Genomic DNA, 72089 nt, shown 5'->3' on the forward strand with positions numbered 1-72089 from the left:
TGCCATTAATGTTTTGCTGTATGTGTCTGTGTTAATGTTTTCCCTATAATTAATGCTGCCTAGTTTTCAAATACATTATAAAGATTGTTTTCCTTTTATAATAAATAAATAATATATTAAATGAATTTCAGATTTTGCAAAAAAGGCATAGACTTCAAACAATATTGATTCCCATGCAGTTTATCATGTCTAATTCAAATTTCTTTTGTTTCCTTGCACTTATAAATCCACCTTAATATTAATGATGATATGTCTTAGTGACCAATCATATAAAACCATAAATATCACACCTGAGTGCTAAGTAAATGATGATAGTATTTATGTCATCTTAATAATTTTATTTATTTTTATCCAATACTGGGATTTGAACTCAGGGTCTTGCCCTTGCTAGGCAAGCACTCTATGATTTGAGTCGCACCCCAATCCCTTTTTGCTCTAGTTAATTTTCAGATAGGGTCTAGGGCTTTTTGGACTAGCATGCCCTGAGTTAATCCTCATTATCACAATATAGTCTGTGCTTGTGGTTCTTAGTAAGAACCATGTGAAGATTGAGCAATAATGTGTGTGCTTGGGTAGTGTTTATTGTATAGAACTGAGAATGAGCCTCAGGAGATTGTATTTCCAGGAAAGACTAAGTGCATTTTCATGAGCATCATAAAATCTGTGCCCCATTAGCAATAACAATTTAAATTATTGTTCAATAAAACTGAATTTTCTAATTAAACTACAAATTCTTAAGAGAATAACTACAAAAAAACCCTGTATTTACATGTTTACAAATGATGCAAATAAGTGGAGGCCTGTAACATTTTCCTTAAAAGGAGAATTCAGTTATGAGATGATTTGTATTCTCCTTCCCCATACAATTCAGTAAATGACAGTCTCTACCTTTCTATTTAAAATAGTGCATGAATTAAAAAAAAAAAAACTCCAAGTATACTGCTTGCCTCTACTTGGAACAAAACCCATGTACCTTTCACAGTGCCACCTATTGACTATGGTTGTCTCTGGAACTCTTTCTTCAGAATTCTAACCTTGGTTTTGTAACCTCCAGTTTACTGTAAATCTCCTAAGCACAATTTCGTTTGTCAAATGATAATTCAAAATTCTGACCCTGAGGGATCATGTGGGTTAAATAAGACATTAATTGAGAAGTGCCGTGTGTGGGCCTGGAATATGTAGTGCTGTCTCTATCTGCTACCTTGCACCATTGGTGCAGAACCTGTCCATATTACTTTTACCTAATATAAGCAGCTAGTTTTATTTATGGAAAACTGAGTAAAACTTTTTCTTTTACTATTATCTTAATGTTGGATGTATTTTAGAACCCAGGTATACATATATATAATACAAATATTATATGGTGGTGATTCATGTTTTCACACATGCATTTTAATATCTTTCTTTTTTAAGGAATGGAGATTTTTGCTTCACTTTTTAAAACTATAATAAATCCTATGTAACATAGAAATTACTACTTCAATAGAAGTTTTAATGAATTAAAGCAACACAATGGGTAACCATTGTCCAATGTTATGAATATGCAAAAATCATTAAGATATGATTCTTATCTTGTTTCTGTGTAGTCAAAACAAACAAGAAAATCATCAACACATAGCAAAAGAAAATTTTGCATCATCTAACAACATTTTTGTTTATATGAGGAAAATGAGGTATTTCACCATAAACACTTCAGTGGTAGAACAGTCATTTGAAGGAAGTGACACTATTTTGATTTCCTCACAGCTCTTCATCACATGTGCTTATCTGCATCCCATTCCATTATATACATTACTAAGGAGATGATATAATCTAATTTAAATTTTAGAGCAGCTTTAATTTCATAGCACAATTGAGTCAAAAATCACAGCATTCTCATTTTTCCTCTGTAACCACACACAGCATACCTCATTTACCTTTACCCAGGACAGAGCTGTCAAGTAAAGAACACAGACATGCAAGTATCACCACAAATCTCTAACTTACATTACGGTTTACTCATGGTGTTGTGTCATCTACGAGTCTTTACAAATGTATAATGATGATTAAACTCCACTGTGGTAGCAAAGTAGATCAACAACCCTAAAAGTCCTGTGTGTTCTGCTTATTCATTCCTTCCTCTCCTTTAATTTCCTTAAATCACTGATATTTTTAAGTATCCAGAGTTTTTCCCTTCTTGGAATGCCATAGAGCTGCAATTCTACCATCTGTGTGTAACCTGTTTCCATTGGTTTCTTTCACTTTCTAACGTGCACTTAAATTCCCTCCATTTCTTTCCATGACCTGTTAACTCATTACTTCTAGTGTTGAATAATATTCCATTTTATATATGTACCACAGTTTATTCAACTTCTAAATTTCTAAATTTTGTTAATTAAGTTTCTATAACAATTGTGTGCATCATTTTGTGTGGATAGAAACTTTCAACTCAATTGGGTAACTATTAAGGAGCATAAATGCTGGGACTTAGGGCAAGTGTGTTCTTTGTTTTGTAAAAAAACAGCCAAAATCTCTTCCAAAATGATTGTAATATTTCATATTGTCACTGGCAATGAAAGAAAGTTTCTGTTATTTGAGTTATTTCTCAGTATCTCATGATGTCAGTGTCTCCAATTTTTGCCATTCTAGTAAGTATGTAGTTTCATCTTATTGTAATTTTAATTTGTAAAACTCTGAGTTTATAATTCTCCAACACATGAAATGGAGTATATTTTCATATGCTTTCCATCTGTATATATTTGGAGAGGTATTTATTCAGATCTTTTGCAAATGTTTAATATGTTGCTTAATTTGGGGAATTAAGATTTCAGATTTTATATACTTAGATCCATTATTGCATAAGTGATGTGTAAATATTTGCTCCCAGCTTGTGGCTTGTCTTACTATTTCTTTGACAGTGTCTTTTACAGAACAGAGGTTTCTGGCTTTACTGAGACCTAACTTCTTAAATATTTCTTGAAAGGGTTATGTCTTTTTCTATGTTTTCACCTATATCATCACATCTTGGTTACTGTATCTTTGTAATAATTTTGATTGTATGAGTCCTTCAAATTTGTTTTTCTTCTTCAGTATTGTGCTATTTCGAATGTCTTGCATCTGCAGCTACAGTTTGCAAACATTCAAGCTTTTGATTTTGTTTGCAATTATATTGACTCTACAGATCATGTTGGGACAAGTTAACATCTTGGCAGTATTGACTCTACTTATGACCATGTGATATCTGTTCATTTATTTAACTCTTATGTGATTTTTTTAAATCAGAATTCAGTAGATGTTTGTCGTCTAGAACTTACACATACTTTATTAAATATGCACCTAAATAGTTAATTTTGTGTGCTAATGTAAATGATACTGTCTAAATGGTATTTTACATTCAAATTCCACTTGTTCATTGCTGGTATGTAGGAAAGTAATTGATTTCTGTGTGCTGACGTTGTATCCTGTAGCTTTACAAGTTGCAACTTTATTCAGTTGATGTCTTTTTTTTTTTCAACTAATTTCTTCAGGATTTTAACAAAGACAAATGCACCAACTTCAAACTCGGTTTTCAGTCTTTCTCCCCATACTGTGTATCTTTAGTTCCTGTTCTTGACTTTTTAGTCTTTCCAATGAAGTTGGGAAGGAATGGAATTTGTTTGTTTCCTGTGTTACTGGGGTGTGATCACAATTGCTTGTGCTTGCTACACAGCCACTCTACCACTTGAGCCATACTTCCAGCCCTATTTTGCTTCAGTTATTTTTGAGATATGTCTTGCTTTTTGTAATGACATCTTGTGAACTTTTTGCCTGGGATAGTCTTGAACTGTGATCTTTCCAATTTCCACCTCGAGTCATTACACTTGCCTAAAAGGATATTCTTTTTTTTTTAAATCAACCATCTTTCTTTTTTTAATTCATTTATTCACATGTGCATACATTGTTTGGACCATTTCTCCCACTTCCCCCTCACCCCCTGGCTTCCAGGCAGAACCTGCTCTACCCTTATATCTAATTTTGTTGAAGAGAAGACATAAGCAATAATAAGAAAGACAAAGCATTTTTGCTGGTTGAGATAAGGATAGCTATACAGAGAGATTCCTAGCATTGCTTCCAAGTACTAATGTGTTACATCCCAAGTTGATTGATCTCTAACTGACCTGTTTACTAGTTTCTGTTCTCCTTCTCATATTGACCTCTGTCACTTTAAGGTTTCTGTATTAGTTCCTCTGCAGTGGGGACATCAAATATTTTCATGTTTTGGGTTTCCTACCTATCCCCATACCTCTCATATGTGTTCTCCCCTTGTCATGTGACCGAAGTCCAACAACATTGCTGTATTTGCCCTAGTTCTTATTCTGGAATTCCCATTATACATATAGTACATTTTGCATAATCATTCCTCAATTCTTGCTCTTCTCTCAATTCTTGCTCTTCTCTAGTTTTTATTGGTTTAATGCTTTTCACTTTGATTTTCAGTTTTAGAAGTTTCTTTTCCTTTCTCATTCCTATATTTCCTTTTCCTCTCTATCCTCCTCTTCTGTTTTTCATTTTTTCCTTCTTCTGTTCCTCTTTTCCATTTTCTTCTCTCCCCTCCTCCTCCTTCTTTCCTCCTTTACTTGTAACAGGATTTTTTTTTATTCTGATGGCAGAATGGTCGAGAATAAAGTGTAGGCAGCATTCGTGATAGCTGCTTTCCTGTTTTCTCTTCATATTGTCATATTTCTGTGTACATGTGTATGTCTGTCATCACTTCCTCTTTTTTAGGATACCAGTTATATTGTAATAGCCTCATTATAAGTTCAAACCTCCTTTAAGGTCTTATTTTCAAAGATGATTACTTTCTGTGGTATTAAATACCAGAACTTCAATGTAGGGACTTGGAGGGGGACACAATTCAGCTCATAACAGTACAGATAATGTTCTATATCTAGGAGAGGCACTTTATAGTCAGGCATTGTATTCAGTCACAGTTCTAACAAGTCAAAGTAGATCCTGTGAACAATTTTCCGCCTCAAATACCTGTCAGTGTCTTGTTAAGAGCTCCTATTCCAGAATACAATAAGTGAAGGGAACCTGCAGTACCTATTGCTAATGAGTACAAAGACAGTAGTAGTTACAGTTCTGCCTTCAGAAAGTAAAAAGTTGACAAGTATATTCCTCTGAGACCAAAGTTAACAAAATCTATTTGTTAAAGAGGACATAAGACATGAAAAGAATAAACATTTTTCTTCAGCTTTGAAAATTTCTAAAGCATATCATCAGAAGACAAGAAGAAGCTGAGTATAGCAGCTCATATCTGTAATCCCAACTCCTTGGGAAAAGAAGAACAGAAACACCATAGTATGAGGACAGCCCAGGCAAAAAGTTAGCTAGACCAGATCTCAACCAATAAAGCCAGACATGGTGGCATGCACCTATCTTTCCGCTACATGAGAGGCTATAAGTAGGAGGATAGATGTTTGGGCTGGCCAGAGGAAAAATGTGAAAAATAAGAAAAGCAAAAAGTACTGGGAGTGTGAGTGAAGTGGTAGAGTCCCTGCCTAGCAAGTGTTCAAATACCAGTACCACACAAAAAAGGAGATTTCTTGAGAACTAGATGTAACAATGTGAAGATGCAACTTACTCAATGACAAGATGATCTGGCTGTAAGAAGCAACCAAGTGACAATGGACGGGTGAGAGCTGTCTGCAGTCATGCTGAATCCTTGGTCTGAGCCCAGGAGTCTTGCCATAGGAACAGTGAACAATGGCAATTCACACCCCATTGCTCCTTTCATCCGGTGGTGACAGTTAATGCCAGTCACCATCAGATTCGCTCTGCTTTGAATCAATGCTCAAGACCATGGCAGTTTTGACCCTCATACTCTCAGATCAGATATTGTTCTCAGCACTGTCCAATCTACTACAGAAACCACCAAAGGTGTTCTTTATTCTGCTACAGTATCTTTTGATGCCTACCCGTCCTCCTTTTACTCTTTCTCAGAATTTCCATTTCTTAGAATTGCCCATATGTTCTTGTGCATCATCTACTTCATTTTTGGAGCCCTTTGCCTACTAATCATGATTATTTAAAGTTCTCAGTCTGGGTGTGGTTCTGATGCCTAATCTTCAAATCTTCAAGCTGTGTCTTACTGTATTTTGTATTATGCCTTCTATTTTGTTGCTGTTAAAGCTTTAGCGAGATGCACTGAGTAAAAGGGTCTCTGGTTAAAAAAAGAGAAAGAGAGAGAGAGCCTTTAGTGATGTGGCAGTAAGGTGTGTGAGTAGGGGAGCATTCTACAGTCCTATGATTAGTTGTCAGTTTTTTAGTGGGCCTGTGACTCTGAATTGAAGTACTTCAAAAGTGCTTCTCAGTCTTTCCCTCCACCTTCCTACCATAAACTTAGGCAGAACAAGATGGCTGGAAGAACTAGAATTGAGCATCCTAGTTTCCCACAAGGAAAACTGGGGCAATCATGAAATGGTACTTCCTTTCAATTTAAATCAGTCAGCTTCTGATAAAGCCCTAGTGGTTGGAGGTGCTTAAATAATTTCTCTTTTAGGGAAAGTCCTGTTAAGTATAAAAGCCTTCCAGGCTGGCAGAGTGCCCAAGGCAGAAGCGTGCCTACCCAGCAAGTGCAAGCTCCTTCTTGTGTTCAATCCCCAGTACTGCCCAAAAGTTATAAGAATTTTAAAATATTAAATACTCTGGACATATTTCAAAATGACTGTTTCCTACCCCCACTCACTGAAGAAAGCATGAGGGAATTTTCTTTAGGTCATCACTGTGAGAATGTGGTAGGGTTCTTATAAGTAAAATACCACAGGTGTAGCCTCCCCCTGAATTTTTCTGGACTTTTTCTGACCAGGGGAAGCCTACAGTCATTGCACCTACATCTCTTACATAGCTGGGATTACAAGTATTATCCACCACACCCAGCTTGTTTGTTAAGGTAGGTGTCAGGCTAACTTCTGCCCCAAACTGACCTGGAACCACCATCTTTCCAATCTCTGCCCTCTGAGTAGCATCACCTCACCGAGCCCCTTGAAATGTATCCACTCTGAACCTGTAGTTCAGGTTTCCTGCCCACTACTGGTTCCTGTGGCCGTTTCTGCATGTGGGGTTTGCTTTGTTAATTTCAGTTCTCTGTACCTGTCCATCTGTCTCTCCAATTTGGAAAGCACTTGTTTCCCCTATAATCTCAATTGTCTAAGAATATGATAGAAGTTGTAGATCTTTTCTTTCTTCAGATTTATATTGTTAAGATACAGGAAGAACTTTTAGTCCCATTACATGATGAATTGGAAACCAGACATCTATTTTTTTCCAAATAAATCTCCAGAGCATGTGTACATTTCCATGTGTATATTGCAATATAGTCATTGATTATACAATGCAAATATATTTTTTCAATTATAAATTGAGAAATCATGGAGGGAAAATAGATTCTCAGGCAGACATGTTGAGAACAATAATATTCTTTAAAATATTGAATTACACCTTTAAGACTATCTTTACTATTTTTTTTTTACTCTTCTACGCTACAATATTTTGGAAATATTGATAATTAAATCTATTAACTTGGTCCAATTTTAACTCAAATGTTCTGAATTCTCATACATCACACCCTTTGTGCTTTTGATTACAATAACCATGAAATTGAAAACTGGCCCCTCCACAGACAAATGCACCTCCCCCCACACACAAGAGTTCATCATTTTTGTTAAGTTTTAAACTTGGATTATTTTGGTGAAACTTTGAAGTTAATTTAGAAATATTAAGACATTCTAAAGTGATGAGTCAAAAGTAATGATCATGCACAATATTTAAATTTAAATGTAGCTATATAATTATACCCTAGTAATTAGAAATAACTGGCATATTAATGCTAACTTTAATGTCTCTAATTAAATGATGTGGGAAGAGTGTAACATCTGAGAAGAGACATGGTGGCAAATACTGATCTGCTTAACCTACTGCTTGAACACTGTAGCAGAGTTATATTGAAAAAAACAAGTGAAGAAATAGTTATTAGTTTTTGCTTATGAGTAACATAATAACTGATCAAATAATTTTTAAATAAGTGATTTTAAAATTTATTCTTGTTAGCATAGATTAATTGCATAAAGCAGTTTCACTGTGATATGTATAACTTGCATATAATGTACTTGGATCAAATTCACCCTATATATGTGACTTTTTGTTAACCCCCCCTCCTCTTCCCCTCTCCTTATGAAGCTTTCTTGGGTTTCATTGTGCTACTTATATTCATATATAAATATATATTTATTCATATATATTCACATATATGTATTTTATATATATATAGTGTTTCTGTATTGGTCACTTTGCATCACCCTCTTTTTACCCTCCTCCCAAGTACTGAGCCCTCACCAGAGTTCCCATTTTACAATTTTGTCATGTTGCTGTTTTTATGTCTAGATTCCGCATAGGGGTGAAAACATGCTACATTTCACCCTTAATACGATCATTTCCAGTTCCATCCATTTTTCTTAAAAATAGCATAATTTGACTTTATCACCGAATGATACTCTGTTGTATATATGTACCACACTAATTTATTTAAGCTATATTGTATGGAACACTTCCTCTTCTAAACTGTATTTCTTTGTCACAAGTTTCCTATTCCCTTACTTTTTTTCTATTTCTCTTCTGTCATTGATTATCTTCTCCATTATGTTCTGTATATTTGTCTCACTGCCTTGTACCAGTGTAGTCACAATATCTGTTTCTTGAAAAATGTACTTTACATTCCTTCTTTCTCATATTGACTCTAACACTGAGGTTGTGGAAGATTTGTTTCTGTTTATTTTTTATGTTCAGTTCTCTACCATTTCATCTATATTTTCTAGTTTAAATTCATGAGTTCAGTAATATAATTCTCCCAGATTACCTGTTGTTTTCAATGATGCCATGTGTTTTGTAGAAAGAATATGTGTTGCCATGGAATGCTACCAATAGGGATGCTTTAAGTAGGGATATGTATAAAGGATATGTCAAGGATGACTATTAATTTTTTATTTTGATTTCTAACTGCTCAGTAAACAGAAATAAATTTAATGGAAATGCAGGCAAAAGAGGGAATTTGGTTTCGGAGGCTTAAGTAAAAAGTTGTCTGAGACTTGTTAACTTGGTGATACTATAAGCACTCAAAACTAATCTGTCAAGCAGATATTTGAGAAAGGATTGCAGGTGTATACTGGAGTTAAATATATACAGTAAAATTTAAAATCATAAGAAGGGGGAAAAGGGGAACATTACAATAAACAAAAAAATGCCATATGGGACTCCTAAATTTCTAGAGAAAGAGCATCCAAAATTGGGGACTGACTCCAAACATTCATTGAATTCTCATATATTAAAGAAAACAAAAAAAGGATACTTAGTTATCCATGATAAAGACACTTCTGGAATTTATAGTGCAATGAGAATACAACATTATTTTTGCATTTGTGGTAACAAAAGGGGATTTATTACATGACACAAGACATGTTGTGGGAAGATGCAGAGTAAGCACTCAGCCCATCTTCAGACATGGGCTGCAGACATGAGAAATAGGTTTAAATAGACAAAGAACTGGGGGTAGAAGGTAAAAGGTATGCAGTTAAACAGCTCCAGTCACAGGTGTCTTGGTAGGTCATCGCAGTCTTTGTTCTAGGAGAGGTTCCAGCAGGTGATACATCCTGAAGAAGTTCTACTATTGGGGGTAGTTTCATGTCCCTTGTCATGAAGATACTATCATCTTCTTGGAATCCAAGGTGATTGCAAAGTGATTGCAAAGAAAATGACTTAGAGCAAGGATAGAAATAAAATGGAAGACAGGTACCATGCTTTTCTCCTGCTTTTAGTTAGTTTGTAGGCCCAAGTAAGTTGTCCATGCTTTCCAGCAACAGCAGTTTAAGAATCTCTTCCAATGTTCCCCTTATATCTGAACATTCCTCAATCTTGAGGAAATTAGGGTTTCTTGGCCAGTGATAAATTAGTACAGAAGGGTACAACAGCTCCAGCATATAAGCCAAAAACTAAGAACACCATTATAAAGCAGAATGTAGAGGGAGTAAAAGTCAGAAGATATCTGCTCAAATAAACTCTGTAAGGAAACCCATTTTAAAATAATTCCATGAGTATAGAAAACTAAAAAGATCCATTTGGGGCCTTCAGGAATAATCATTTTGTCTCTATTTATATAGAAAGACTTGGACAAAACTATTAGTTTGCCCTCTGTCAGGGGTGTCTGCAAGGGCTTGGATGTTTAGTAGTCATGTGTAAGATCACTTCTGTAAAACATCTTTGCTTTAGTAAACGTTGGGAGGTCTGGTACAGGTGACTACATTTGAATTGAGACACCTTTCCCTCCTTGTCGGAATGGTTTGTCTCTGAACAGTTTCCTCTGAAGATTTGGCCTGTTAACCATTCTGCTTAATGAAAGTCCCTCATTGTCAGGATCATCTTTTTCCGAGATGTTCTGATCTGATCCCAAGTCTGGGAGGAAGCAACAGGCAGTTTAGGTAGGAGTCAATGCCAGCAAGACCCATGTGGCCAAATTATAAGCAACTGAAAAGTTTAGAAGTGTCCCTTAGCCTGGAATCCATCTTTAAATCTTTAAAATGCTGCAGAATATTAACAGACAATAGTTAAAAGTTTCACAGGGAAAATACAAAAAGCCAACAAAAGCAAATATTTAAAAGACTGACAAATCTTGTTAGAGTCATTTCCAGAGAAAGACCCAGACTGTTAATGACAAGACTTAGAATAAGCATGGCTAATATACTGAAAAGCAGCTTAGACATCATCAGAACATCTTGTTATTTCCATTGAAGACAACATTTTAGGAAAATAATTGTGATGGGCAGCTTTAAAACAGAAACACTAAGTGCTCCTTGTTACAATTAGGAGCACATGGACACAAACCTGCAAAATCTAGCACCACAAAAAAATTTAATTTGGAGAATACCTGTATGGTAAAGTTTCTTCCTAAACCTTGCATTTCTGAAAGCTTATATATTTGGGGAATACAAATACAGTGCAAAGGAGCAGACAACAATTAGTGTCACAGCTACACAAATGTCATAAATGCATATTAATTCAGCTTTTTTCCTTTGTAGTAAAATTTAGAATTTTTGATTAAGTAAGGTAAATATACAGCACTGACATAAAGTCAAATTTTTAGGTCTTTTGCAAGTTAGAGGGACAGTACCAGTGATCTCAAATAGCCTCTTTTCTTAACACGCATCTCTATAACATTCATTTGGTTAAGACACATAATTGTAGACCAGATTTTAAACGGCAGGATTGCCCAAATGGCAAAATTTTTTTTCTTAAGTCTTTTTTTTTTTTTACTCTGCAAATGTTTGCACATTTCGAGTCTAGTCACACAGCTCTTCATACTTTCAGTCATAGATATATAAAGAGCACTAATTGTGTTTGAATTACTTCAGAATAAATAGTTTTCACCACACATTTGTTTAAGAGATGTTTACATGACTAGATACTTGAACTCCAATTTGTTAAGGCTTAGTTTCCTATTTAGTCAAAAGTTTGACAAGATCAATAGAAAATACAAGTAAGTGTTTTGATAAAATCTTTCCTTTCATTCAGTTTTTTGCATATGTTACTAAGAGCAGAACAATATTAAAATTACCTTTTCTATAGATATAGAGAATTAGGCTCCAGGTTTACTCAGTTTACTAAATTCTGACCTTAGTTTTTTGACCTTAGAAAATTCTTTTTTTTTTTTTTTTTTTTTTGGTGGGGCTGGTGTTGAACTTAGGGCTTTATGCTTGATAAGCAGTCACTCTAACTTACCACTTGAAACATTCTGCCAACCCCAGATCTTAGAAGATTCTTTAGGTAATTTTTAAATTATAGCCAACTTAGTCACAAGTTAAGCTTTAAGATCTTTCTAATTTTTCACTTTGAAATAATTTTGACAAAATTTTAAGTTTAGAAAAAATTGCTTTCTCCCGATAAAATGTAGGCTTACATTTTAATATAGGCCCAAGAAGAAAAGTAATCTCTATATATATGACAGCAATGTACAAAAATATGTTGTTAATAGATCCAACTGAAAGAAAGTTGAATATAAGGCTGGTGGAATGGCTCAAATGGTAGAGCACCTGCCTCTCAAGCGTGAGGCCCTGAGTTCAAACTCCAGTAACACACACACACACACAAAAGAAAGAAAAACAGAGTTGGATATAAATTACACTTATGACAAAATGAAACAGATTAAAGTTACTGTACATAATGTCATTTTCTTCCATCCTAAGGCAGAGAATAATTCTTGAATACCTGTATTTTACTTAGACCTGGTTGATGTAAGAACTTTAAATAAACACTTTTTAAAAAATAGCAACAGAAGAGGTGGGGAGAGAGAAGAGAAGCAACAATTTTTTTACATTAACTTTATAATAAGACTCATCCTAATGATGTTCACATACACACATATGCAAAAAAGTTTTAAATTAAGCATGCTATAAATGTCAATTTAAGTGCGTATAGTGTCAAGAACTCAAGAACATGTAAAACTTAATTTAGTGACCACAAGTATACTGGTCAGTTATTTCTCAAAATTACAAGAGCAGAACGAGATGTTTCCCATGCTGTTCTTTTGGGACTCATTTTGGGAGGTTTGGTGGCTGAAGCAAGAGTCAAAATGCTAGGGAAGCATTTTGAATCAGTCTCAGTTTCTAGTAAGACTGTTGCTACAGATATCAGAATTTTATTCTCTAATAAGCCATTCATCCTAGACATCCAATAATAGTCACACCCACAAAATACACACTGACACACGAAAACAGTTATGTTAATTCAGAGTGCACTCTTTGATACTGTCTTTTTCTTTTTGAGTAGACTAATCAGCTAGATTCTCCCTGTGGGTGGGGGGGCAAGATAGAGAAAGCACTTTTCATTCTTAAGCTGTTTATGTAGACATTTCCCATGGTTACACAAATTACAGAGGAGATCTCCCATACACCCCTGTACTCATACCTCTGCAAGTTTCTCCATTTATAAATACAAATAGCCTCAACAACAGAGGAACAAAACAAAGACCACAAATCTTGTCTAAATAAGTGAACTATACAAATGACAAGAAAAGGAATGTCATATAAGGAGGCCATGGGGAGTAGCATTAAAAAGGACAAAAAATATCTCCCAAATAAACAACTTGGGTTCTCTATTACCTTACATTCCTTCCCTGACAATTGCTAGCACAAAATTCTCAAATGACCTCAAATAGAGAAGCCTCTGAACAAGGGATCCAAAATTCATTGTCAGACAAATGGCAAAAAGCCCAAATGGTGAAGACAAATCACAAATGGGCCAGCAGATTCTCTGGACAAAAAAAAAGAAGGCAAAGGCCTGAGGCTCACTGGTCAGGGAGAACTCACCAAGGTCAGACTTCAGGGACCCAACAGTCTGGATAGTCATTTCTCTGTCTGATCAGTTGATGGTAAAAAGGAGTAGATGCCAGCCAAAGTGGAAAAACAGGAGATGTCCCTAGAATTAAAGCAACTCCAGAAGCTGTTGGAACCTATTCAATCTATCCTCTCTGTCCAGGGTCAACTAGCTGCCTGTGGCTAGTGCTTGAAAGTTGCATTTTTTCCTGGCGTAGCTCACCAAAGCTGAAACCGGAGTTTTGGATTAAAGAACCAAACTCCCGAGAGTCCTTATGCCAGGTCGGGCCATGTGCCCATAAATGCCAAATAAAGAGGCATGGTGAACGCAGAAAAAGGAGATGTATTAACGTTGCTCAGGAAGAGAGAGCATAAGCACTCAGTCCAACTTAAGCCATCTTCCGGGAATACAATATTCTTTATTGTAATTAGTAACATTACAGCACTGATGACCAAGTGACATATTGACTTTTGGAAAAGGAAGATGCCAACAAGATTGCAGTGTTTTGAAAAGTTAACCAAAAGTGAGAATTGAAGACAACACATCAGCAAGGCATTTTGAAAAACTGTCTATGAAAGGGAGAAAACATTACTTTATGTAAGTTATGATACATTTGGCTGCTAGAAAAAGAAAAGACGAGCAACAAAAGCTCAAGCGTTTGCATTCTACTGATAGTTAAAAATGTTGAACACTTCTCATGTGCTCTTGGCCTTTGTATTTCTTCATTTGAAAAGTATCTTTTCAAACCTCAAGGTGGAGGCTCAAGCCTGTAATCCTAGATACATGGAAGGCTGAAATCAGCCAGCATAAGCAAAAATGTTCATGAGAATAGAAAAAAGCCGGGTGTGATGACAGGTTCCTGTTATCCCAACTACAGCAAAGGAAGCCTAAAGTAGGAGGATTGTGGTCCAGGCCAGTGTGGCAGGAAAATAAAAAACCAGATCCTATGCCCAAAGTAACCAGATTAAAAAGGATTGGAGATATGGGTCAAGTGGTTGAACACTTGCCCAACAAGCATGAAGCCCTGAATTCAAACTCTAGTATCACAAAACAAAAAGTATCTTTTCAGTTCATTTGTCCAATTATTGTTTGGATTATTTGTTCGTTTGGTATTAAATTTTGAATTTTTAATTTATTCTAGTTATTAATCACCTGTCATTTTAATAGCTGACAAAGACTTTCTCTCATTCTGTGAACTGCCTTTTCACTTGATTTTTTATTCTCACCCCAGTCATAATAACTATAATAAAGAAGACAAAAAAACAAAAAGTATTGGTAAGGATGAGGAGTTCTGGGGAGAATTCTTAATACATTCGTGGTAGGAATGTAAATTAATCCAGCCACTACGGAAATCAGCATAAAAGTTCCTCAAATAGCCCCCAGATAGAATTATCACATGATTCAGCTCTTGTGTATATATACTTGTATATATACCAAAGGAAATCAAACTTACAACAAAGATCCCTCATACTTGGGTATGTAACAGCACTATTCACAATACCCAAGTTATGGGATTGGGATCTATCCCTAGACTACCAATGCAGAGTATGGTACAAGGTAATGGTAGCAAGCTACACCTATGGTTTATCCTCGTGATCATCCATGTGATCACGAGGGTAAACCATCACTACTTTACAGTGTACTGCATTATTGAGCTAAGATGACCTACAGTAGGTTAGATATAGTAAATGCATTCAATATTTTCATCTTGCAATGGATTTATTGGTATATAATTCAATCATAAGATGAGGAACATCTATACTATCATCCCAGAAGACCAAAACAACCACCAACTAGACCATTCAACTAAAAATTGCTGGGTGTGATAGTTACTGGAAATTAGCTTCAGTTCAATTTACAGACCCATATAGAACATTCTGTTCTTCCAGTTCATATTTTTAGAAGGGCAGATATTTTTGGTACCGCAGTGTCACTATTTATTTAGAATGGAGAAAGAGAGAAAAGGGATTGTACACATTTTGAAGGGGAAAATTCAAAGATGGACCCAGGGAACTAAGCTAAAAATGAGGGAAGTGAGTTTGGAAGTAGGATGTGGAAAGTGAGGATAACTGCAGTAGACTGACTGGAAAGTTCACTGAGGTTCAGCAATTGTACCAGTTAATGTACAAGGACTAGGGGATGGAAAAATAAAAGTTAGAGTTCGGTGACATGCAGAATTACTATCTGATTCAATTTCCATGTTTATATCCAAAAAGAAATTAAATTGCTATGTAAAAGTTTGTCTACACCCCACATACACATACATTGCAAGATTATTCATAACAAATGAGATAAAGAATCAATCTGAATGTTCTTGAATTGATAAATGGATAAATAAAATGTCAAGTAGGCATATATGTGTAAACATGGATGCATCATTGTTTTATAGATAGAGCACCTGTTATATATTATACACACATAACAATGGAATATTATACCTGCAATTTATGACAATGGGGTGAATCTGGAAAATATAATGCTGAGTAAAATAAGCCAAACACATAAAAGCACTGCATGATCTTACTTATATGTGAAATCTAATCTATGTTGAACTCAAAGCAAGAGAAAGAAAACAGTGGTTGGTATGACTGGGGTGGGAGAAATGGTACAATGTTGAACAAAGGGTCAAATATTCATTTAGGTATCAACTTCTGAGGTTCTAATTTTGGCATGAATAACGATGGTTATTTTAATCAATTTGTTGAGATAATCATTACACAGTACATGTGAATGGGAATAAAGGGACTGCTGCAGGTGACAATTTTGAAATGGGAGAGGATTGCTGAATAATGGCTTTAAAGGCAGGAGATTTTACCTCCACCTTCAAACTCACATTTTTAAGGTAAGTTGGCTATGAGAATCCTTGAACTGGCAATGGTCAGTATATCTGAGATTGTTTCAGAAATATTGAGGTGGAAGGGAGACTTTTAAAAAGATTTAAAGTACAATTTCAGCAACCATAGAGGAATTCGATGTTAAAAATAGGAAAGATAAACAGTGGCTCAGGGCTGTAATTCCAGCCAAACTGTAGACTGGTAGGAGGATTGTGATCCATGACCAGCCCCGGCAAAAAGCTAGAAACCCTGTCTGAAAAGAAACTAAAGCAAAAAAGTGTTTGAAAGCATGGCTCTTGCCTACCAAGGGTGAGGTCCTGAGCTCAGATCACAGTAACTTACATTAGGAGCTGGAATAAGACTCAAGCAGTGGAGTGCCTACCTCACAAAAGTGAAGCCCCAAGTTCAAACCCCAGTACCACCAAAGACAAACGAAGTACATTATATATCACAATGATACCCTTGTAAAGTTAATTTAGGTTAACACAAAAAAGAAAGAAAAAAGCAGATACGAAAGTACAGGAAAATGGGATGGGAAAAGGTAAGGGATTTGACAAAACACTATGAGTAAGAAAACTTAAATAATAAAGAATAAGGCTTTTTAGGAAGGATATTCTCGACAAGGATATTCAGAAAGTCTGTAGATGTTCTATAATTAGTCTTAATCATTGCTTGGACCTGAAAAAAACTGTTTCTAAATACAAATGTCACATGTAGTAGTAACATAGTTTGTGGTATCATTGACTGCTTTCTAGCCTACAAAAATGGAGACAAGGAAAAAGAGGAGCTTAATTAGTCATAAGAAGAAAGAAATGAAGCCCAACATAAAAGCTGGAGTATCCCTCAAATGATAAAATCTTTCTATTGCATAAAAAAATCTACAGGGAGCAAAAGTTGGCTACATATTTTATAATAAATATACAACTACCAACTTTTGTTAGACAAACACCTATCAAATAAATCCAAATAAATCTGTGACATTGACAGAACAAATACACAATAAAGTGTAATGACAGGACAGAAGCTTTTATAGAAAATCCCAGGAGAGATTTTACTAACCAAATTTTCCCACCCAGAGAAAGATAGGTCAGCCATAAATCTTAATGAACCAAACATAATAGTGGTGAAATACATAAAATAAAACTCTTAAACTATAATGATAAGGTTATAAAAACACAACATAATGGGTAATTTTGATATACAACTTTCAGAGGTGATTGATGAAGTAAAACTAATTGAAAAATGATTTATGAGCTTTAAAGAGCATAACTAGTTCCATTGGGTAACATTGTCTAGGACATGGTTCTTTACCCAGAAGCTCAGTACTCCTCTTGGAAAAGTTCACAAAAGGAGAATTTTATTACTCTCCTGGGGGATATAAATTACCAAACCATGTTGGAAAATAATCTGGTAATAAACAGATCATCCTTTAGGCTCCTAGTTATATTTATAAGACTCAATCTTAAAGAAATAAAAATGAAGCCAATGAATGTATTAATTAAAATACTAAGGAATGAATGTAAATCATAGACAAATAAGTTTAAAATGTTATTGAATATAATGAAACAAAAAGTAAAATAATCTGATAGAATGTCAGTGGGAGAAGATTGGAAAAGTTTTAAGATATTTTCAAGAATAATAAAACACATTTTATATCAATATGCTGCTATATTTTGATTATTTACTATTCTACTTTTAAGAGTTAAGTTTTATAGGTACATAATAATTGCTCATACTTCTGGCATAAGATGGAATGTTTTGATACATGTTTAAGTTGTGTCATGGTCAAATCAGGTAATTAGTATGTCCCTCACCTTGAACATTTATCATTGCTTTGTTGTCAGAACATTCAAAATCCATTCTTATAGTTATTTGAAATATACAATGCATTATTGTCAAAAAAGACCTTCTTGTGATCATGGAAACACATGCTTCCTGTCTCACTACAATCTTGTGTGTGTTGACCAACCTCACCATTTCCTATTTTCTGCTCTTTTTCACAGCCTCTTGAAACATTTTCAAAGACATGTCTATGTGTTTTCTAGTGGCATGTGCATTTAACATAACCTTAAAAAATGCATAGCAAACTCTTACGTGTTTACCTCATGGATTTACAATTGAAAATGTTGAGTAAAAGAACATAACACAGGAGAATTTAGATGGAAGAGCCACAAGTGATGTTTGAAACAAGTCAGCACATGATGAGTACTCATAAACTCTTATTAAAATAGGGATCTCTGCCTGCAAAGCAGGACATTGAGCTACCCTCCAAGATACCTTCAAGTACAAGACCCCAAAGCATGGCCCAAAAGACAGACTTGTATTTTAAGAATAAACTGGTAACCATGCTGGAAAACAAGAAGTGAAGTTCTCAGTGTATAAAAATGCATGTGGTAATTCATTTTCAACACTTCATAACATGAAAACCTTTAATTTTGTATAAAATATTTGTATTATGCTCACAATGCCTATTTAGGCTTAAAATATAGTTTCAAATTACTCATTGGCAGCCAAAAAATTTCACATAAAATAAAACTGAAAGTACAACTTTCCTCACTTTTCAAAATGACATAATAAATGGGGATTATGGTTTAATAAATTTCCTGGTTCCAAATATCATAAAGTAATGCACACATATTAATAATCACAAAAACAAAAGTTTAAATAAAACACCCTGGGATTTTAAAAAGTAAATGACTAGGAAGTTTATTACAGGCAAACAATAAATCTTTATACTAATATAAAGAGTAAATATAATAATTTGGCTGATCTAAAATATGACAAAGTGGGATATATCTTAAAGATAAAGTTGACAGATCATCATATTTACCTGGCAAGGGAGATACCATGATCACGAAGGTAGTTTTCCCAGGGCGAGGCTTATCCATTGCACCCCGAATGTGCTCACCCCTGCGATTTCCCCAAATGTGGGAAACTCAAATGCATAATTTGTGGTAGTGGGGGACTACGTTAGCGCTCTCCCCTAAAAAAAAAAAGTTGACAGTTCATGGAAAGATGTAAAACTGAATTTTTGTGTATTAAAAATAAAAATGCATGGAACTCAATACCAAATTAGAGTGAGTATAAAATTCCTTAGCAAATATAGTACTATGGAATATCTCCCAGGAATCCACAGATTTTAAAAATATTTAAAAAGGACTTGAAAATCTGGTTTAAGGAGTTGGCCTTACAGTTAACCTTTAATAGTAACTACACATCTTACAAAAACAAATTTTGGGCACATCAAATACACTGATCAAACCACAGTATTATCAAACATGAGAAAAATAGTGCACACACATATACATAAATGTTTCCAATTGAAATATTAACATATGTTTCTAAATTACTCATAAGTTGATGAGGAATTAAAATTACTTAAGAAAAATGACAAAGTTCAACTTAACAAAATCTTTGCCAATCATGAAAATCTATAATATTAAGTACATTCTAGGAATCTCTCTGTATAGCTATCCTTATCTCAAACTAGCAAAAATGCTATGTCTTTCTTATTATTGCTTATGTCTTCTCTTCAACAAGATTGGAGAAGAGGGCAGAGCAGATTCTGCCTGAAAGGGAGAGGGGTGAGGTGGGAGAGGGAGGGGGCAGGGAGCAGGGGGCAGAAATGATCCAAATAATATATGCACATGTGAATAAATAAATAAGCCAAAAACAAAAAAAGAAAGTCTGTACATACAAACATAAAAAAATTATAAAATTACTAATCTAAACTCACAAAAAGAATAAAAATATCAAGAAATTGAAACAACATAATGTTAATTTTAAACAAAAGTACAAAATTAATACAAATATCTTCACAAATTTATGTAACTCTAAGAAACATTTAAAAGCTCTATAAAATAGATTTTAAAATTTTTTAAATAAGCCATTTTTTAATTTTCTCCTCGCATATTTATTCTGAATATGAAAAGTTTTTAAACATAATTTTTTAAAACAAACTGTAATTATTAAAACTAGAGCATATATCCTTGGTAGGGTCCTTCTCACTCTTTTTATGGCATTTTTAACATTCTGAAAAGCACATATATTTTCACAACCTTAGTAATTTCAACTACACAAACTTTTTGTTTCAGTTTTGGAGACTTCTGCTGAGAGCACCACTGGGCTAAAATCCCAGGGTCCACAGAGCTACTTTCCTGATATGTCCACTATGGAACAATTCATGCCTGGCCTTCTCCATTTTCTGGAAGCTGCACACCTCCATTGGCTCCTGACCTTCTTCAATCCTTAAAGCCAGGAACAGCATCATTCTGATTTCTGCTTCTATTGTCATAGCTTCTTCTTTGATTCCAATCTTTGTCTTTCTTGTGTAAGAATGTTGTGGTTATACTGGATTACACAGTAACCCAGGATAGCCTTCCCACATCAAGATGCTCATATCTCCAAAGTGCTTTCTTGTCATTACGTAACATATTAAAAGTTACCAAGAGGTTGTTCTCATTCTTGATCTCCCTTTCTGAGAGAACCTGCTTTTTAGTTTATTGAAAACATATTACTTTCTTATTAAATTTTGCTATAATTTTCACTTTAAAAAAAGAAAAAAAGTTGCAAGGAATTATGATGACAATATTTCAGAAAGGCCTATTATTTGCCTACAATAATTGATAAAGAGGTCAACTTTATACTCCAATGTGCCCCCACCTAGCATAACAATAATTAAAAAATTAAACACCAAAATAACAAGTAATCCAATTGAAAATGGGCAAATGATCTGAACAGGCAATTTTGAATGAAGAAACAAAAATGTCCAATAAAAATATGAAAAAATGTTCAACATCTTTAGTCATTATGGAAATGCAGATCAAAATTACATGGAAAGTTCATCTAACACCAGTCAGAATGGCCTAAATCATCAATAAAACAAAAACAACAAGTGATGGTGAGGATGTAGGGGAAAAGAAATCCTTATAGAATGCTATTAAGAATGTAAATTAGGGCAATCACTATGGAAACAGTATGGAAGTTCCTCAAAACTCTAAAAGTAGAACTACCATGTGATCCAGATAATCACTCCTGGGTATATAATCAAATCAGTCAGTCAGCATACAATAGAGATAACTGCACCCAATAGCTGTGCTCATCAATAGAGGAAAGGATAAAGAAAATGTGGTATATATAAATAGTGATGTACTGTTTAGCCCTCAAGAAGAATCAAGTCATGGAGATTCCAAGATGGCGGCTAGAGGTAGGAAGCAGAAAGCGACCCTCCTATAGTGAAATCTTGGAGAGACACTGGGGACACACTTTGCAGGCATAATCACTGAGAAAAGGCATAACTTTGACCCCTCCACATCTCCAGCTGGTGCAGAGAATCTCCACTTCACGTTAAATGGAGAAACGCGGAGGGCCCCTGGGGCCACCAGTGGCTGGCGCACATATGGCTTGGGAAGACACGGACCAAGTGAGCTTTGCGGTACCGCAGTACTCCCACAGACAAACCTGGGCCAGAGCAGCATAGCCCCCTGGACAGAGTGAACTCCACCCGGGAAAAAAAGAGAAACTGAGTAATAAGCAATAAGAACAGCTAAGACACGCTGGAAAGAGGGTGGGGCACCCTGAGCGCTGAAGATTGGGGGAAGGGAATCCTTCCTGGGACTGTAAATAAACAAGCTAGGTGGGCCAGAGAGCCTCTGGCGGGAGCGGGGCGCATGCCCAGCAACCAGGAGTGGGAAAACTTGTGAGAGTGGCGGAGGGAAGAAAACTCCACAGGAGAGGAGGGAAGACCCACTTCCCACGTGAACTGTAAATAAACATGGCGGCTGGCAGGAGCAGCTGCACCGCCCAGTAACCAGAAGCAGGAAAGCTTCTGAAAGTGGCAGTGGGAGGAAAACTTCAGAGGAGAGGGGGGAAGACCCACCTCCCACATGAACTGTAAACAAACACGCAGGCCTGACAACGCGGGGGCAGTGTCACCTTTCCCAGTGCTTGGAAAGGGGAAAGCCTGTAGCAGAGGCTCCCACACAGGAGAACTCTGAGCAAACAAAGCCTGTGGGACCAGGTGAGTGCTAGCTCACCCCAGAGATCTGCATAAATAATGCCGCCAGCTACAGGCTGAGAGCAGCAGGCAGGCAAGCCACAGTTGCAGATACCACTCTCAGAACTGTCTCCAGATGCTTTTTTTTCTTTTTCTCCCTACCTTTGATGAGAGAACGTCTGAATTACACCTGCAAGCCAAAAAACTTACTGAAACTGTATTGCATTTGAACTTGGGACACTTGGTGGGGCTTTTGTGTGTGTGTGTGTGTGTGTGTGTGTGTGTATGTGTGTGTGTGAGTGTGTAGTTTTGTTCTACTTTATGCATCCCCTTTGATGAGACAACTACAGAACAACATCTGAGGCACCAACTCCAGGACTGGAGATTGAGACGGACACCCAAATTATTAAGACTGAAACTGGATTGCATATAAACTTGGAAGTTTTTTGGTTTTGTTTTTTTTTTAATTTTCTATTTTCTATTTTATTTTAATTCATTTTTATATATAGATATTTCTTTCATTTACTTATTTTTCATTTTTTGTCTTTGATTTTCGATCCTCTCTCTGTCTCTCTAATGTCTGTTCAGCTTACTGTCGATTAGTACACTAACACTCCCTGTTTATACCTTTGAAACTCTCTTGTCTGATACCTTGTTCTGCTTTCTCCTTCTTATCTGTATATTTGTATTCCCCTTTTCTTTAACTTCTTGCTGTTCATCTCAGCTCACCCTTCCATTCTAAATATTACCATTGCTATTATTACAAGCTAGAAAATACTTAATTGCACACAGTACAGGGACAGTAACAACACCAAGGACAATGACGGGAAGACAGAAAAAACAGGGAAACCAGTTTCCCTACAGCAAAAAAATTAGTACAGGAACCAGAGGGGAATGAAGAGAACAGAAACTCAGATCCAGACTCCAACAAAATGAAGATAAACTATGCCAAAGGACCCAATGAAGCCCACAAGAATAATTTAAAAGAAGACATACTACAAGTACTCAATGAGAATTTTATAGAGATGATACTGGATAGGGTCAACCAAAATGTACAGGAGACACTCAAGAAATTCCAAGACAATAAAAATAGAGAATTTGAAAAAGCAAAAGAAGAAATAAAGGAAACCATAGAAGCACTGTATAAACACCAAAGTGAAAGAGAGAACACAATAAATAAACGGATAAATGAACTCAGGACAAAAATAGACAACATTAAAGAAGAAAACTGCCAGGATATGGAAAGCCTCAGAAAAAAGAATGAAACAGAACTGCAAAACAAAACGGAAGGCCAATCCAGCAGAATAGAACAAACAGAAGACAGAATCTCAGAACTTGAAGATGAAATGGTAATTAAAGGAAAAACCGAAGAACTATTAATTAAACAACTCAAGACCTGTGAAAAGAAAATGCAAGAACTCACTGACTCCATCAAAAGACCAAACTTGAGAATCATGGGCATCGAAGAAGAAGAGGTGCAAGCGAAGGTAATGTGTAATATATTCAACAAAATAATAATGGAAAATTTCCCAAATCTAGAGAAAGATATTCCCATACAGATTCAAGAGGCCTACAGGACACCAAACAGACCAGATCAAAATAGAACTACTCCATGACATATCATCATTAAAACAAGTTCAGAAACTAAGGAAAGAATATTGAAGGCTGTAAGAGAGAAAAAACAAGTAACATACAAAGGTAAACCCATCAAAATCACAGCAGACTTCTCAACAGAAACATTAAAAGCAAAAAGAGCGTGGGGTGAGATCTTCCGGGCACTGAATGAAAATAATTTCAACCCCAGGATACTCTACCCAGCAAAGCTATCATTCAAAGTAGATGGAGCAATAAAAGTCTTCCACGATAAGCAGAAACTAAAACAATATGTGACCACAAAGCCACCATTACAAAAGATTCTGCAAGGGATCCTGCACACAGAAAGTGACACCCAACTTAACCATGAAAAGGCAGGCAGCACCAAACCACAGGAAAAGAAAAAGCAAGACAGTAGAGAGTAACTTCAACTTAGGTACACACAATCAAACCTTCAAACAACTAAGACAACTAAATGGCAGGAATCACCACATACCTATCAGTACTAACGCTTAATGTTAATGGACTTAATTCACCCATCAAAAGACACCGGATGACAAAATGGATTAAAAAAGAAGATCCAACAATTTGTTGCTTACAGGAGACTCATCTCACTGACAGAAATAAGCATATGCTTAGGATGAAAGGCTGGAAGAAGATTTACCAAGCCAATGGCCCCCGAAAACAGGCAGGAGTAGCAATACTTATCTCTGACGAAGTAGACTTCAAACCTACATTGATCAAACAAGATAAAGAAGGACATTTCATACTAATAAAAGGGAAAATAGACCAAAAGGAAATAATAATCATCAATCTGTACGCACCCAATGTCAACGCACCCAATTTCATCAAACATACTCTGAAAAACCTAAAAGCATAGATAAACACCAACACAGTGGTTGTGGGAGACTTTAACACCCCATTATCATCAATAGATAGGTCATCCAAACAAAAACTCAATAAAGAAATCCAAGATCTAAAATATGCAATAGATCAAGTGGACCTAGTAGATGTCTACAGAACATTTCATCCAACCTCTACACAATATACATTCTTTTCAGCAGCCCATAGAACCTTCTCCAAAATAGATCATATCCTAGGGCACAAAGCAAGCCTCAGCAAATATAAGAAAATAGAAATAATACCATGCATACTATCTGACCACAATGCAGTAAAAGTAGAACTCAACAACAAAAGTAAAGACAAAAAACATGCAAACAGCTGGAAACTAAATAACTCATTACTTAATGAAGAATGGATCATCGATGCAATAAAAGAGGAAATTAAAAAGTTCCAGGAAGTCAATGAAAATGAAAACACAACCTACCAGAACCTATGGGACACAGCTAAGGCAGTCTTGAGAGGAAAGTTTATAGCCATGAGTGCATATATTAAAAAGATTGAAAGATCCCAAATCAATGACCTAATGATACATCTCAAACTCCTAGAAAAACAAGAACAAGCAAATCCCAAAAAAATTGGAGAGAAATAATAAAAATAAGAGCTGAAATCAACGAAATAGAAACCAAAAAAACCATACAAAGAATTAATGAAACAAAAAGTTGGTTCTTTGAAAAAATAAACAAGATCGATAGACCCCTGGCAAACCTGACTAAAATGAGGAGAGAAAAAACCCAAATTAGTAGAATCAGGAATGCAAAAGGGGAGATAACAACAAACACCATGGAAGTCCAGGAAATCATCAGAGACTACTTTGAGAACCTATATTCCAATAAATTTGAAAATCTAAAAGAAATGGACAGATTTCTAGATACATATGATCATCCAAAACTGAACCAAGAGGAAATTAATCACCTGAATAGACCTATAACACAAAATGAAATTGAAGCAGCAATCAAGAGTCTCCCCAAAAAGAAAAGTCCAGGACCTGATAGATTCTCTGCTGAATTCTATCAGACCTTTAAAGAAGAACTGATACCAACCCTCCTTAAACTGTTCCATGAAATAGAAAGGGAAGGAAAACTGCCAAACACATTTTATGAAGCCAGTATTACACTTATCCCAAAACCAGGCAAAGACACCTCCAAAAAGGAGAACTGTAGGCCAATCTCCTTAATGAACATTGATGCAAAAATCCTCAACAAAATAATGGCAAACCGAATTCAGCAACACATCAAAAAGATTATTCACCACGACCAAGTAGGCTTCATCCCAGGGATGCAGGGGTGGTTCAACATACAAAAATCAATAAACGTAATAAACCACATTAACAGAAGCAAAGACAAAAACCACTTGATCATCTCAATAGATGCAGAAAAAGCCTTTGATAAGATCCAACATCATTTCATGATAAAAGCTCTAAGAAAACTAGGAATAGAAGGAAAGTTCCTCAACATTATAAAAGCTATATATGACAAACCTACAGCCAGCATTATACTTAACGGAGAAAAACTAAAACCATTCCCTCTAAAATCAGGAACCAGACAAGGATGCCCACTATCTCCACTCCTATTCAACATAGTACTGGAATTCCTAGCCAGAGCAATTAGGCAAGAAGAAGGAATAAAAGGAATACAAATAGGTAAAGAAACTGTCAAAATATCCCTATTTGCAGATGACATGATCCTATACCTTAAAGACCCAAAAAACTCTACTCAAAAGCTTCTAGACATCATCAATAGCTATAGCAAGGTAGCAGGATATAAAATCAACATAGAAAAATCATTAGCATTTCTATACACTAACAATGAGCAAACTGAAAAAGAATGTATGAAAACAATTCCATTTACAATAGCCTCAAAAAAAATCAAATACCTAGGTGTAAACCTAACAAAAGATGTGAAAGACCTCTACAAGGAAAACTATACACTTCTGAAGAAAGAGATTGAGGAAGACTATAGAAAGTGGAGAGATCTCCCATGCTCATGGATTGGTAGAATCAACATAGTAAAAATGTCAACACTCCCAAAAGTAATCTACATGTTTAATGCAATTCCCATCAAAATTCCAATGACATTCATTAAAGAGATTGAAAAATCTACTGTTAAATTTATATGGAAACACAAGAGGCCACGAATAGCCAAGGCAATACTCAGTCAAAAGAACAATGCAGGAGGTATCACAATACCTGACTTCAAACTATATTACAAAGCAATAACAATAAAAACAGCATGGTACTGGCACAAAAACAGACATGAAGACCAGTGGAACAGAATAGAGGACCCAGATATGAAGCCACACAACTATAAGCAACTTATCTTTGACAAAGGAGCTAAAAATATACAATGGAGAAATAGCAGCCTCTTCAACAAAAACTGCTGGGAAAACTGGTTAGCAGTCTGCAAAAAACTGAAACTAGATCCATATATATCACCCTATACCAAGATTAACTCAAAATGGATCAAGGATCTTAATATCAGACCCCAAACTCTTAAGTTGATACAAGAAAGAGTAGGAAATACTCTGGAGTTAGTAGGTATAGGTAAGAACTTTCTCAACGAAACCCCAGCAGCACAGCAACTAAGAGATAGCATAGATAAATGGGACCTCATAAAACTAAAAAGCTTCTGTTCATCAAAAGAAATGGTCCCTAAACTGAAGAGAACACCCACAGAGTGGGAGAAAATATTTGCCAACTATACATCAGACAAAGGACTGATAACCAGAATATACAGGGAACTTAAAAAACTAAATTCTCCCAAAACTAATGAACCAATAAAGAAATGGGCATGTGAACTACACAGAACTTTCTCAAAAGAAGAAATTCAAATGGCCAGAAAACACATGAAAAAATGCTCACCATCTCTAGCAATAAATAAATGCAAATTAAAACCACGCTAAGATTCCACCTCACCCCTGTTAGAATAGCCATCATCAGCAACACCACCAACAGGTGTTGGCGAGGATGTGGGGAAAAAGGAACCCTCTTACACTGTTGGTGGGAATGTAAACTAGTACAAACACTCTGGAAAAAAATTTGGAGGCTACTTAAAAAGCTGGACATCGATCTACCATTTGATCCAGCAATACCACTCTTGGGGATATACCCAAAAGGCTGTTACTCCAGAGGCACCTACACATCCATGTTTATTGCGGCACTATTCACAATAGCCAAGTTATGGAAACAGCCAAGATGCCCCACCACTGACGAATGGATTAAGAAAATGTGGTATCTATACACAATGGAATTTTATGCAGCCATGAAGAAGAATGAAATGTTATCATTCGCTGGTAAATGGATGGAATTGGAGAACATCATTCTGAGTGAGGTTAGCCTGGCTCAAAAGACCAAAAATCGTATGTTCTCCCTCATATGTGGACATTAGATCAAGGTCAAACACAACAAGGGGATTGGACTATGAGCACATGATAAAAGCGAGAGCACACAAGGAAGGGGTAAGGATGGGTAAGACACTTAAAAAACTAGCTAGCATTTGTTGCCATCAGTGCAGAGAAACTAAAGCAGATACCTTAAAAGCAACTGAGGCCAATAGGAAAAGGGGAACAGGTACTAGAGAAAAGGTTAGATCAAAAAGAATTAACCTAGAAGGTAACACCCATGCACAGGAAATTAATGTGAGTCAACTGCCTGTATAGCTATCCTTATCTCAATCAGCAAAAACCCTTGTTCCTTCCTATTATTGCTTATACTCTCTCTACAACAAAATTAGAGATAAGGGCAAAATAGTTTCTGCTGGGTATTGGGGGGGAGGGAGGGGGTGGAGTGGGTGGTAAGGGAGGGGGTGGGGGCAGGGGGGAGTAATGAACCAAGCCTTGTATGCACATATGAATAATAAAAGAAAAATGAAAAAAAAATTTAAAGACATTGGTTAATCATAAAATCAGTAAGTCAGTGTACTACTGATTTTCAATGAAAAAAAATTAGACACAATGATTAGTTATTTGCATAAGGGAAAAAATCAATAAACTTGATACAGAAAGGACATTAAGCAATATTTAAGACAACACGCATGACAGCACTGCAAAAAAAGAAATGGGTCCAATCAAAAGGGTTAAATATAACTTCTTTACTTTATAAATGAGTTCTCCCCATCGAGGTTCTCTATAATTACAGTAATTTCTCTAACAATGTTTTAAATGTTTGTTTTTAAAAGATATCGTTACTCCTTTTGTGAACTATGTTTCCTTGTCTGAAAACTTTATTCTGAGTCTAAAGAAAAATGGAAACAATACAATAATCTGCTCTATAAAAAAAAAAAGTATCAAGTCATGTCATTTGCATGAAAATAGGTGGAACTGGAGATAATCATGCAAACAGAAGTAAAATAGACTCAGAAAGACAAATATTGTGTATTTTTGTTCATATGTGGAATTTTTTAAAGTACATAAAACTAGAAGAAAAACTATTAGGGAACAGGAATGGAGCATGGAGAATAAGTGAAGGTAAAGAGGATAAATATAACCAAAGTATAGTGACATGCATTATAAGAATGTCAAAATGAAACCCATTACTCTGCATAATTAATATATGTTAATAAAATGAAAAAAGCACTTTTTAAAAAAAAGGAAAATAGTTTTAAACTCACTACATCAGTCAAGTTATTGTTTAATAGAGAAGGATATAATAAAATCTATACTTAATGAAGAAAAAAAGAGGTCAACTCTCTACAAACATCTAAAAGCATTAAATCTAAACACAGCTACAGACAGAGTCTCAACACAAAGAAGCTCATGAAATAAAACGTATAATTGGAAAAAATTAATTGTTAAATCCAGTATATTGGGTATTTCAACATTCCGTCCTCATGAATTCATATAAATTAGGAGACATATGAAAGAACATTAGAATAAAATATGTGTGAATATAATAATATATGTATAAATAGTATAGACCATATTAATCTAAATTATTTTATTTTTAGTTAAGGATTCATATGAATATCCTTTCACAAAATACAAAAAGAAGTATAATCTATTTATTTTCACATGAATTATGCACCAAGACAGATAATATTGTGGGTCAGAAACCAAAATTCATGGGCACATGGGGTCATTCCTGCAATCCTGGCTACTTGGGAGGCTGAGATTAGTCAACTGTGGTTCTAGGCCTGCAAATGCAAAAAAAGTTTGCAAGATCCCATCTCAGTGAAATAAGGCTGAGTGTGGTAGCATGTGCCTGTCATCTCAGCTACATGGGAAACCTAAATAGGAGAATCACAGTCCAAGCTAGCCTGTGCAAAAAGTGAAATCTTATCTCCAAAATGACCAAAGCAAAAAGGATCTGAGGATTAGCTCAAGAAATGGAGCTACTTCCTAGTAACCATGAAGCCTCACAAATCCTCATACACCAAAGAAAAAAATTTTTAATTCAATATATTTAAAATAATTGAAATAATAAAAATGAAATAAATATTAAGACTATAACTGAAAAACGCCCAAAATCAAGAAACAAGAGCAATAAAAGGCAAAAGATGTGTCTCTAAATGATCCATGAAAGTGAAAAACTTCTTGCCATATTGAGAAGAAAAAAAAAATAGAAATTCCCACCAACAGGAGTGAAATACAGGACATGATTCAGATCCTAGAGATCCTACAGGTAATAAAGAATGATAAAAGAAATAAAACAAATAGCACTATTAAATCTGATAAATTTTTAAAAATTCTCTCATCAAAGAATAGCCTAACACTACACATTTTGAAGTCTACCAAGCATTTAAGGAAAGAGTAAGGCCAATACAACTCAGATTACTCTAAAAACCTGAACAAGAAGTCATTTGCTCAAATTCATTCTAAACCACAAGCATTATACTGATACCAAAACCAGGAAAGGACATGATATACAAAGAACATTATAGAAAAATATTCCTGATACAGAGAACACAGATTGAAAAATCCTCAATAAAATACTGAATCCAATAGCACATCAAAAAGATTAAGTCATCACAATCATGTATATGCAAACCAAAATACAATCCACCACCCCAACATAATTAAGGACAAAAACCATATGGTCATCTTAACAGATGTAGAAAAAACACTTGACAAAAATGAACATCCCTTCAAGTAGAAGGAACACACCAAACATAATAAAGGCTTAAGTTAACAAACTGACTCCTAACAACATAGTATATGGGGAAAAGTTAAAAGCCTTCAGTAAGATATGGGACATGGCAAATACACCAACGTTCACCACTTTTATTCGGCACATACTAGAAGTCCTTTTCAGGTGAGAGGAAAAAAATATAAAAATGTATGCATCCAAATTGAAAAGGAAGAATCAAAATTGTCACTGTTTGCTAATGGCATAATACAAAAAACCCAAAGAATCAGACAAAAGATTAATTACAACAAATAAGCAAGCTCAGCAAAGTTGCATGGTATGCAATCAACATGTAAAGGTCGGTAGTGTTTCGTTAATAATATATTACTTGAAAAAGAAATCAAGTAATCCTTTTTATAATAGCTACAAAGAAAATACATAAGAGTAAATTGAACCGAAGAAGTGAATGATCTCTGAATGAATATTATATGCTGATAGAAGAAAATGAAGAGGACAAATAATCTGGAAAGGCATCTTGTACTCATGGATTTGAATTATAAATATTGTTAAAATGTACATACTGTTCGAAGTGAATTGCAGTGTTGATGCAATCTCTACAAAAATCCCAAGGTTACCCAAAGTTATTCTTCATAGAAGTAGAAAAAAGTCCAAAGTTTCAAAAGAAGCTACAAAACAATCTGAATATGCAAAGTAATCTTGAGCAAAAGAACAATGCAAGAGACACTACACTATGCTACTTCAAAACATACTATGACACTGTAGTCATCAAAATAGCATGGTGTCTACATAAAAAGGAACACATAGACCAATGGAACAGAATAGAGAGCTAGAGGCAAACCCAGTCATCCACAGGCAACTGATCGTCAACAAAAGAGAAAGAACACTCTCTTCAATGCATGGTGCTGGAAAAGTTAGATATGCACATGCACCTGCAGAAGAATGAAACTAGATCCCTATCTCTGACCAGTTACATAAAGCAACTCAAAATAGACTAAGACCTATGTATAAAATCCAGGAATTGTGGCACATGCCTATAATCTCAAAATTCAGGAAGCTAAGAGAGATCATGTAGCCCAGACCAACATGGCAACACAGTGAGAACTTTCTAAAAACAAAACAACAATGAAATTTTCATGTAAGATCAGAAGACACAAAACTACTAGAAGAAACATAGGGAAATGCTTTTGAAAATTTCAATGAGCAAGGATGCTTTTGACAAAACCTCACAAGCATAGGACACAAAAGTAAAAAGAGACAAATAGAATTACATCAAACTAAAAAGCTTTGTACAAAAAGCTAAACAATCAACAGAGTTAAGTGACAACCCATAAAAGGGAGAAAATATGCACTAGATAAGGAGATAATATCTAGAATGTAGAAGGAATAGAAAAACACTTAACAGCAAAACAAAACAAAGAGAAATAAATTTTAAAAACTATTTTAAAATATGCACTATAACTAAGTAGACATTTATGAAAAGAAGACCTAAAAATGGCCTACCAGTGTGCGAAAAATTAGTTAACATCATTAAGCAACAGAAAAATGAAAATCCAAATCACAAAGAAAGGTAATCTAACCCAAGTTACAATGACTATTATCAAAAAGACAAAAAATATAATATACAAATAAATAACATATGCTAACAATATGTGGAGAAGGGACAACTATTACACAGTATGAGTAGGTCCTTTAATTAGTCCAGTAATATTGAAGGTTTTGGAAAAACTAGAAATTGAGTATATGATTCATCTTTTTGCAACTGGATATAGATACAAACAAAAGGAAAACAGCTTTCCAAAGAGCTGTCTGAAGATCTGTATTAATTGCAGTACTAATCACAATAGCCAAGATATGGAATTAACCAAGGTATCCAGCAACAGATGAATGGACATAGAAAATGTGGAGTATATATAAAATGTAACATTACTCAACCACAAAAATAATAAAACTATGAACTGGAAGACAGTAAGTGAAATAAGTGTGGCACGTGGAGAAAAATACTGCATGTTCTCACAGATATGTGGAGGTTAAAAAATGTTTCAGAGAAGTAGGTAAAGTAGAACAGTGGGAAGTCAGGTGCAAGGACGATGGACAATAGGTATCAAAATACAGTTAGATAAGAGGAATGAACTCTAATCTTTGCAGTTCAAAACAATTTATTATATATTTTATAAGAAACTACAAGAGGAAAGTTTGGAGCTTCTTCATTCAAAGAAATAACAAGTATTTAAGGAGAGGGATATGCTAGCTATCCTATTTGATCACATTGCAAATACATATTTCATTTTCATATGATAACCCATAAATAGGCATAATTGCTATGCTTCATTTAAAAACTAGTCACAGTAGAATATGAGGGCTGGGCCAAGGTGTTTGAGAGAATTGAGCCTCAAACAATAACCTATCTTTGTCAAAGAAATTTTCTGTTTTGGTTCTGAAAATCATAGAATAATCTTCCTGCTTCTTTGATGAAAAATATTATACCTTGCTATGGTGTCACTTAGTTCTAGAATCTTTTTGTTGTTTTTTTTTTTTTTTTTGGTTTGAATGACCTACCTATTGGTGATAGAGGGACATTAATGACTCTCACTACCACTGTGTTGGGATCTATATGTGATTTTAAGTCCTTTAATGTATGTTCAATGAAGTTGAGTACACTGATATTGGGTGCATATAAGTTGATAATTGTTATTTCCTCTTGATGTATTTCTCCTTTTATTAGTATGAAGTGACCTTCTTTTTCTTCTTTGACTAAGTTAAGATTGAAGTCCACTTCATCTGATGTAAATATTGCTACTCCTGCCTGTTTTGGGGGGCCATTAACTTGGTATGTCTTCTTCTACCTTTTTTACCCTAAGGCAGTGTTTGTTTCTGTTAATAAGGTGGGTCTCTTTTAAACAACAGATAGTTGTGTCTTCCTTTTTAATCCAGTTTTCTAAATCGTGTCTTTTCATGAGGGAGTTGAATCCGTTACCATTCAGTGTTAAGATAGAGAAGTATGTGGTGATTCCTGCCATTTAGTAGTTTTTGAAGAATTTCATTGTGTGCAGCTGATTCAATGCTACTTTCTGAGTGCTTGTGTGTTCTTCTCATGAGGTTTAATACCTTCTATCCTTTTGAGGTTATATTTGTTTTTGTCTTCTGTGTGTAGAATTTCTTTCAGAACTTTTGTAGTGGTGGCTTGGTGGTCACATATTGTTTTAGTTTCTGTTTATCATGGAAGACTTTTGTTCTTCCATCAATTCTGAATTATGTTTTTGCTGGGCAGAATATCCTAGAATTGAAATTGCTTTTTTTTTTTTTTTTAGTGCTCAAACTACCTCACTTCAGACACTTCTTGTTTTCAAGGTTTCTGTTGAGAAATTTGTTATTATTTTGATGGATTTACCTTCATATGTTATTTGTTTTTTCTCTTTTACAGCCTTCAATATTCTTTCTTTGTTCTCTGCACTAGTTGTTTTAATGATAATATGCCATGGAGGGAGGTCCTATTTTGGTCAAGCCTGTTTGGTGTCCTAGAGGCTTCTTATACCTGAATGGGGAAATTTTTCTTGACATTTGAGGAATTTTCTGCTATTATTTTGTTGAATATATTATGTATACCTTTGGATTACACTGCTTCTTCTTTGATGTCCATGATTCACAGGTTCTGTCTTTGGATGGAGTCACTGAGTCCTTGTGTGTTCCTTTTGCAGCTCTTGATCTTTTGTCTAAGACTTCCATTTTTTCTTTAATATCTATTTTGTCTTTGAGCCATGAGATTCTGTCTTCTACTTGTTCTAGTCTGCTGGAGAGACCTTCCACTGTATTATTTATTTGATTTATGGAACTTTTTATTTCCATTATTTCTGTTTGATTCTTTTCTCTGAAGTTTTCCATATCTTTGTTAAACTCCTCTTTCATATCTTGTGCTATCTTCTTTATTTCATATATCTCTTTTTTAAAGTCTCCTTTATTTCACTTCAAAGTTTGTTGAAGTCCTGAGTTTATTTAGTTGTTTCTGTGTCTTCTCAAGTTTTTTGTTTGTGATGTCTTCATATTTTTTGAGTTAATCTGTATGTTCTAACTGTCAATTGTAGCTTGTCCATGAGTATCTCTCAGAGCTCATTTGTGATTTTCTCTTTGAGAAGTTTTTTATGAATGTCATTGAGCTCACTGGTCATATTTATCATCATTCTGTTTGGTTCAGGAAGTGGGTATTCCATTCCTTCATTTCCCATTAAATCCCCTATTGAATTGTTGGTCTTTTGAGGGGTGGAATTCCCTTGCCTTCTTCTTCTCTCCGTGCTTCTACTTTACACTGTGCTCAAATGTTATTGATTGGCTAGTTGTGGAGGGGTTAATCACCTGTTGTCTTACTGTGTTGTGAATGGCTTAGTCATTAGTTAGGTTGATGTGCTATTTCTGTGCCTTATCTGGAAGAGCAAATTAGCAATAACAAATTCACAAGTTCTCTGCCAGACAAGTTGTTTACACAGTATATACAGAACCCTTTGGTTCTCTTTTATGATTATGGGAGAGGTTTTACTAGATTACCTTGTATGTTCAGAGGCTGAATAGTTCCTGATGGCTAGAGGTCTGGGAAAGCTGGTAGCCACTCAGTTCAAGAAACTGGAAACCAGGGGACAGTGGCACAATGGATAACACATATGACAATAGAACAGAAGAAGCTGGAAGACTCAGAAAAAGAGGGACTGATGACTCAGCCCCAGCCCCAGGCTGAAGGCTTAGAAGACCCTGGAGAGCTATGGGTTCAAGTTCACCATCAAAGGCCAGACTCTGAATTCTGAAGTTCATGGACAGCCACAAGATATACACCTGCTCAAGCAAAGTCAAGCATACAGGCATCTTCTCCTTCCTCCATTCTTCTTCAGAGCTCTGTCCTTTTGGATGGTGCCACCATGTTCACTACTCTTAGTTCACTGATTTGCATGCTTTGGAAACATCCTCACAGGCAAAACCTGGAAGTACGTTTTGACAATATTTTAGGCATCCTTCAATCCACCCAACAACTAAAATTAACCACCACAGTAATCTGTTTTTGTGTGTGTAGTAACAACACTTGAAATCTACTCTCTAGGCAAATCTCAATGGCACAGTGATATTACTTAGAGTCACCATGCTGTGCAATATATCTCTAGGGCTAATGCATCTTGCCTAGCTGAGGTTTCATGTCCTTTGACCAACTTCTCTACTTTTCCCTCTCCCCTGAGCCACAGGAAGTCACCATTCCACTCCCTGCTGTCATGAGTTTGACTCTTTCAGATGCCTTATATAAGTAATCATCCTGCATTTGTCTTTCTGTGTCTGGCTTCAGTTACCTAGCATAATATCCTCCAGGTCTATCCAATTGTTGCAGGATTTTATTCTTGTTAAGGCTGAATAATATTTCACTGTCTCAGAGTGGATCAAATTTTCCTTATCTACTCATCCCTCCACAAACACTTAGGTTGAGTATATAATTTGGCTTTTATGAACAATGCTGTGAAGAATATTGGGATGTGGACATTTCTTTATGATACAAATTTCAGGTCTGTTAGATTTGTGTTCAGAAGTGGATTGTTGGATCATATCATAGTTATATCTTTAAATTTTGTTTTCCACTACTGAGTTTGAACACAGGGTTGATGCTTGACAGACAGGTACTCTACTGCATGAACTATGCCTCTAGCCTATATGTTTAATTTTTATATAAAATTTTTATTAGGATATATAGTTATTATAGAGGGAAGATTTAAAGTGACAATTCTGATTAGACCTATATTGCACACTAATTACATTGCCCCTGTCTCTCCCTCTCTACCCATTCCACGTCTTCCTTAATGCACTTGTAAGAGGTTTCTTAGTTCTGTTTCATATGTCTATATGAAGTCTATCAACCACATAGCATCACCTTAATCTCTTCATTCATCCTCCCCGCTTCCCACTAGTACCTCCCCAAACACACACACTGTACCTATTTAACAGTTCTGTTTTTCATTATTAATATTTAAGTTGATGCTCAAAGGGGTGTCTCAATGTATGCCCACTATGGGTGTACTTTACTTTGGTCCATTCAACCTCTTCTATTACTCTCCCTTACCTCTTTATCTTTCATCTCCCAAGGAGTCCTTGTATCCTCTACCTTGATATCTTATATTATGCATTATTAATTATGCTCTATCATTCTCTTTACTTTTCCTCTTTCCCAGCATTCTGTAGAGTAGTTTCACTATTACAAACATGTTCTACGTCTGAGATTGTATATGATCATTCTTGTTTTGTGTATGTTTATCTCTTGATCTATCTGCCATGTATGAGAGAAAATATGCAGGCTTTGTGTTTCTGATCTTGGCTTACTTCACTTAACATCAAGTCCTCCAGTCACATCCATTTACCTTCAAATGACATGTCAGTATTCCTGAAGGCTGAGTAATACACTATTGTATGTATATATACCACATTTTTTGGATCCATCCATTCTTCAGTCGTAGGGCATGTGAGTTGTCTCTAAACTTGGCTATTGTGAATAGTGCTGTGATGAACAGCAGTGTACAGGTGTCTCTATTATATCCTGTCTTACATTCCTTTGGGTAAATGTCCAGGAGTGGCATCATTGTATCAAATGGCATTTGTATATTTAGATTTTTGAGGAACCTCCATACTGCTTTCAATAGTGTTGTACTAATTTGCATTCCCACCAGCAGTGAACAAGGGATCCTACTTTGCCACATCCTTGCCAGCATTTGCTGTTGCCCTTAATTATGCACATTCTAACTGGGGTGAGAGGAAATCTAAATGTTGTTTTGATTTGCATTTCTTTTATCATAAGGAAAGATTAGCACTTCTTCATGTATTTATGGGACACTTGTACCTTTTCCTTTGAGAATTCCCTGATGAATTTCTTCAATAAGGTGTTGATTCTTAGGGGATTAACTTTTTTGAGTCCACTATAGATTCTGGATATTAATCCCTTATTAAATGAACAGCTGGAAAATAATTTTTCACTTTGGGCTGTCTCTTGAGTCTGGTGGCTGTTTCCTTTGCTGTGCAGAAGTTCTTTAGTTTGATGCAGTCCCACTTGTTCATTCTGTCTCTTAGATGTTGAGCCTTTTGAGTTCTGTTTAGGAAGTCATTCCCTATATCTATATGTTCCAGTGTATTTCCTACTGCTTCCTGGAGTTGTTTTAATGTTTCAGGCATTATATTAAAGTCTTTGATCCACTTTGAGTTGATTTTGGTAAAGTGTGAAAGCAGAACTCTAGTTTCAGTACTCTGTATGTGTATATCCCCGCAGCATTTTTTGAGGAGGCTATCTTTTCTCCATTGTATGTTTTGAGCTCTTTTGTCAAAGATAGAAGACTGTAGATGCATAGATTTATGTCTGGATCTTCTTTTCTGATCCATTGTTCTTCCTGTCTGTTTTTGTGTCAATACTATGCTGTATTTATTGTTATGGCTCTGTAGTATAGTTTGAGGTCTCGTATTTAGATGTATCCAGTTTTGGACTTTTTGCTCAGAATTGCTTTGGCTCTTTGAGGTCTTTTGTGTTTCCATATGTATTTCAAGACTGATTTATCTATTTCTATGAAAAATGCCTTTGGAATTTTTATAGGAATTGCATTGAACATGTTGATTGCTTTTGGGAGTGTGGCCATTTTCACAATATTGATTCTAACCATCCATAAGAATGGAAGATTTTTTTCATCTTCTGGTGTCTTCTTTGATTTATCCCTTCAGTGGTTTATAGTTCTCATTAAAAATATATTTTGTTTTTTTCTTTAAATTTATTCCAAGCTACTTTAGTTTTTCTTTTTTTTTTTTAATGCTATTGTAAATGGGATTTTTTCCCCCTGATTTCTTTCTCAGTGTCTTCATTGTTGGTATATAACAAGGCCACTTCTTTCTGCATGTTAATTTTGTATCCTGCTACTTTGCTGAAAGAATTTATGTTTTCTAATCATTTGTTTTGTAGTGTTTTTAGGGTCTCTTCTGTATAAGATCATGCCATCTGCAAATAGGAATAGTTTGACTTTTTCCTTTCCTGTTTGAATCCCTTTTATTTCTTGCTCTTGTCTTATTGCTCTGACTAGGAATTCCAAAACTATATTGAATAAGAGTGGAAAAGGCAGAAAGCCCTGTCTCATTACTGACATTAAGGGGAACAGTTTCAGTTGTTCTCCTTTAGTATGATGTTGGCTCTAGGTTGGCCATATATCGCCTTTTTTATGTGAACATTCCTTCTATTCCTACTTTCTTCAGAGCATTTTTGATGAAAGGGTGTTGTGTTTTGTCAAAGGCTTTTTCTGCATCAATTCAGAGGATCAAGTGGTTTTTGTCCATGCTTATGTTTATTTGCTGTATTGTATTTATGGATTTACATTTGTCAAACCATACCTGCATCCCTGAATGAAAGCGACTTGTCTTGGTGTACGATTTTTTTTTTGACATGTTGTTGAATTCTGTTTGCCAGTATTTTGTTGTGTCTCTATTCATTAAAAAAATTGGTCTATTTTTAGCTTTTCTGGTTGTGTCTTAATTGGGTTTTGCAATGAGTATAATGCTGGCTTCTTAGAATGAGTTTGGTAGTTTTCCTCAGCTTTCTATTTCCTGGAAAAGTGTGAGGAGTATTCGTATTAGTTCTTCTTTAAAGAACTGGCAAAATTCAGCAGTTAATCCTTCAGGCCCTGAGTTCTTCCTTGTAGGGAGGCTCTTTATTACTGCTTCAATTTCATTTCTTGTAATAAGATGATTAAGATGTTTAATATTTTTCCCTTTAGCATGGCATTTGCTGTACCTCACAGATTCTAGTAGGTTGTATTTTCATTTTTATCGAATTCTAGGAACTTCTGAATTTCTTCAGTTACCCACTGGTCTTTCAGCAGTGTGTTGTTTAGCCTCCAGGTGTTTGATTATTTTCTGTGGTTTCTTTTGTTGTGGAGATCTAGTTTTATTCCTTTGTGATCTGATATGATGCAAGGGGTTATTTCAGTTTTTGTGAATTTGTTGAAACTTGCTTTGTATCCAAAATTATACATTTTGGAGAAAATTCTATGGGCTGCAGAAAAGATTGTTTATTGCCTGATTTTGGGGGTGCAATACTCTGTAGATGTCTACCATGTCCACTTGGACTAATATGTAGAGTGTCTCTGAAGTTTCTTTGTTGATCTTTTGGCTGGATGACATATTTGTGACAGTGGGGTGTTTAGGTCTCCCACTATCATTGTATTAGAGTCTATCTGTGCTCTCAGGTCCATTAAAGTTTTATTTTAATGTAAAGGGCTCCCCTGTGTTTGGTGCATATATGTTAAGAATTGCTATTTCCTCTTGATGAAATGTTCCTGTCATTACTATGAAGTTACCTTCATTTTCTCTTCTGATTTTTTGTCTGAAGTCTACTTTGTCAGATCTGAGTAAATCTATTCCTGCCTGTTTGTGTGATCCATTTGCTTGGAAAACTTTTTTCTACCCTTGGACTCTAAGCCAGTGTCAATTTTGTACAGTGAGATGAGTTTCTTATAAGCACCATATGGTTGGGTCTTCATTTTTAGCCCAGTTTCCTATTCTATATCTTTTGATTGGGGCATTGAGGCCATTTATATTCAGTGTTAATATTGAGACGTGTTTGTTTTTTACATCCATTTTATTCTGCTGTCATTTAGTTTTACCTATTTCTTGTTTACTGTTTTGCTTGCTAAAGGGTTTATCCTCCCTTGAGTCTCCCTGTCTCATTCTAATTTCTTCTTCTGTATGTAAAAGTCTTTTAAGTATCTTGTGTAGTCTTGGCTTGGTAGTTGCAAATCCCTTTAGTTTTTCCTGGTTGTGGAAGGTTTTAATTTCTCCTTCAGTTATGAAGGATAGTTTTTCTGGGTAGACTAGTCTACACTGACCATTGCATTCTTTCAGGGCCTGAATTATGTTTTTCATGACCTTCTTGCATTTAGAATTTGAATTGAAAAGTCTGCTCATATTCTTATGGGGTTGCCTTTATATGTGACTTGTCTTTTGTCTTTTGAAGCTTTCAGAATTCTTTCTTTGTTCTTTGTGCTGAGTGTTTTGATTATAATGTGTCTGGGGGTGTTTCTTTTTTGGCCCTGACTGGTGTTCTGCAAGCTTCCTGCACCTGGGTGACTCTCTCTTTCTCAAGGTTAGGGAAATTTTCACCTTTTATTCTGTTGAATAGGTTGTCAATGGCTATAGTTTGTATCTTCTATCCTTCTTCTACACCCATGATTCATAGGTTTGATCTTTTCATAGTGTCACAGATGTCTTGTATGTTCCACTCATATTTTCTTAGCTTTCTTTATGATCTTTTACTGTTTGATATAATTCTTCTACTTTGTCTTCTGGTCCTGATACTCTATCTTCAACTTGCTCCACTCCATTCACCAAGCTTTTGATTGAGATTTTTATTTGGCATATTGAGTTGTTTATTTCAAATTGATTACTTTTCAGGGTTTCCATATTTTTATTGACTTCCTCTTTCATAACCTGCATAGTCTTCTTGATTTCATTCCTTTGTTTGTTTGTGTTCTCTTTGAGCTCATTTAATTGTTCATTCATATCCACTTTGAGTATAGATAGTAGCTTTTATGTTTCTTCTTTTGCTCCTTAACCAATTTTACTATTTTTTTTGGAATTTATTATTTGATATCTCTTACTCTAGGTTGGTGTTTAAATCCTTAGGGGTGGAGTTTGCTTTTGAGGGAGAGTAATTTTCTTGCTGTTTCTTTTTGCATTGAGATTTACACATCTGGAGTTGTTTAGGGTTTTAATCCCTTGTGGCCTAGTGTTTGGGATTTTGGGTTTTTTCTCCTGGAGTTCCAGTTGTTTTACTTGGAGAGGGATATCCTAGAAACCTTACCCCTTTCAGGGTTTTTATTTTGGTTCAGATTACCTCTTTTCTCCTCTCAGTAAGGGAATTCTGCTCTATGACAGGGAGCAAGGAATCTTCCATGTTCACAGTGGGGAGCACTGGGCTTCTGCACACCTTGGAAGGCAAACCTTCTGGCAGCTACAGAGTAGCAGATTACCACTCAGTAGAGCAGCTGGCATTCCAGCTCTTAGATAGGGGAGATCAGACTCTCTTGCAGGCAAGTACTGTGGGAAGTCCTGGGCCTCTGAGCTCCTTGGGGATGAAGGTCTTCTGGTGCCATCCATTGAGTAGCAGGTTACTGCTTTCCTCTGCTCAGTGGGAAACCTTGTGTTCTCACTCTTTAATGAAGAAGCTGGGGCTCTCCTGTGGTCATGCATGGTGGGAAGTGATGGCCTTTTTGTGCCTTGGGGAAGCTGGTCTCCTGGCTTCCACAGTGTGGCAGATTACCACTGGAAGAGATGGGTTTCTGCTCTTTGTTGGGGCAGTGGGAGCACTTGGTGGAGAACACTGGGCCTCAGTGCTTTGTGGGGAGGGAAACCTCCTGGTGCCAGCAAAACAGCAAAGCATGGAATCTGGGATTCACTTCAGTGTGTGTTGGTGGGCTCCTGCTACTGAGTAGCAAGTTGAGGGTGCTCATGGGGCGATGAAGCCAAGAGGTTGAATCTTCCATTGCCTACAAGGCAGCAGAGACCCTGGGGTCTACTTTTGCTGGGGCACCAGCTTCCAGGAGTGTCAGCATCTGCTGTGATCATGGTATAGCCAAGTCTTTGGGAAGTGGGAATTCTGACACCTATTTGCTGGGTACAGGATTCCAGGAGCCATAGCAACTAGTGCCAGCACAGGGGAACCAAGCTTGTTGGCTTGCACCTCTGTTACCAGTGGAGCAGAGGGAACCCTCTACCTGCTTATACAGAGGCACAGGTTTCCCTGGCATTTCCAAGTTAGGGGTGGCAATTCATGTAGCAGGGTAAGCATGGTGCTCCAAATTGCTGTGTGTGCTGGGAAGCAGTACTTATTGCTGAGCACAGAGAAGTGGAGCCACACAGAAACTTAAGGGGTGGATGATTGGTAGCATCAAGTTGCAAGTCATTCTTCCTTTCTTTCTGTGGTTAGTTGTTTCTCTGTTTGTGGATTCAGAGAGGGCTTTACTTCTTGCTGGTTATGGGACCCTATAGCTGTCTTTTTGGGACCCATGACTCTCTTCAGGGTAGTTAGTCAGTGCTGGCTTTTAGGGATGTCAACAATCCACCATCTTGCTCAATCCCCATTTATAAGCAGTGGGAATTGGGGGGATAATGGTTGTTTGGATAGAGATAGATACTTGAGTAATTTGAAAATGTGCCACTAGAAGGAGGGAAGAAAGGGGATAAGGACTGAGGGGGAGAAGAAGTGAGGGGACTACAGGGTTTTAGGTCCTTTGTGTATGTTAGGGTGTAGTTCAGTTGTTGTAGTGGAGTTTATTGTAGAGTCAAGTATTGTAGAGAGATAAGGGGGATAAAGATATGTGGGGTTAGTACAGTAGAATAATCAGCAGGTGGTAAGTGTGAGAGGGAGAGCTAATGGGAGGAAAGGTAGGGGACAGTGAGGAAGAGGAGATGAATTCAGGGGGAGAGAATGGATGAAAAGGGACAGAAAAATAGTTGGGAGGAAAAACAATGGATTGTAGCAGAAGAAAAAGACAGAAAGTGAAGAGGTAAGAATAGAGAGAAGAAAAATAGTGGTAATAAAGTTAAAAATAGTAAACTGCAAAGAGGAAAATAAGAAAAAAAATAAAATAATATAAGAATAAAGATGAAAAAATGGAATAAAGTAAAAGAAAAATCAATGGCAACAAAAAAAGTAAAATCAGTTCAGCAAAGGTTCTGGACTTAGTCCTTTGGCATAAAATCCAGGTACTGAATCTGATCTTGACACCTAATATATATTCACTTATCAAAAGTGGGTTTCTTCCAGGGATGTATGGGCTATGTCTACCAATTCAAGAAAATTCTATATGAACACATGATGGGTGTTGTAAATTCACATCGTGTGTTTACCATTATAAATACTTATGACTGGGGCTTTCTCAGGGTTACTGTCTTTTTTCAAGTTTGGTGTTCAAGGATTGTGTGGACAAGGGTTTTGCCCTTTTTTGTTGGACCGCTTAGGGGGGAATCACTTGCTTTTCTTGGTGTTATGGGACATCTGGTACAGGTGGAATCTCTAAAGTGGTCTCATCAGGAGACTGGCTTGCAAGCAGCATTTGGTTCCTTCTGCTCACAAGCCAGATTGCAATTGAGGTCTGTGGTTGTTCACTACCACATTGTCCTAGGTGGTCAGAAATGTTGCTATTGTTGCCAGTTGGCAGCTGAGTCACTCCACAGCAACAACTCTGGCTGGTCAGCTTCTCCCTCAACAAGGTGGGGCAATTCAGTTTTGTGTGCTACTCCCAGTCCCATGAGATTAGCTCAAGGGTTTACCATGTCACCACTCTGGAAAATTGGCTTTTCACCCTACCCCTGCACTCAGCGTTTGTTCTTTGCCCCACCCCTGCTCACAGAATTTGGCTCCTCATCCTGTCCTCACTCTCTCAGGTTGGTTCAGCATTCTACCCTGCCCCCACTGATCATGGTGAATTATATTCATTGTCTATGTCATTCAGTTTTGTTTGGGGAGAAAGGTGCAATCTGTCCACAAGCTGTGCTAGGTAATGTTCCTGGGAGGGCATGTATTGTGCAAAAGTCACCTGTTGCTTTTGCAGATTTGCACAGGCAGATTCAAATCCAGGCTGGTGGGGAGAAATGGTGGGTGGCTTTTCTGAAGGCAGATTTTCACTGAGACTGGGTCCAGGCTTTTGGGGCATATGTAGGCTTTCTACATGTTAGGGTCCAGTATGTCACAGAGTTCAGTTCTATTTGATCCTTTGTCTTCTGCTTTGGGAAAGGAAAGATTAAACAAAAGAAAAAAAATCTAAGTACCAGTAGGTCATGTTTGTAATCTTAGCTATTCAGGAGGTAGCGATCAAGAGAATCATGGTTGAAAGTTAGCCCAGGCAAATAGTTTGAGAGACCGTATCTCAAAAAAACCCACCATAAAAAAGGACTGGTGGAATGTCTCAAGGTGTAGGCTCTGAGTTCAAACCCCAGTTCCTCAAAAAAAAGGAGAAAAGGCCAGAGGCAGAGGCTTTTCCCAAGGCAGACATTGCCCTAATGGCTGTGCCACACTGGGATTCCCTAGTTGTTGGGTGCAATTAAAATCTATTTTAAGGGTCAGCCTTTGAATTTTATGTACACTGTATGTGTTGGGGTTATTTATTTGTCTAAAAAGAATGAGAATTACCCAAATGTAGCTACCTTGACTCCAAGTGGATTCTAAATTTGTGGAGCTCAGGAATTCTAGTTCTCTCTCCTATCTGTCATCTTGGTTCTCTCCCTTATACCTTTCTAAAAATAGACATAAAATATATGTTAGATTAGAATTCTAGCTCAAGTTAAGACATATGAGCCACTTACTCCATTACCTGACCAGGACAGACATAACTAGTCAATTAGACTTAAGCCTGGATCTGAATCAATAAATGAGGCTCCCATTCCCACTGTGTTTAGATGCAATCTTAGAATCTGTGTTCACATTCTCTGGTCAACTATCAATTCATTGATGACAGCAGATCAGAGAATGTGAAGACAGATTCACCAATGAATTGAACTAGCATTTCAGACAAGATCTGATCTGATTCAAAATTTAATTTCATTGAAAATGAGGGGGAGGGGGGAGAGGGTAAAAATTCAAACTAAAAAAATAAATACATAAATAAAAGAAAAGAAAATGAGGGGCAGAGGGTTTAAATAATTTACTTCAGGCTACAAAGGCAAACTCAAAATTCAAAACCAGGTTTCCAGTGTTAGTTCCATGGTGATGACTTACCTTATTAAACCACACAGAGTTTGGACTGTGGGCTGATGAAATCTGAATTCCCCTATATGATTTTAAGGCTCTTTTATCTAAGTAAAATTTTTCTAAAAGTTAATGAAAGACATCCCCCAGATGGGACTACTAAGGAGTTGCTGTTCAAAAGAAAACATTAGTCAAACAACATTCTTTTTTCCCTGTACATGAAGTACCAACATTTATGGCATTAAAGTCAAGTGAAGAAATTAAGTGTTCTAAAATAGATCTCTAGGAATAAGGAACTCAGCAATTATTTTCTAGTGTAGAAATTATTTATTAGTATATTTACTCAACCATAAAGTGAATTATGAATAAACAAATCATTTTAATCTTAAAAATAAAAAAAAAACTTTAGGGAGGATGTGTGACAAAGGGAATTCTTATGTACTATGGAAGATAATGTAAATTAGCACAGCCATTATAGAAAACAGGGTGAAAGTTTCTCAAAAAATTAAAAACAAGACTTCATATGATCTAATCCTTCTACCAGATATTTGTCAAAAGGAAATGAAATCAGTATGTTGAAGCCATATCTGCACCCATATGTTTATTAAAGCACTATTTGGAATAGCAAAGATATGGAATCACCAAGGAGTTCATCAACAGATAAAATGTATAAAGAAAATGTGTTACATATCCACAATGGAATATGCTTCAGTTATTAAAAAAGAAGAAATCTGTCATTGTGACCCTGTGGATAGACCTGTGAAATAGTAAATATAATAATCCAGGAATGACAAGTCAATTACCACATGATCTCGCTTATATTGTGGACACCAAAAAATTTGTTGTCATAGAATTAGAGAGTGGAAGAGTGCCACATGACATTGGAGAGAGGGAAAGGGGATGGAAAAATGAGACACTGGTCAATAGGTCAAGTTCCTGTTAAACAGGAAGAAAAAGTTCTGGTGTTCTTTATCACAATAGTACAGTCAGTAATAAAGTACTGTATATTTCAAAATAGCTAAAAGGTTTCTTCACTGTCTTCACAACAAAGAAACAATAAATATTTATGATAATAGACATACTAATTAACCTGATTTGATAGTTATACAATGTATAAGTACATCACAATATCATACTGTACCTAAAAATATGTATAGTTATTAGGTAGACCACAAGTAAAATTTAAAAAACAAATAAACTATGCTTTCATTATTAATAGAAGATTTTATTGAACAACAACAATTAACAAAGAATGATTAAACATAGTATCTTAGAAGATATCTAATAAATTCTAATTGTCATTGAAAACTTCACAATAAAATTCCCTATGTGTTGAGTTGGAGTCAACCCAACTTAAAACATATAAGTTATAGTTTAAAAATATATACACACACAACATACTTTAGTACACATGTATGAGTCGCCATCCTTACATTTCATAGCACTGATGGAGAGTTTAGAAAAGAAAGCAAATCAAAAGGAAGGAGAACACCTAGCATATGCACATGCTGACTTCTAGGTAGTTTTGTCCATTAAAAATATCCAGGGGTCCTTGAAGAAATTGTTGATCAAGACAGTGGTAGGAAAATACAAAATATATTTTCTTATAATTCCAAAGAGTAAGGAACACAAAAAAATATATTTTTAAATGTAGCCAACCTCAAAAAGCTTCCACTTTTTGAGAAAGTGGCAGGTCATCCTTACAGAATTCAATTTCAAAATGTGGGAGAATTGAGGGAAATAAATCAAAACATTGCAACAGGAAAATAATTACTTCCTGCAGACTCACTGCAGAATGCCAAATTAATAGTGAAACTTTAAAGAGAAAAAGATTTTCAAATTCACTATGCATTTCCCCAAATACCAACACTTATGTTTGATTTAAGATATACAAACAATTTGCTTTTCTACTATTAGAAGGTGGACTTTTCTCTCCCAGCTCTCAACTAGAGTGTGAACTGTGCTTAGAAACTCATTTCTAAGAAACAGAAAATAGGAAGGAAAAAATAATAATATTACAGAGGAAAAAGTGGAAGATCCAATTTTAACCATGTGATCAAGGTTAACAACAGCACTAATACATATTTAAATTCTGTATCTTCTGATATGAAGCAATGAGTCACTGACGTATTCTCAAATTTTCACAACTTTTGTAAAATCATGAGTAAACATCAGACAAACCCAAAGTTTGTGGATTCTACAAAATTCATGACTAGTACTTTTGTAACATGTCAAGAAGAAAGAAAGGCAAAAGATTGGGAAGAATCACAAATTATAGTGTATAAGAAAGCATGGCATTTGAAAGGAAAATAGTATCCTTAATAGGATATGGAGAAAAACCATAGAATCAGAGTAGAGTTTTCATTACAGTCAATGATACACAAAAATAGTTTTGAAGTTTTAAGAATTTCAAAACAGTTATGCAAAATGTGAAATTTAAGAATGGAAGAGTGAGAATAAGTAGAAATTCTCATGGTATCTTTGCAACATCAATTAATGCAAGCTTATTTCAAGGAAAAAAGCTAATGGGGAGGATGAACTAACTTAGGATGTAATACACATATACTTGGAAATGTCATAATGAAACTCTCTATTTATGTCTTAAACAAAAATAATCTTTTTTTTCTCAAAAATGGATGACAGGATCAAAAATCAGATCTTATCTGGCAGTTGGTACCACTGGGAAGGGGGAGGATATAAGGAAATGGTGTAAGAGAGTGAATATGGTGAAAATTTTATGTACTCATGTATGAAAAAGAGAAAAATTGACCTATTGCAGTTATTTCAGGAATAAGGGGGAGGGAGGATAAAGCAGAATGATGGAGGGAGTGAATTCAACTATGATATAATGCAAGAACTTTTGTAAATGCCACAATGTATCCCCAGTACAACAATTTTATAATAATAAAAAAATTTGTAAAGAAAAATGTTAAATAAGCACAAAAAATGCAAAAGAAAAACCCCACAAAATTATTAGGGCAAATACATTCATTGGTGAATTCTACCAAATATTTGAGAAAAAAGTAATAAGAATTCTACACAAAGTGGTTTTAAAAATTCAAAATAAATTAATACTTCTCAACTCATTTTAGGTGGTATGCATTATCATAAAATCAGATCACAGGAAACATTTCAAATAAAGAAAACTAGTCATCTTTAATGATATGTAGACAACAAATGTCTTATCAAAAGACATAAAATTAAAATAAGCAATACAGCCAAGAAAAAATAGTATACTATTGACAAGTTGTCTTAACATCAGATATGCAATGATTGCTTATTATTTAAAGAAAAGTAATTAATGTAATTCACCCTATCAACTGACTGAAAATGAAAAGCCATATAATTCTATAAGTAGTTGCAGAAAAGCATTAAATAAATAAATAAATAATTTCAACATCTACTTATGGTAACAGGATGAATGAAAGATTACAATGGGAAAGCCTTAACCTGGGAAAGGACATCTAAAGATAACCTGCTTAAATGACACTTATAATTTGATCTACCTGCAATATGGTTTTCTCTCTAATGACAGTATATCTTTATTCTCTAGTCCCACTCACTCCCCACTTTTGCCATTGATATTCTCCATCAAGTGACACAGGTTTAACGACATAAAAACATATTTTCTTCATCCAATCCTATTTATTTGACTGTAGTTTGAACAACAAATAAGCAGGCATAGTATTATGAAGTCTATTTATTACATTTCTGTCATGGTATTAACCATTTTAGTCAAAGCATTTTAGAAGACAATACAAGTGCTGTATTTCTTTTTTCATTACTAGATATTTATTAATTCTCCTTATACAAGTCTCATATTTACACATGTACGATAAAACTAGGCTGTTCTAGTAATTTTTTTCTCTTTGTTTTAAACATGTTTACTATTTTGTTATTTCATTTGCTCTTATTTTTCTCTATGTTTACTTCCTTATCTGTGATTGTATGCTATATTTTTCTTTGCTTCTTTCTTTTTTCTTCTTTCTTTCTTACTCTTTCTTTCCTTTTTTTTTTTTAACCAACAATAAGGGTTAAACCCAGAGCCTGGCTATAGGTACCCAGGTAAAGAGGAACAGACATTTTTGAGCAAAAGCACATCTCAGATATAACTGTAGTGATAATAACCCTTCAGTTTTACAATAAAAAAGTTTCTGTAATATCTAATAAATGATGTGACTAAATTTATGTGAATAATCATATTTCATTATTAAGCTCTCTCAGCATGGCTTGGAAAAATGAGGCTTTTGTACGAACCCTTGCGGCAAGTGTTTATAAACACCCTCTGCAGAACAGCAGCAGCCTGTAGAACTGCATTTTATTGCAGAGACAGTTAAAAACTCCAAACCTGAACCTGGTAATTACATTATGTATCTAACAAACACTTTTTTCAAAACTGAAATTTTTATCCGCAAACAGTGTTTTCAGAACATCTTGGTCCTTGCCTTCTGAATAGAAGAATCCAAGCAGAACACATGAGTGGGGTGAAGTAGAACAGCTCTATCGAGGGAGGGGATTCACCCATTCTGCCAGGTGAGGGAGGCAGATTTTTGGCTGTCGGAAGATCTAGTTTTCTTTTATTTTGAAAAACAACAACCATTAGAGAGTTTATCTGATTTTGAAGTGTGGGTATGACTTTTAATTTTTTTTTTGGTTACTAGTAAAGTTTTTAAACATTTTTGATAATATAAGAGAGAAGGATTTAGACTCATTTTATTTGTTGTCAGTTTTGGTAGCTGTTTTTGGCCCAATTAAAAGGGAGGTGGTTGAATGGTCCTCTTATTTTGAACTGCCATTGTAATTGGAGCAGTAAAGGACTGATGGCTTAGGGCAATGTCCTTATCATGGACTGTGTATAACAGAGAGTATGAGTTAGTCCATTTAGGGAGTATACATTGGTAGAAACTGGTTTTGCACAAAGGAAATACTTCTTGTGTTTTCTGGCAGAAGTTGGATTTTACAAAAAGCATATAGATAAATCCATTATTTTTATTTGCACATTTGGGTAAGGTTTTGGCCAATATGACCTCAGTAGTTTTGATCAGAGGTTAGAGCACAAGACTTGGAGTAGTTAGTGAATGGGTATGATTTGATGAATCCTCTAGGGGATGACCAAAGCCAGGTGTCAGCCCCAGGAGGACAATAAGGCAAAATGCCCTAAAGAAGTGTCCCAAGGCTCTGCAGTAAGCAGAATGGGGTACTTGGGAGAAGGAACTGAGAGAGGTACAAGTAAAGTTGAATAATCCATATTAGAGCTTACACTAATCGTTTAAGTTGAAGTTTTTTTGTTCCTCAAGAAGATGAGCTTGAAATCTTCTATTGGCTCACAGGAGTAAGTATCCCCAGGCTGTGCTGGTTGGAAGTAGATTCCTCTGTTGAATGTTTTACTGTAGAAAGGTAAATCAAACTATCTATTCCATGCACTTTGACTGCCACGGATGTGGCCCAGATCACTGAATAAGAGCCCTTCCATTTGGGGTAGAGTTGGTCAGTCAGGGCTCCTTCTTTCCAGAATGTAATTAACACATGTTCTCCTGGTTCTATTTGGAGTTTTCCCCCTTTCACTGGGGCAGGTAGGACCTTGTTTCCCAGCTTTTGGATTGCTTGCTGAAACATTCCTAGATCCATCATATACTTTAAAACACTGTCAGTCTCAGGACTTGTCACTAAGTGTTGGAGAGAAATGGCCTCCCATATAACATTTTAAAGATTCATCTTGGCCCTTGGAGTATTTCTATTTCTTAGTGAGACTATAGGCAAAAGCTGGGTCCATTTTCCAGAAGTCTCTTGGCAAGGTTTAGCCAAGGCTCATTTGATTGTTTGGTTGGCCCTCTTACTTACTGGAGGACTGGTGTCTCCAAGCTGAATGTAATTGGCATTTAATTCCTAAGGCCTGGGCAACTTGCAGAGTGACCTGTGAAATAAAAGCTGGTCCATTATCATATTGGAGTGTTCAGGGTAGGTCAAAACATGGGAATAATTTCTTTTAGAAGGGTCTTCTTTGCCAGTTAGGATGCTCTTTCCATTTGAGTGGGAAAGGCTTCAAACTACCCTGTGAAAATATCTATAAAAACTAGCAATGGTTTATTACCTTGGTAGGGTATCAGGTGAGTGAAATCCATCTGCCAATCCACTCCTGCATAAGAGTCTTGCCTTTGGATTGGCTCAATCCCTGTGGGAAGCTTAGAACCAGGGGTGTTATAGAAGAAAAGGGAGCAGACCCAGCAAACTTGTTACCATAGACCTTATTCCCAGTTCCCACAAATAGCCTACTTACTAGCTCCTGGGTTGCATCTTGGCCCAAGCAGAAAGTGTCATGTAATGACTTTATTACTTTCCATTGGGTTGCTTGGAGTAAGACTAGTTTACCATCCACACACAACCAAGTTCCATTTTTATGTCCTCTCCTCCATGCAGCCTCTTTTTCAATATCAGGAGTATATTTAAGATATACAAGTTCCTGTGGGGAAAAGAGAGCCAGGATAGAGGCTGGCAGGGCATCTAGAGGCTGCAGAGCTGCTTGTTTAGCCTTTTAGTCTTCTTGGTTATTTCCCGTGTCACCATTGTTAGGATGTGGATCACTGCCACTTCCTTTGGTGGGGGCATAGCCTCTAACAATTGGAGAATTTCCTTTCCATGTTTTATTGGGGATTGCCTCGCAGAGAGGAGTACTCTTTCCTTCCATATAGCTGCATGAGCATGTAATACTCAGTAGGCATATTTGGAGTTGGTATGAATAATGAGCCATTTTCTCTTTCCCAGAATTAAAGCTATTAGTTCAACTTTTTGGGCAGAGGTCCCAGCTGGCAAGGGCTGTGCCTCTATGACCTTCCTCATGACTCACCACTACATAGCTTGCCTCTCTTTCTCCATTTAGCACAAACCTACCTCCATCAGTAAACCATTCAGCCTCAGATTCGAGGAGTGGCTGATCTGTCATAGACCTGTATAATCACCTGCTCACAACTGCCCTCAGTCATTAGTTCAGAAAGCAGCAAATATGCAGGATTTAAGACATTACACGTCTTTATGGTCACTTCTGAGGATTCGTAAAGAATGGCCTGGTATATAGCCAGCCTTTTCCTGGACATCCACAGTGACTTTTTAATTCTAGGTTGGCTCTAACCTGGTGGGAAGTTAGAACTTCTAGTTGTTGGCCCAGGGTTATCTTCATTGCCTCCTCCACTAACAGGGCAGTAGCAGCTATTGCTCTTAGACATCCTGGCCAACTTAAAGTTGTTACATCTAGTTTCTTTGAGAGGTAGGCTGCTGGATGTGTTTCTCTTCCTTATTTTTGGGCCAAGACTCCCACAGCAATTCCCTTTCTCTCTGACACATATGTTACAAAGAGTTTTGCTAATTTGGCAATCCCTAAAGCTGGAGCCTCAGTGAGGGCCATTTTTAGTGTTTAATAAGCATGGTTTGTTTCTCTGGTCCATTTTAAAGTCTCATTATCTGGTCTTCTTGTGGCCTTACGTGGGAAGACCACATATGTGGCTTTGCTACAACTCCAAAGTTGGGTATCCAGATCCAGCTGAACCCTGCCATTCGCACAAATGAATGGAGTTGGTGTTTTGTCAATGGTACCCCTAGGGTACAAATAGCCTTTATTCTTTTAACTAACAACCTCTGGGCCTCAGGAGTGAGGATGTAACCTAGATAGTCGACGTCCTGTAAGGAGATTTGGGCCTTGTTTTTTGAGACTTTATATCCCCTATCAGATAAGAAATTAAGAACCAAAACAGTGTTGGCATTGAAAATATCCTGAGTTGGGCTACAGATCAGTAGGTCATCTACACATTGAAAAAGTCCCCTTTCCTCAATCTGATGGCCTCTTAAGTCTTTTCCTAATGCCCTGGCAAACAGGTGAGGGCTATCTTGAAATCCCTGGAGCAGTACTATCCATGCATACTGTTGTCTTTCCCTCATAAAGGGATCATCTCACTCAAAAGCAAAGCGGTATTGGGAGTCTTGGTGCAGAGGGATGGTAAAGAAGGCATCCTTTAAGTCAAGACTGTGAAACATTTACTGTCTTCAGGTATTTGGGATAGGATGGTATACGGATCAGCCACCAGAGGGTGAATGAGAACCACAGCCATATTTACCAATCACAGATCTTGTACCATCCTATATTCTCCTGTTGGTTTTTTACAGGTAGGATAAAAGGGTTACAGGGAGATTGGCAAGGTTTTAACAGTCCATGTTTTAGAAATTTTTAAATAATAGGTTGTAGTCCCTCCTTAGCCTCTTCTTAGGAAGATACTGTCTACAATTAGGATAGTGGTTGGGGTCTTTGAGTTGTATCTTAACAGGGATAGCTGTCTTGACCTTCCAGGTATCCCAGCATAACAAGCAGAGAGACTTACTTGTTGGTCCACCTCTAAGGAAATTTTATGGACCCTTTTGGGTCCTTTTTGAAGCATGATGAGTCCAGGCAAACAGCCCATTGCCAGGACCATACACAACTGTCCATTATATCCTGGCCCAATAGTGGGGTGGGGCAACTAGGGACTATAAGAAATGTATGCATAAAGAACTGAGTGTCAATATGGCAAGGGAGAAGAGGAGTGAAGTTTCTAATTTTATTTTTCCAATCAACCCTTACTACAATTGCAGTCTGAGAGAGAGGCTTTCCTGAAAAAGCAGGGAGAACAGAGCAATGCACCCCTGTATCAATAAGGAATAGAATTTGCTTACCCAAGACTTCCAAGGCCACCCAAGTTTCCTCATAAGTGATGACAAGCTTATGCAGCTTATGTTGATTGCATCTTGGGCATCCTCAGTCCTGTGTTACTTCAGCCAATACACCCAGAGTTTTGACTGACCAGGCCCCTCTGAGAGTGGGAGCAGTCCATTCTCCACTACCATTGGTCAGTTACTGTTTTGGAGCAATCACAACAGTGTCCATAGGTTGGCTCTAGGCAATTCCTTGCCACGTGTCCAGCTTTTTGCCTTTGAAGCAGCATAGCTTTCTGGCATTTGTGTCAGAGGATGTCTTTTGGGCATTTGGGATGTCCTCAATTACAGCAGCCATAAGTTTGGCTTGCCTTTTTTCCACACTTTGTTCCCTCCTTTCCTCTTCCAGGTTGAGATTGTAATAGACCTGAAAGGAAATATCTAACAACTGAGTTTTGTTAGTAAGGGGGTCCCAGATTTATCTTCTGAAGGTTTTGTCTAATGTTTGAAGCAGATTGATTGAGAAAATGGTCATTTAGGCAGGCAGCCCCTTCAACAGACTCAGGATCAAGGATAGTATATATTCTAAAGGCTTCCTCTAGTCTATCATGAAAAGCTATAGAGCTTTCCTCTTGCTTTTGGATGATCCCTTTGACCTTGCTATAGTTTATAGGCTTTGTGGCTCCTGATTTCATTCCACTAAGGATGGCCTCCAAAATGTGAGTCCTCCTCTGCATTCCTCCTAGGGTGTTATAATCCCAATGAGGCTCAGTTGTTGGTACAGTGACATCCCTGGATGCTGGCCTAAAGGATCCCTAGCTAATGCCTCATCTGCCTCCCTGTGGGCAGCAGTGAGAATTTTTTCCCTTTCTGTCAGAGTGCAATAGTTAGCAAGGAGGAACTGAATGTCCCATTAAGAGATATCAAACCCTAATGCCAAGGTCTGAAACTCAATTGCAAATTTATCTGCGTCTTCAGTATACCTCCCCTAATTTTCCCTACACTATAGGATATCATTTACCATGAAGGATACATGAACACAAATTGATCCCTCAGACTGTGTACTTCTTGTTATGGGAGCACTGTTTGAGGAATCTGTGAGTAAGATTTCCCATTTTGAGTGTGTGGCAGAATAACTGGCAGTGGGGTTAGTCTGCCATATGGAGGAAATGGGGGAGGAGTTTAGGATGGAGGCGATGTAGGCTCAGAGTCAGGATGCAAGTGAGAGGCAATGGGGGCTCCTGTTGTGAGACATGTGACATTCCTCATAGCAGAGGATCATTGAAGATATTCGTGTCTCTTTCCTTAAGTTCTTATTGTGCTCTGGCAAACCTCTTACAAAGGTTTGGATTTTGATATAAGGGTATACAGGCTTGCACTTATGTTATCTCTGATCATCTCTCATTTTTTACAATACTGGTCTAACTCTAAGATGGTGTCATAATCAAGACTCCCCTTTCACACCACCTTTTAGTCCCCAGTTGATATTGGGGTCAAACCTCATTACAGTAATGAATCAAATGTTCCTATTTTAGATAAGCAGGGTCAAAGCATTCCCAGTATTTAAGGACACAATTAAGTGGGGAAACCATTGGAACTGCATTGGCTCCCCCCATGTCAGCATATGGAGAAAGAGAGGGAAATGGATGGAGAAAATTTACCCTTTAGGGTAGAGAAAAACCAGAGCTTCTAAGATCCATTGAGAAGGATCTTAACACAGATCACTTTGACCCATTTCTGTCCGCTATCTCTAGAGCAAGCAAGTGGCAGGGTACCCTGTCTTGTGAGTGACTCATTCTCCTAAGGGTCAGTCTCTCCACCCCTGCACAAGGGTTCCTAAATCCAATGCTGGTCCCTAATGCTCACCCAATTATTATCCTAAAGAGGAGAAAACAAAAGTCAGACAAGTACGCCAGATAATAGAAATGCACTAGGGTGGGATTCAAACCCATGACCTTACTTCTGTTAGGCAGGTGTAACATTGCTAGAGTCCCATGGTCAGCCTATTAGTTTTCCTAAAGAAAGGAAGTTTAGGGACCATCTCTAGAACCTAGAATTTAATCTCATTAATCCCAACTGTAAAGGGTGCCAACCACTTGCTGGTAGGACCCTGGCATGTGTCTCTGGAGAAAGGAGATCTGACCTCTGGGTGAGTGTTTCTTCAACTCTCTGTAGACTACGGGGGCAAGGGGAGCATGGGAGACAATTGTAATGGGCTGTCTAAGGCACAGGAGCATGGCAGGAAAGCGGACAAGGGAGTGGGTCAGAGGAGGAAAACAGGAAGAAGGCAATTTGGTAAAGCACAAGAGGTTGGTCACCAAAGGTGGTGTCATTTTAAAAAAAAAAAAATTGGGAGGGTTTATCCAGAGCAGAGGCTGTGGAACGAGGTCTTGGGGCATGCAGACCTCTCCAGTCACCACCACTGCCATGGAGCTAGGGAGCTGTGCAAGGAGCTGTTGGAGAGAGCACGCATGGTCTTGGTGGGCTGCCTGTTATCGCCCAACTTGTCCACCGTGCCCCAAGCTTCCTTGGCCTTCCCACTGGCAGTAGAGCTGCTGTGCCTTTGCACTCCCTCTTTTAGCCAACTCAGGTGCCAGCACAGATGGCCCAAGCAAGCGCACGTGTGCACACAGGTGCTGCAGCCCCTTTGCATGCTGTAGCCATGTAACTATTGCAGCGTGCATGCCTTTGATGCCACCACCACCGCCACTGCCTCTCACAGTCAGTGTTGTGCAACTTGCTAGGTGGGACTTCTGGCCCATGCTGAGAAGTGGGACTGGGGCTTGTGCCATGTGTCGGCCCAAGGTGAGGGTCTACAGGACAGCAGGAAGCCGGGGCAGGAACCTTCAGGTCCTGGTGGTCCTCTACAAGCAGGACTTTCTGGTACTCTTGAGGGGGGACTTCTGGTCACATGGAGGCAGGACTTCCCTCTGCCCCGAGGGGCGGGGCTAGGAGACCAGGTGCACCTCGCATCCCCAGGTTCTGGCAGCATTGGGATTGAGGGGGGCGGGTAGCACGGCTCTGTTCCCGGCTGCTGGAGTGCATGCCTGGCAGGTCTATAGACCTGCATTTTTATTCCACCCAGGGGCAAGTGCAGGAGCACGCAAGTCCCCCAACCCGCAGCGAGCAGTGCAGTCCTCCCTGTTACATGACTCACTCCCCTGCTCTCCCAAGCGGCCATGCTTTCCCAGGGCAGGCGTCAGTCATCCCTCCAATTTTGCACCAATTTTTTTTTTTTACAGATTTCAATCAATTTTATTGAGATGTAACTTCCAATAAATTTCACCCGTTTAATGTGCTTAATTTCATGAATCTTCATTGACTTGTACACCTATGAAACTGTCTTCACAATAAAGATGCTGAACATTTCCTTCACACTGAGAGGTTTCCTTGTGCTTCGGTGCAGATGGCTCCCTTCCCTGCCCCAGGCCCCAACAACGCTGACCAGCTTTTTGTCACTTAGGTTAGCCTTCATTTTCTCCATTTGTAAATAAATAATTTTTGAAGGAGTAGGTTTATGCATAGACAGATGAAGAAGAAAGTTAAAGGAAGAAATGAGGCACTAAATCATCACTACTATCAACCAAAAAAGCACAGTCTTTAGAAAAGTTGTCTAGCTTTGTGGTGGGATGGAAATTACATGAAGACAGCACTATTGTATTTATTTTGGAGGCCGTCCTTTCCAGAATTTACTAAAATCACACTTATTTTTCAAGAATTATTTGATTTTTGTGAATTTTTAAGATATGTTCAAACTTTTATTTTATGCATATATGGAATAGCAACAAATAACCAGTCACCCCCTAAGTTTAAAATAACTTGCACAATTGGTATATTTTCTTCATTTCACTTTGAAAAGAACATGAATGAATCTGTTTTACATTTCTACCAATTTGTGTAAAATATAAGGTTTTAAAGATATTCCTTTTTTTTTGTTGTTTAGGTCAGCATACATTTTATTTAAAAAAATTTTTTTATTCATTTATTCACATGTGCATACATTGTTTGGGTCATTTCTCCCTACTGTCCCCCTCCTCCCCAACCGTTCCCACCCCCCCCCCACTTCCAGGCAGAACCTGTTCTGCCCTTATCTCTAATTTTGTTGAAGAGAAGACATAAGCATAATAAGAAAGACAAAGCATTTTTGCTAGTTGAGTTAAGGGTAGCTATGCAGAGAGATTCCTAGCATTGCTTTCATGTATAAATGGGTTATAACCCAAGTTGATTCATCTCTAACTGATCTTTATACTGATTCCTGATCCCCTTCTTGTGTTGAATGCTTTTTAAAAATATCCTTGCATCCACCTAAATTCAATTCAAATGCAACTTTTGCCATATATTCAATTCAATAATTTTAACTGTATTTTCATATTTTTTCATGGTATAGTAAAAGGTCTACTTTTCACCCAGTAATTGTTACTCTATTCAGTGTTCCTGAGCATTTCACTATTATGAAGTTTGCTTCTCAATTATAAAACTAGACACAGAATTTCATTTGTATTTTCAGGGCTACCTTTTTCCTCTGGAAAATCAGAGGGTCAAATAAATTACAGTTCTCAAGTTGAAATCTTGCCACAATTAAACCACAGCATCTGTAAATCATTGTAGTCTAATAAAGAACACTGGTAGAGTGAGTATTCACTTTTAAAGTTTCAATCCATCACAATAACACAATAGAAATGACACATCAATACCCACTGGTAGAAGTCTGTTTGTCTCTAATATAACACATTTATAACATTGATTTTTCTTTTTTTCACAGAAATAAATATTAATACATAAAATATCCAAAAGTATAATTCCAATGTTCCTAAACTTATATCTTATTTCTCTTAAGATTTAAAAAATTTTGAGGAAAGTTTGTATTCCTTCAATCCAGAAATCATTGTATAAAATCTTCTTCCTATGCTGTGCTTCAAAACTATTTCACTATTGTCTGATAGAATCTTTATTGCCTTAGTCCCTACAAGCTACATTACAAAATACCATAGGCTACTTCTCACTCTTTGGGAGATGGGGAATTCCAAGAATAAGTGCCAGCAAATTAAGTTTCTGGTGAGATTTGTTTTAATGGTCTTCCACTACCCTTTACATGGTGGCAAGGTCAAGGGAGTGCTCTCTTATTTCTTTTTCTAAGGTCTCTAGTCCCACTTATGAGGGCAGCAATCTCAAAAGCTAACCAGTTCCTAATCAACTCCAAATACTACCATGCTGATGATTAACTCTCAGTGTATGAATTCTGAGGGAACCCAAATTCAATAAGTGACAGTGGATTAGATGTACTCCGTACACTCATCTACAAAAAATGATTCATGGTTGTAAACAGAAAAATATACGTTACATACTTGGCCATGTTCTTGGGTTTTCTAAAACAGAACTTGCTAGTTTAACTTCATTGACTGTTTTATTCATGAATGCATACTTAATAATCATTATAGTAAGCTATTGCTAAAAGTGTCTGAACAGTACTGTGGTCTAAGAAAATTTCTGTTTTTGTTTCATTTTGGGTGCAGTCTTTTTTTGTTGTGGTGAGAGCACATCATGAGATACAACTTTTGATAAAATCTTAGTTGTGTAATGCAATCTTATATGCAGGAACATTGCGGTACAGCAGATCTCTGGGACTTATTCATCTTGAATAACTGAAACTATATCCATAGGATGGCAAGTCCCCATTTTCCTTTTCCCCCATGCTCTAGTTACCACCATTCTACTCTTGGTGTCTATGCATTTGGTTATTTAAAATACCTCACATAAATGGAATCAAGTAGAATTTATCTTCTGTACATGTCTTTTTTTCTTTAGCATAATTTTCTCTAGGCATTCATTCATATTGTCAAATATAGCAGGATATCCTTTTGTTGAGACTGAATTATATTTCATTTTATGTACATACCAACATTATTTTTATCCATCCATCCACCAATGGACATTTGGATGCTTCTGTATCTTAGGTATTGTGACCAAACCTATAATGATTATGAGGCATTACAAATATCTCTTTGAGACCCTGATCTAAATTCTTTTGGTTATATGCCAAGAAAATGGATTGCTAGATCATATAGGTAGTGTATTTTTAATTTTTTGAGAAACATAAGTATTGTTCAATTATAAATGTTACATTTTAAGTTATCACTAGAACTTAATAGTAGCTCCAATTTCTCTGCTTTTTTGCCAATACTTATTATATTATTACTTATTATTTATAAGTATTTGCCTATACTTATAAAAGATACTTTATTTTTCTGTTTTGTCTAAAATTATAATCCTTGAAAGAAGTGATACCTCATTATGGTTTTGATTTGCATTTCCCTGGTGATTAGTATTACCATGTATCTGTTTGTATATATGTTGGCCATTTTCATATCCTCTTTGGAGAAATATCTATTTAAACTTTTGCTCATTTTTAATTGGACTATTATCCTTTTTATATGTTTGTAGGAGTTCTTTATATATGTTGGATATTAATACCTCATCAGTTACATGGTTTCCATATATTTCCTCTTATTAGTGGTTTTTAGGGTTCCATATGAATTTTAGTAATTTTTTCTCTTTACATAAGAATTACAATTGAAATTTTGATTGAGATTATATTGTACCTGCAGATCAATTTGGATAAATGAAAAATTATATCTGACAATGAGTCAAGTTTCAAGGGAATAAAGGGAATAACAAGCACTAAGGTGTTTACAGAATTGTACCAGCAAAGAGTCCTGAACCAGACACGAACAATTCATCAGAGCACAAGGCAGTCGTGAGCCATTGCTTGGTAACTCACAGCAGCTTGAAGATGTACACAAAGGCCTAGTATCAGTGTCTTCTAAAATAAAGGATAGGATTGTTACAATCAGATTCATACAATCAGTAATTTAAAGAATAACAAATTTTACTAATTCTTTTCAGTAAAATCAAGAGCCCCAGAAGAATTAAATAGAGATCCGTGAGAATCCATGAATTCTCCAGACATTTCCTGTACCTACCACACAATGACTGCTGAAGATAAAGGATGTGATCCTTGAATGAGGCTTGCAGACAACTCTCATGAAGAAACACTCTAGGTTATGAAACTAGTTTATGTCTAGACATTAGACAATTTATGTAAAACTTTTGCTGCAAATGAAAAAATTTTCTGCATATTAATATAACTATATGATCCTGATAAATTTGAACAAATGAAGATGCAGAAGAAATAAAAAATCTCATCCCATTTATCTTAAGTTTCAAACAAAGGGAAAAATGCTAAAGATTAACAAGGAAAGGCATATCACAGAAATCAGGATTATGGTTAATTCTGAAAAGAAGTCTTCTTTGATCAGAGCTGGGCACATTCTCTCTCTTGATGGTGATCTTGTACTACTGCAGGGTTCACAGCTATTTTTATCCTGCACACAGATGTTTTTGTGTGTTCTGTTACTATGTTCTCACAGTAAAACAAAAACAAGCAAAATTAATGAGAGGGAGAAAGAAAGAGAAAGGGAGGGTGGAATTCTCCTTAATATTATCTCCCACTTTCTCTGCAAAGTTCTGAAGATTAACACTATTAATATTGTTTCTGTGCTTTCTTCAACATTCTTTGTTTAACAACCTTATTATACTCCTTTTTATTGAACAAAAAGCACCATATAAATATGTCTCTTACATTTCCACTTTTTGAAAATAAATCTTACCTTTTGCCTTGAATGATAGAGTAAGCACACTCATAGGTTAAGTGGTTCTAGTATCTTTTAACAGAAAGAAAACCATCTAGGTAACAAGACTCCAATATGATATAATTCTTGACATTAATCTATGAACATGTTGTCTTTTATTCATGCTGAAAATTGCCTTTGCACATTTTTATCAGTTTAATAGTCTGAAATTATAAATGCAAAATAGAATCTTCCAGTACAAGCATATCATTAATTTTGTAATATATTCAATTATGCTTAATTAGTATATCTTCCCCTTATTGATAGGTCTATGATTACTTAGCAATTAATCACCAATGGAAAAATAAAGTAAGAAAGTGTTGTTTAAGCTGGTCGTGGTGGTGCACACGGTAATCAACGAGGCGAAGAGGATGAGGCAGGAGGATCACAAGTTCAAGGCCAACCTGGGCTATACTTTAAAAAAAAATTTTTTTAAAAAGTGTTGATTAAGAAATAATATTGCTTTCTAATGGTGTTTTAGGCAGCTTTGACTGCTATAGCACATATTATAGACTGAGTGGTGTGAGACTCTTACTTCTCATCATTCTAGAGTCTGGGAAGCCAAACTGCTGGCCAAATCAGCATCTGGAGACAGTTCTTTTTGTAGTTTGCAGACAGACTTTTTTCCTGTGTTCTTACATAGTGAAGAGAGAAAGAGTTGGATCATCTCTCTTAAAGTCTCTTCCCACTCGTGACAACTCCTCACTTGTGAACTAATGTTTCCCAAGGTCATATCTACAAACATCATCACATGTGGAATTAGGACTTCAACATAGAAATTTGGAGGAAACAAAAACATTTAATCAAACACCTATAGTAATCTTTGTTATGGATTCAGAAATGAATTGAAAATTTATGCAATTTCTAGTGTATTTTAATATGCTAGTGCAACTGTTTTTCACTTTTGAATATGTTTTTCTAAAAAGGACTCAATGTCTCTTATAATGGCTTTTAGGAAGAAGCCAACAATAATGCAGTATTTCTTGTATTGGTTATTTACTGATGGCAAGATTCACTTTAAAATAAGTTTTTTATAAAGTTAAACACAAATTTAATATCAGTTTTCAAGATGCCCTTTATATTTTTGCTCTTTTTTTCCAGATTCTTAGTGGGTGTTTTCCCATATTCAAACTCACATTTGAAAATATAATTTTGATTCTGTTACTTTAATGGCTCAATGCTTCTGAGAGGGACCCTTATATTTAAACAGGAAAAAATATAATAATGTCACTTCCTTTTTAGAAATTAGGTCTATATTATAATTTAAATCTGTTTAACTCCTTAGTAATTTAAATGTGTTTAACTCCTTAGTAATTTAAATGTGTTTTGTAACAGGAAAAATCACTATACGCTGAAATAGCGATTTAATCTAAGCAAAGTATGGACTTCAGTTAATGTGAATATCATTGATACTGGCTTGATAATTGTAACATATGCACAATACTAATGGGAAAGTTTATGGAAAACTTAGTGTTGGATATACAGGAAAACTGCACTTGCTTTTTGATTTTCTGCAAATCTAGAATAAAGTCCATTAAAAATATCACTGGAGGTGGATGATGCTCAAAGTGCACCAATAAAGACTTCTTTAAATACAGATGTAGGATTTCACCATTGTGCTCACTTTCCATTTTTAGCCCCCTTTTACGATGGAGAGACATATTTGCCCCACACTGAAGTGGATATTATTTGGGATATGGAGAGAATTTAAATTTGGAGTTTTTGCATTCCGAGGATGTTTTGCCTGGGGATAAGGACAGGAAGATTAACCCCTCTACCCCCTCCTCACCTCCTCTCCCCCAACAACAAAATTAAGTTGCTATGCATTTCTAAGTCATTTTGTGATTAACAATAGCTTGCCTAATTAGAGACTGAGAATATAACAAATATTATAACAAAAAATTATAACAAATATTAATCTGAAAATGTTATTTACTCAAAATAACATATTGGTTTATATTAACAAAACTTATATGTAATAAGGAACACAAATATCTTATTTTTCCTAAATTTATAGTTGTAAATGTCAACTAACATAAATTATTATTGATGTTTTATGAATGTATTCATGGAGTTTTGAACATTTCTTTTCATTTGTAACCAAGCAAATTATGCATAATGACTCTAATATTTTATTTTAAAAATATATTAAATTGTGAATCCATAAATTTACAGAATAGAAAAATGTTTTATGTGATATCTGTAGAGAAACAACATTCTTCTCAGTAAGACAAGTTTTTTTTTAGATAAAAATAGACTTTTCCAAATATTGTATAGGTAAGAATCTTTAAACCTACACATTAATGAAAATCTGGAATTTCCCAAAAGTGAGCTTCAAAGAACAGATTTTCAGGGCACTGAATCTGACAGAGAAGAATTTAGAAAAATTGTTTTTAGGTAGAGGGACAGGAATGGAGCAAGGTAATAGCTGGAAATAAACACCCCTCATACAGTGCATGAGAAATTGCCTGTGTCAGAGTGTGACACACACAGCCCATAAGACAGGGAGCTGATTTTAGATCTTATGATTTGTTGCTCTATGCACAACCCACACTGCGCAAGCAAAACGTTCACTAAAATCTGTCACATAAAACAACTGTGTGCTCTGAGTTCACCTCATACCAGGAGACTAGGACTGCAGCTGAGGCAATAGAGGACAATTAGCATCTACATGACAGTAGTTAAACAAGCAGTGGAATGGATTCTAACAGAGGCAGATGTCAGGCAAAGTCTCTTCCAAGAGTTTCTAGAATGGTTGAAAAATTTATCTGCTTAAATAGGGTTTCATGAAGTGACAAGGGCAGAGAATATGGTCCTTTGACTTTCCTGGTTTATGAGGCAGTGGAAATTTTAATGTGGTCTTTCAAATAAAGGATGCCCCAAGTTATTTGAAACTGATAAGTCAAAAGCATATTGTATGAAATACAGTATAGGTGATTTTTTTCAGTTGTATAAACCTTCACTTGACAAATAACATAATGATTCAACACATAGGATTCAGTAAGAAAATGTACAGATTCTCATGGAACAAATCATCTTATATGATAATACCTGTGGTTCTCTAAGAAAAACACCAAGAAGCTCTCCATTGTCTGTTTTGGAATTTTATGGTTTCAAAACAATTGTTTATCACTCATTCTCTCCTCATTGAGAGAAAAAAATAATATTCATTATTATTTATCATGAAGTCATGAACAATTAACTATTGTTAGACATTAAACATATTACTTTAAAAAATTTGTCTATATACACAACACGCTTTTTGAATCAGAAATTTGTCATCCAAAATACTGTTAAATTTTTTTCCTACGAGTCTCAATATAATTTTAGAAAACTTAGAATAAATTATAAATAGGCTTATAATATTTGTTTACTATAATATGTAGGCTGCTTCATTTATAGTAAGGCATCTATAGTTATTAGAAGACACAGGCTTGATACTCAGATAATACTCTGGGTTGTAGAATGCCTATAGCTTAATATAATACATAAATATGAATTTAAATTTAATTAATTTTCTTCTTTTGTACTTTGCACAAAGCACTTTTAAAGCTTGATTTTTAAAGCAAATCGGACCAAAACTAAATCGGAATTATTGCCAGCATAAGCAGTGTACACATATATTTAACTACTTTCTCATTTCAACACTGGCTTAATACATTTCAGCTGCCTTATAAATCACTTGCAGAAATTTATGTCAAATATAAATAACTCTACTTTCCTTGCAAGTATTTTTGTGCTTAAACAAGTGTACTTTATCCATATAGCAAGGTCAAAAACAACTGTAGAAAACCATCACTCAAAGTTGTAATAGAAGATTAGGTTTACCAAATGTGAAAATTCTAAGAAAAATGGAAATTATTGCACATTGCTGGAGTTCTGAGATTAAATATCTTTCCCAGTTTTAGTTTCACATCTTACTAAATACACTTTAGCCCATTTAGTATTAAAATTTGCAACCTTCTTTGCAACAGGTAAAATCCATTCCTTTTCTGTAAAGGAAGTATTATTCCAATGTCTTTCTTCCCACTCAGCTGCTCTCCTTCATATCCCAGAGTTCATAAAACAATTCCCTAGCCTGAGAAGAAAATAAACAAGCAAATGGCAGCAGTTAAGGAGCCCTAGGCACTACACCTATGATGATCTGCAATCTAACATTTATCAAGCAATAGTGAGTTACAAAACATTTGAGAAATTTTTTCCTGGAGGGAGTAGAGAGACCTCATTTGAATCTGCTTTGTCTCATAAAGGAAACGTGCTCATAAAACCACAGGAACATTAAAGAGCAGCTATTTCCTTTCAAAATAAGGCAGTCACATCAGTGTAAATTTCACCAAGGGTATAGCTTAATCAAGTATCCTATATTATTTAAAATAAAATCCAGTCTCTAACTTTAAAACAGGAAAAAAAATCACATCTTTGTTTATATTTTTATAATCACAATAACCCTGTCTCTGCTTATAAAGAAATATTTGATGTGTTTAAGTTACTGACTTTAAGAGAGAAATATTATTTTATGTAATTTCATGTTTAAAATAAATTTCTTTCTAATACAAGAAATATTTTAATTGTTCCCGAGTTTATTATATATGTATTTTTATAACTTTTTAATTAGGATATATTCATTATACAAGGAGGATTCTCAGTGACAATTCTGATTACTCTTATATTGTATATTATTTACACAGCCCCCATCATATCTCCAACTCAGCCTCTTCTCCACCCCCTTAAAGCAATGTCAATAGATTTTTTTACTTCTGTTTCGAATCAGTATATGAAATTCATCAATCATATACCAATATATCCTCACCTTAATTGCCTTCTTTCACTCTCCCCCCTCCCACTAGTACTGCCCACCAACCCCTGCACACACCTTACCTATTTTACAGTCCTGGCTTTTGTTATTAATATTTAAGGGATGTCTCAGTATATGCCGACTGTGAGTGTGCTTTACTTTGGTCTGTTCAATTCCTTCAATTGCTCTCACTAACCCCTTTACCTCCTACCCCCCCATTTTTCAACACCGTTCAATGCACATCCTTATATCCTCTACCTGCACATCTTATGTTATGCAATATTATTGATGCTCTATCATTTTCTTTTCTTTTCCCTCTTTCCCTGAGTTCCATAGAGCAGTTCCACTGTTCAAGTATGTTCTACATCTGAGTGTGAATATGATCTTGCCTTTGTGTATATGTTTATCTTTGGATCTATCTTACTTATATGAGAGAAAACATGAGGCTTTTGTATTTCTGATCCTGGCTAACTTCATTCAACATGATGTCCTCCAATTGCATCCATTTATCTTCAAACCCCATGTCATTATTCTTTGTGGCTGAGTAATATTCCATTGTGTATATAAACCACAATTGATATACTTATCAGTTGTAGGGTATCTGGGTTGTTTCCAGAATTTGGCTATTGTGACTAGTGCTTCAATGAACATTGCTGTACAGGTGTCTCTACTGTATCCTGTCTTATATTCTTTTGTGTAGATGCCCAGGAGTGATATCACTGGATTGTATGGCATTCCTATATTGAGATTTTTGAGGAATCTCCATACTGCTTTCCATAGTATTGTACTAATTTGCATTCCTACTACCATAGTATAAGGGTTCCTGTTTTGCCACATCCTCACCAGCATTTGTTATTCTTATTATCTTTGATTATGGCCATTCTAACTGGGGTGAGATAAAATCTAAAAGTGTTGTTTTGATTTGCATTTCTTTTATAACCAGGGAAATTAAACACTTCTTCATGTATTTACTGGCCATTTGTACCTTTTCCTTTGCGTATTACCTATTTAATTCATGTGCCCATTTCTTCATTGGGGTGTTGATTCTTTGGGGGATGAGTCTTTTGGTTTCCCTATAGATTCTGGATATTTGTCCCTTATCAGTTGTCAAAGATTTTCTCCCATTCTGTGGGCTGTCTCTTGAGTCTGGTGACTGTTTCCTTTGCTGTATAGATGCTCTTTAGTTTGATGCAGTCCCTTTTGTTCATTGTTTCTCTTAGATGCTGAGACTTTTGAGTTCTGTTTAGGAAGTTGTTCCCTATACCTATCTGATCCACTTTATTTCCTACTGCTTCCTGGAGTTATTTCAAAGTTGTAGGCCTTATTTTAAAGTCTTTGATCCACTTTGAGTTGATTTTGGTACAGGGTGAAAGACAGGGATCTAGTTTCAGTCTTCTACAGTTTTCCCAGCAGCGTTTGTTGAAGAGGCTGTCTTGTTTCCATTTTGTGGTTTGAACTCCTTTGTCAAAGATAAGTTGGCTATAGATGCATGGGTTTATGTTTAGGTCTTCTATTCTGATCCATTGTTCTTCTTGTCTGTTTTTGTGCCAAAACCATCCTGTTTTTATTGTTATGGCTCTGTAGTACAGTTTGAGTTTGGGTATTCTGATGCCTCCAGTGTTGGAGCTTTTACTCAGAACTGCTTTGGCTATTTGAGGTCTTTTGTGTTTAGATACGTATTTCAAGACTGATTTTTTTTTTATTTCTGTGCAGAAAGTCACTGGAATTTGGATAAGGATTACATCAAACACGTTGATTGCTTTTGGTAGTATGGCCATTTTCACAATGTTGATTCTACGATCCATGACCATGAAAGATCTTTCCATCTTCTGATATCTTCTTCTATTTCTCTCTTCAGTGGTTTATAGTTCTCATTAAAAAGGTCTTTGGTTTTTTTCAATAAATTTATTTGAACATACTTTATTATTTTTGAGGCTATTGTAAATGGGATTGTTTTCCTGATTTCTTTCTCAGTCTGTGCACTGTTGGTATATAGAAAAGCCACTAATTTTTGTATGCTAGTTTTGTATCCTGCTACTTTGCTGAAAGAGTTCATGATTTCTAATCATTTCTTTGGTAGCGTTTTTAGAGTCTCTTCTGTGTAGGGTCATTTCATCTGCAAATAAGGATAATTTGATTTCTTCCTTCCCTATTTGCATCCCTTTTATTTCTTGCTCTTGTCTTATTGCTCTGGCTAGGAATTCCAAAAATATATTTAGTAGGAGTGGAGAAAGTGAACAGCCCTGTGTCATTCCTGATGTTAAGGTGAATGGTTTCAGTTGTTCACCATTTAGCAGGAAGTTGGCTTAAGTTGGTCCTACATAGGCTTTATTTTGTAGAGGAATAGTCCTTCTATTCCTAGTTTCTTCAGAGCTTTTTTCATGAGAGGGTATTGGATTTCATTAAAGGCTTTTTCTGTATCTATTGAGAAGATCATGAAGTTTTTGCCTTTGCTTCTTTTTATATGCTGTATTATGTTTATGGATTTATGTATGTTAAACCATTCTTGCATCCGAGGAATGAAACCAACTTGGTCATGGTGTACAATCTTTTTGATGTGCTGTTGAATTCTCTTTGCCAGTATTTTGATGAGAATCTTTGCATATGTATTCATTAAAAATATTTGTCTATAATTCTCTTTTCTTGTTACATCTTTATTGAGTTTCGGAGTGAGTGTAATGGTGGCTTCATGGAATGAGTTTGATAGGGTTCCTTCCATTTCTAATTCCTGGAAAAGTTTGAGGAGTATTAGTGTTAGTTCTTCTTTAAAGGTTTGATAGACTCAGCTATGAATCTGTCAGGTCTTGTGCTCTTATTTGTAGGGAGACTCTTTATTATTGCTTCAATTTCATTGCATGCAATAGGACCATTTAGGTGGTTAATATATTCTTGGTTCAGTTTTGGTTGGTTGTATGCATCTAGGAATTTATCCATTTCATCTAGATTTTTCAGTTTACTTGAATATAAGTTTTCAAAGTACTCTTGAATATAATTTTTCAAAGTACAAATGATTCCCTGGCTTTTGTTAGTATTGGTGGTCATGTCCCTTTTTTCATCTCTGATTTTATTAACTTGGGTCTTCTCCTGCCTCCATTTTGTCATGTTGGTTAAGGGTCTGTCAAACTTGTTAATCTTCTCAAAGATCAACTTTTTGTTTCATTGATTCTTTGTATGGTTTGGTTTCGAGTTCATTGATCTCAGCCAGGTTCTTTATTATTTCTCTCTGTCTTCTGGTTTTGGGTTTGGTTTGTTCTTGATTTTGTAGGAGGTTAAGGTGCATCATTAGATTGAGAGATCTGTTTTTTTTTTCAGTGTTGGCCCTAATAGCTATAAACTTTCCCCCTACCACAGCCTTTGCTGTGTCCCACAGATTCTTGTAGGTTGTATTTTCATTTTCATTGATTCTGGGAAGTTTTGATGTGTTTCCTTATTTCTTCGATCACCCATTGGTTTTTCAGCAGTCTGTTGCTCAATGTGCATGTGTTTGAATGTTTTCTGGGTTTTCTTATGTTGTTGAAATCTAGCTTTATTACATTGTGATCTGATATGATACAGGGGGTTATTTTGATTTTCTTGAATTTGTTGATACTTGCTTTGTGTCCTAAAATATGATAATTTTGGAGAAGGTTCCATGAGCTGTAGAAAATAATGAGCATTAACTTGTTGTTGGGTGAAATAGTCTGTAGATATCAACAATGTCTGTTTGGTCTAATGTGTGGAGTAGCTCTAAAACTTCTTTGTTGATCTTTTGTCTGGATGACCTATCTACTGGTGACAGTGGGTATTCAGGTCTTCCACTATTACTGTGTTAATATCTGTCTGTGCTTTTATGGACATTATAATTTTTTTTAATGTAGACAGGTGCCCCTGTGTTTGGTATATGTATATTAAGGATTGATATTTGCTCTTGATGAATTGTTCCTTTCACTAATGTGAAGTGACCCTCATTGCCACTTCTGTTTGATTTTAGTCTGAAGTCTATGTTGTCAGATATGAGTATAGCTACTCCTGGTTGTTTATGGGGTCCATTTGCTTGGAAAACTTTTTTCCACCCTCTGACTTTAAGCCACTGTTTATTTTTTTCAGTGAGATGAGTGTTTTGTAAACAACATATGATTGGGTCTTGTTTTTTAACCCAATGTGCTTTCACTGCCTTTTGTTTGGGACATAAAGACCACTATTCAGTGTTAAAATTCATAGGTATGTGTTATTCAAAGTCATTTTATTCCCCTGTTGTTTAGTTTTACCTATTCCTTATTTACTGGTCTGCTTACTGAGCATGGCTTATTCTTTCTTGAGTCTTCCTGTCTCACTCTAGTTTCTTCTTCTATATGTAAAAGTCCTTTAAGTATCTTCTGTAGTGCTGGTTTGGTAGTTACAAATCCCTTTAGTTTTTCCTTGTTGTGTAAGTTTTTAATTTCTTCTTCAATGAGGAAGGATAGTTTGGCAGGGAAGACTAGTCTAGTTTGACAGTTGCTTTCTTTCAAGGCATGAATTGTGTCTTTCTGTGACCTTCTTGCATTTAGAGTTTGATTTGAGAAATCTGCTGTTATTCTGATGGATTTGCCTTTGTATGTGACTTGTTTTTTGTCTTTTGCAGCTTTCAGAATTCTTCCTTTGTTCTGTGCGCTGAGTGTTTTGATTATGATGTGTCCGGGGGTGTTCCTTTTTTGGTCCTGACTGTTTTGTGTTCTGAAAGCTTCTTGTACCTGGGTGACTCTCTCCATTTCAAGGTTAGGGAAGGTTTTAGCTATTATTCTATTGAATAGGTTGTCAGTGCCTTTAGTTTACATCTCCTCTTCTTCTTCTACACCCATGATTCATAGGTTTGATCTTGGTATCCCAGATATTTTGCATGTTCCATTCGTATTTTCTTAGCATTTTTTCATGGTCTTTTATTGTTTGGTCTAATTCCTCTACTTTGTCTTCCATTCCTGATACTCTAATTTCAGTTTGCTTCACTTTGTTCACCAAGCTTTTAAATGAGATATTTATTTGGGATAGATATGGAGTTGTTTAGTTCGGATTGATCATTTTTCAAGGTTTCCATCTTTATTGATTTCCTCTTCCATATCATGGATCATCTTCTTAATTTCATTCATCTGTTTGTTTGTATTCTTTTTGAGCTCATTTAATTATTTATTCACATCTTCTTTGAGGTCAAATACTAACTTTTGTGCTTCTTTTTTGAGGTCATTAGTCATTTTTACTATTTTTTCAAATTCATTATTTGATAGCTCTTCCTCTACACAAATGTTGGATTCCCAGTGGTGGAATTGGCTTTTGATGAAGAGTGAATGTCTTGCTGTTTCTTTCTGCATTGAGATTTATGCATCTGCAGTTGTTTTTGGTTAGGGTTTTAATCTTGTTCCACTGTAGTTGGGGTTTTGACTTTTTTCTCCTTGAGCTCTAATAGTATTC

The 72089-nt window shown here is 36.0% G+C and overlaps 1 non-coding gene across 1 annotated transcript; it reads left to right on the forward strand.

The window, feature by feature from the left end:
* Positions 1-19033: 19033 nt before the first annotated feature.
* Positions 19034-19197, forward strand: LOC141424335 (U1 spliceosomal RNA). Its single transcript, XR_012449285.1, has one exon. It is a non-coding gene; the product is annotated as a U1 spliceosomal RNA (small nuclear RNA).
* The last annotated feature ends 52892 nt before the right edge of the window (positions 19198-72089 follow it).

Source organism: Castor canadensis, chromosome 6 (genome assembly GCF_047511655.1).
Source record: "Castor canadensis chromosome 6, mCasCan1.hap1v2, whole genome shotgun sequence".
In the NCBI taxonomy this organism is placed as follows: domain Eukaryota; kingdom Metazoa; phylum Chordata; class Mammalia; order Rodentia; family Castoridae; genus Castor; species Castor canadensis.